This window comes from Acipenser ruthenus, chromosome 57, assembly GCF_902713425.1.
Source record: "Acipenser ruthenus chromosome 57, fAciRut3.2 maternal haplotype, whole genome shotgun sequence".
Classification (NCBI taxonomy): domain Eukaryota; kingdom Metazoa; phylum Chordata; class Actinopteri; order Acipenseriformes; family Acipenseridae; genus Acipenser; species Acipenser ruthenus.
The window spans coordinates 2934120-3005254 of NC_081245.1; the positions used below are offsets into that span (position 1 = coordinate 2934120).

The following is a 71135-nucleotide window of genomic DNA, read 5'->3' on the forward strand; positions in this document are numbered from 1 at the left end:
AACACTGAGTTCAAAATGTAAAGCTGGACAGCGGTGTTGCTGTTTTCTATCAAAGTGGTATTTGTGTTTTAATAATGTCTCAATTCATGTCCTTGTTTGTTTCAGAAGAACAAAGACACACAGAGAAGGTATGTAAGATGTGGCCTGTCTTCCTCTCTTGTATTGTATTGAATGCAAACACAGAGCAGCACTAACTCCTGAATATGATTGCAGAGCCGAGTGCACACTGCAGGATCCACAGTGTGTTTCAGGAGCGCTGATAGATGTAGCCGAGCACCTGGGCTCTCTGAAGTACAAAGTGTTGGAGAAGATGCTGGGGATTGTTCAATACAGTGAGTCCTGTGGGGAGCATCACAAAGGAGGGGTGGGTTGTGCATATAACCACAATCCACAATGTGTGTAAGCAGCAAGATACAGCTCTCTACAATCAATAATAATACACAATGAAATGTACACACCTGTTGCAAATACACTTGTATCCATCAGAGAGATCATCTCTCAGTTCAATATTAAACACTGTGAGCTACTCATTGTATTGAGGTGAGCTGGAAGAGCATTCCAAGAGAGCAAAAGGCTTTCTGATCTCATGTTGGTCTGCATTGAAACTCCTTGTAAAGAAACCACTGCAGTAGAACACAGACTTCACTGAGTTCAGCCCATTGTCTTGGAATGCTCCCAGAGCTCTAAGAATGTTAGTGCTGAGCAGTGTCACAGTGTTCTGTTCTAGAGCTCTGTGATTTAGATTTAAATGGATCTGATTTAACACTAGAACCGCCAGCAGTAGTCATTTTGACGGGTACATTTTAAACAGCTGCTTTTAAAAGTTATGTTTGATATTGAATAATAATTTTTGGGTTGGTGTATTATAAAGAAAAATATACAATTCTTAGCATGTGATTTATTAAAATGCTTGCAGGTAGATGTTCTCATTTCTAACCCTGTCTCTCATTTCCTCTCTCAGCTCCGTTGACTCTGGATCCCAACACAGCACACCCTGAACTGATACTGTCTGAGGATCTAACAAGTGTGAGACTCGGCGACGAGTGGCAGCAGCTTCCTGACAACCCGGAGCGGTTTGATAACTATACTGGTGTGCTGGGCTCTGAGGGGTTCACTTCAGGGAAACACTGCTGGGACGTGGAACTGGGGAGTAATACTTACTGGTATCTGGGTGTGACTGAAGAGTCCAGCCAGAGGAAAGGGGAATTCACCTGGAACCCAGAAGCAGGATACTGGATTATATCTCTGGAGGATGGGGATCAGTACTGGGCATTGACCTCACCACTGACACGACTCACTGTGGAGAAGAAACCCCAGAAGATCAGAGTTCAGCTGGACTGTGACAAGGGGGAGCTGGCATTCTTTGACTCCAGTGATATGAGAAAACCTCTCTACACTTTTAAACACAGATTTACTGAGAGAATGTTTCCATGGTTCTGGACTGGCTGTTCTGCTCCTCTCAGAGTGTGCCCTGTGAAGACAGTTATAAAAGTGGACTAGCCCAATGTGTTCAGCATAAACAATAGGGATGAATAATAATAATAATAATAATAATAATAATAATAATAATAATAATAATAATAATAATGACTGTCTGTCTATTAATATTGAAAAGGAACTGAAACATTTTAAATAGAAAATGATGATCAATGTGACAAATGTAAGGATGTTTAGAAAACTATTAAATATATTCTAACAGAACATGTTCACCCTCCTCCACCCCTCTCCCTCGTCACGTGACGCCGGTGTTTGATCTTAGCGCCTCGAATCCATGTAGAAATACAATTACAAAAACTAGAACATGAACTGGTTAAAGAACAACACTGAATAAAGAATATGCGTTCTGGAATAATATTCAATTAAACACAATGCTCTATTGATGTATTATACCATCTACAGCTTTGCAAGCTCTGTAAATAATAACTCCCTCAATGCTGAATGAATGAATGAATAATGATTGCTGGGCTGGTCCGCGGCGTTGTTGAATAGATCAGGATATTGTATCATTTAATTGGTAAATGTATCGCTGTAATAACTTGGAAGCTGCACATTGTGATCGTGTGGATGTGTGTCTTTTGTGGTCGCTGTGAAACGGTCCCGCAAATCACTGCTCCCGGATCACAAAGGATCGGTTCACTGCCCTCCCTTTGATTTAATGAATGATTTTTTTTTAAAATAATAAAAAGTATATATTTTAATTTGGACCTCGTGTGGGGTGTCTGTCCATCTCCGTGTGGATCTCGCTCACAGCAGCTGTGTGAAGGAATCCGAAAGCATTCGCATACGAAGTTAAGGGAGTACTGACAGGTCACTGCCACCAGGGGGCGCAGTGCGGTTAGGAAAGTTAGTGAGGCGGCGCTTGGCGGTGACGCGCGTCTCCAGGTGTAGAGAAGCCACTCCGTGGCTCACGGAATAAAGAAAATAAAGAAAAGGAGACTCTCACTCTCTAAACTAGGAGGTCTATCCTTGCCTGTTCTTGAGAAATATTATTTGGCTGCAAGGCTGTCGGTGCAATACTGGATTTAAAAAAATATTAATGCAGAATGTACCCACCACATGAGACCATTTGGGAAAATGAAGACATCTTCACATCTCCTGGTCCCACAAAAAAGTGTTTAAACATTTAAAATAAATTGTATTCTGCAGACACTTAATATCTGGTATAATGTTTGCATTTTTTTTAGGATTAGACAATAATTTAAAACAGGAGAACAAAGATATTTCGTCCACAAAATAGAAAGGATGGCATCAACACACTGCAGGACATCTCCGGATGGCACACAGGTATCCTTTGACACGCCCAGTCAAGCACAATACAAGAGCAAAGGAACTCCGTTCAATACAAGAGCAAAGGAACTCCGTTCAATACAAGAGCAAAGGAACTCCGTTCAATACAAGAGCAAAGGAACTCCGATCAATACAAGAGCAAAGGAACTCCGTTCAACACAAGAGCAAAGGAACTCCGTTCAATACAAGAGCAAAGGAACTCCGTTCAATACAAGAGCAAAGGAACTCCGATCAATACAAGAGCAAAGGAACTCCGTTCAACACAAGAGCAAAGGAACTCCGTTCAATACAAGAGCAAAGGAACTCCGTTCAACACAAGAGCAAAGGAACTCCGATCAATACAAGAGCAAAGGAACTCCGATCAACACAAGAGCAAAGGAACTCCGATCAATACAAGAGCAAAGGAACTCCGTTCAATACAAGAGCAAAGGAACTCCGATCAATACAAGAGCAAAGGAACTCCGATCAATACAAGAGCAAAGGAACTCCGTTCAATACAAGAGCAAAGGAACTCCGTTCAATACAAGAGCAAAGGAACTCCGTTCAATACAAGAGCAAAGGAACTCCGTTCAATACAAGAGCAAAGGAACTCCTATCAATACAAGAGCAAAGGAACTCCGTTCAATACAAGAGCAAAGGAACTCCGTTCAATACAAGAGCAAAGGATCTCCGTTCAATACAAGAGCAAAGGAACTCCGTTCAATACAAGAGCAAAGGATCTCCGATCAATACAAGAGCAAAGGAACTCCGTTCAACACAAGAGCAAAGGAACTCCGTTCAATACAAGAGCAAAGGAACTCCGTTCAATACAAGAGCAAAGGAACTCCGTTCAACACAAGAGCAAAGGAACTCCGTTCAATACAAGAGCAAAGGAACTCCGTTCAACACAAGAGCAAAGGAACTCCGTTCAATACAAGAGCAAAGGAACTCCGTTCAATACAAGAGCAAAGGAACTCCGTTCAACACAAGAGCAAAGGACCTCCGTTCAATACAAGAGCAAAGGAACTCCGATCAATACAAGAGCAAAGGAACTCCCTTCAATACAAGAGCAAAGGAACTCCGTTCAATACAAGAGCAAAGGAACTCCGATCAATACAAGAGCAAAGGAACTCCGATCAACACAAGAGCAAAGGAACTCCGTTCAATACAAGAGCAAAGGAACTCCGTTCAATACAAGAGCAAAGGAACTCCGTTCAATACAAGAGCAAAGGAACTCCGTTCAATACAAGAGCAAAGGAACTCCGTTCAATACAAGAGCAAAGGAACTCCGTTCAATACAAGAGCAAAGGAACTCCGTTCAATACAAGAGCAAAGGAACTCCGTTCAATACAAGAGCAAAGGAACTCCGTTCAATACAAGAGCAAAGGAACTCCGTTCAATACAAGAGCAAAGGAACTCCGTTCAATACAAGAGCAAAGGAACTCCGTTCAATACAAGAGCAAAGGAACTCCGATCAATACAAGAGCAAAGGAACTCCGTTCAATACAAGAGCAAAGGAACTCCGATCAATACAAGAGCAAAGGAACTCCGTTCAATACAAGAGCAAAGGAACTCCGTTCAATACAAGAGCAAAGGAACTCCGTTCAATACAAGAGCAAAGGAACTCCGATCAATACAAGAGCAAAGGAACTCCGATCAATACAAGAGCAAAGGAACTCCGATCAATACAAGAGCAAAGGAACTCCGTTCAATACAAGAGCAAAGGAACTGCGTTCAATACAAGAGCAAAGGAACTCCGATCAATACAAGAGCAAAGGAACTCCGTTCAATACAAGAGCAAAGGAACTGCGTTCAATACAAGAGCAAAGGAACTCCGTTCAATACAAGAGCAAAGGATCTCCGTTCAATACAAGAACAAAGGAACTCCGTTCAATACAAGAGCAAAGGAACTCCTATCAATACAAGAGCAAAGGAACTCCGTTCAATACAAGAGCAAAGGATCTCCGATCAATACAAGAGCAAAGGATCTCCGATCAATACAAGAGCAAAGGAACTCCGTTCAATACAAGAGCAAAGGAACTCCGTTCAATACAAGAGCAAAGGAACTCCGTTCAATACAAGAGCAAAGGAACTCCGTTCAATACAAGAGCAAAGGAACTCCGTTCAATACAAGAGCAAAGGAACTCCGTTCAATACAAGAGCAAAGGAACTCCGTTCAATACAAGAGCAAAGGAACTCCGATCAATACAAGAGCAAAGGAACTCCGTTCAATACAAGAGCAAAGGAACTCCGATCAATACAAGAGCAAAGGAACTCCGTTCAATACAAGAGCAAAGGAACTCCGTTCAATACAAGAGCAAAGGAACTCCGATCAATACAAGAGCAAAGGAACTCCGATCAATACAAGAGCAAAGGAACTCCGTTCAATACAAGAGCAAAGGAACTCCGTTCAATACAAGAGCAAAGGAACTCCGTTCAATACAAGAGCAAAGGAACTCCGTTCAATACAAGAGCAAAGGAACTCCTATCAATACAAGAGCAAAGGAACTCCGTTCAATACAAGAGCAAAGGAACTGCGTTCAATACAAGAGCAAAGGAACTCCGTTCAATACAAGAGCAAAGGATCTCCGTTCAATACAAGAACAAAGGAACTCCGTTCAATACAAGAGCAAAGGAACTCCTATCAATACAAGAGCAAAGGAACTCCGTTCAATACAAGAGCAAAGGATCTCCGATCAATACAAGAGCAAAGGATCTCCGATCAATACAAGAGCAAAGGAACTCCGTTCAATACAAGAGCAAAGGAACTCCGTTCAATACAAGAGCAAAGGAACTCCGTTCAATACAAGAGCAAAGGAACTCCGATCAATACAAGAGCAAAGGAACTCCGTTCAATACAAGAGCAAAGGAACTCCGATCAATACAAGAGCAAGGGAACTCCGTTCAACACAAGAGCAAAGGAACTCCGTTCAATACAAGAGCAAAGGAACTCCATTCAATACAAGAGCAAAGGAACTCCATTCAATACAAGAGCAAAGGAACTCCGATCAATACAAGAGCAAAGGAACTCCGATCAACACAAGAGCAAAGGAACTCCGTTCAATACAAGAGCAAAGGAACTCCGATCAATACAAGAGCAAAGGATCTCTGTTCAATACAAGAGCAAAGGAACTCTGATCAATACAAGAGCAAAGGATCTCCGATCAATACAAGAGCAAAGGAACTGCGTTCATTCAAGTCCTCAGTATCACAATATGGCCTCCACACTAATAGCACACATCCATTTGAAGAAGTGTTATTGCTGCATGCAGAGCCAGATACAATCTTCTCCACATTTTGCAATATTCTAATATCTAAAAACAAAATATTTAAAACTCAAATTAAACCTGATTGACATGTTTAAAGAGGATCTGAGCAGGGCTGCTGGAAACATGTTAACACCGTCAGAGTGTCTTCATGTAAACTACTTGGTTTTTAACTGAAAAAAAAATATCGCGGGGGTTTCTGCCTTGAAATTCGATGTTTTAATCACTCCATTTAAATAACACGGGCTTAAAACGCAAAAACACCAACATGTGTACAAAGGATAAAAACAAACACAATCACATCTGTTGACGGTTTATGCGTTGCTCAAGTGAGACTCGAAATGCTTTTATTTTATAGAAACCCAAAGTTACTGCAGCCTGCAGTAATTTCCAAAAATGAACGCTTTTAGCAAATCATAATAAAAATAAAAAAATATCCTAGAAGTACAAAAAAAATAAAAATCGAAAAATAACTTACTATCAAAACAACAAAACGGCAGCCTACCAGAATATATTGCAGATTCCACCTCTACAACACTCAATAAAGTGCAGAGCCATCGTGTTAAGATGTGTGCATAACATTTAAAAAAAGAGAGAAATTAAAAATCAGACAAAATAGCGAGTCACAAATAAAAAACAACACGGCAATTTGTATGCAATAAAATTAAGAACGGAAGGCTTTATATTATAGCCTATAGTAAAATAGCAAAATGCTGTGTCTTTGTAAACACGGAGATGTTATTAAACACGTTTCGCTTTGTATTCTGCGCTTTCACAGTTATTTTCAGCACATCGAGAGATCTTGCTCGGAACGCAGTGTCTGTTTGGAGCAAATGCTATTTTACATCGAGTCTGTTTGGACCGTGTTTGTGTGTTTCCGTGTTTGTCTGTGTGTGTGTGTGTGTTTGTGTGTGTGCTTGTGTGTGTGTGTGTGTGTGTTTGTGTGTGTGCTTGTGTGTTTGTGTGCTTGTGTGTTTGTTTGTTTGTAAGGGAAAAAACAAGATCGGCTGTTATACTAATTTTCACTCGGTTCATTTTAGAAATGTTGATCTGAATCAACACGTGTTATTATTCTGTGATAACATTTTTTAAAAAAAAATGAAATGAAATCGCCTTCAACCAGTTGTCACGTCAATTTCAGTTCCTGATGACGTTTGTCAATTTCAGTCCAACTCGAGCTGCTGTTTCGCTGGAGTGCGCACATTAAACGATGACGTATCGGGAAGAAAGAAAATAGGCTTCTATTCAAACTCGGCAAATTCACATGATAGCGCCCCACGTGGAAACGACTGGTGTGGCAGCTGGGAGGTTCATAATGTACCTGTACTGCATTTCCATTTTTCCCCCAAGTGATTTCTTAGAAAACGAAACTCCTAATTTCCTGTAGCCTGAGCAGATTTCCACGCCCACATTTCAGGGTCTTGTTCCTCTGCCGCCCCCTCGCTTGTGTACCAGTGTAAAGCTGACAGTTTCGTTTCACATTTTTCTCGGCTCTGCACACCCGGACTGCACGGACATCCTCCGAGTTCCAGACCCTGCTTTCAAAGTACAAGTTAGAAATCTGTTGGGTTTAACCGACCTTCACTTTGTCATGTTAATTTAAAACTCTATAATAATGAATTATAACGTGTAAAGCAATACGGACGGGCTATTCCTTTTAATGTGGAGAGCTGATAATTAGTATAGAGTAAAGTGGAGTTAGTTTATTTGTTAAACACACACAAATGGAATGCATAACAAGTTTCAGTGAATAGAAGCTCCAGGTTTGGTTAATAAGCTCAGAACAGACCGCATTGTGTTCAGCTCCATTGTGAGGCTCATGTAATTACAGACTGGTCCTGCTTTATTGTTTACATTGTGTGTTGCCTTTCAAATGGATTTCATATAAATATAAACGCTATTAAAGAGGGCTCTAGAGCAGTTTCATGAACATTAATCTATACCTTATCAGTCTATACCAGATCAGTCTGGTATAGGCTTGATAAGTAAAATTTATGTTTTTCGAGGAGTTTTTACTTTCATTATAAACTACAGCTCTTGTGTGGAGGTGTTCCATACATGACTGCTGCATTTCACCACATTGTATTAGACATGTTAATGCAAAGAGTGCAGACTTACCAATTCTACAAAATAAACTTCTCTGCAGGTTAAAGTCAGTGGTAAGGTAGTGCTGCTAATGGAGCCTCATGACTGCTGACTCGTGATTCTAATCTGCAGGGACAAGGTTCGAGGTTGTTGACTGAAGGGAGTCCTTACAGAGAGCAAGACAGGAGCAGCTTAGTGCAGAAATGGCAGCAAACACTTCTGATCTGGAGGCAGATCTTTCCTGTGCTGTGTGCCGTGAGATTTTCAAGAATCCAGTAACTCTTCATTGTAACCACAGCTTTTGTAAAGCATGTCTGGATCAGTGCTGGAAAGAGAAGAGAGTTCGGGAATGTCCCGTGTGCAGGAGGAGGGCTTCAATGGAGGAGCTTCCTGTGGATTTCAAGCTCAGGAATATTGTGGAGTCCTTCTTAAAGGAACGCAGTCAGAATCCTCCAGCACCTACTGGAATATGCAGTCTGCATGATGAAAAACTGAAGCTGTTCTGTGTGGATGATAAAGAGGCTGTCTGTCTTGTGTGTCAAACTTCAGAGAAACATGAGAAGCACAAGTTCCGTCCTGTTCAGGAGGCTGCACGGGATTATAAGGTATTGAAACAATATTCATGTGAAAATGTAAACACAGTATTCTCTTTTCACAGCATATTATACAGAGTTATTATAATGAGGCAGTTTAAACAACAAGATCCAACAAGTCTGAGCGAAAAACAAATCCTATTACAATATCATAGAGAGAGAGAGAGAGAGAGAGAGAGAGAGAGAGAGAGAGAGAGAGAGAGAGAGAGAGAGAGAGAGAGAGATCCTGTGTGCAGAGTGGGGGTGGTGCTGTACAGGAATGGGGAGGGGAGCGTGTCTGTGTGCAATAATGAATACACACCTGAAAACCCTTACAAACCCTCACACAGCCCCTATCAGAATCTCCAGAGCGGGGGGTTTATTGCTATGAGAGCCCCCAGTGGCAACCCCAGTGCTGAGGGGATTTCTCACACACTGCATTCATATTGCTACTAGCCAGGCATGTGGTAACAGTGATGTGCAAGCTCTGGGTTTCATTGCATTTCAGGGAGAACTCAAGACTGCGCTGAAGCCCTTGCAGGACAAGCTGGGATCCTTTAATAAAGTTAAAAACGAATGTGATGAAACAGCAAAGCACATCAAGGTAAGAGAACTAGATTAGTGATTGAAACAATACACAACATACATTTTCACTGGACACCCTAACTAACTCTAAAGTGATCCTTTTCTTGTATAGAAACAAGCCCAGCAAACAGAGAGGCAGATAAAGGAGGAGTTTGAGAAACTTCACCAGTTTCTACGAGATGAAGAAAAGGCCAGGATAGCTGCACTGAGGAGGGAAGAGGAACAAAAGGGAAGAATCATGAAAGAGAAGATTGAAAAACTTACAAGAGAAATCTCATCCCTTTCAGACACAATCAGAGTGATAGAAGAGGAGATGAAAGCTGAAGACATCATCTTCCTGCAGGTAGTGATTGTTTAACTGTGTGTGACATGTTCTTATTGTGAATGCACACTCACTACTACACTATGAATGGGACTTTACAAGCATTTATGTTAGTACACATTTGAACAGTGCTGTTGTTTTCTATCAAAGTGGTATTTGTGTTTTAATAATGTCTCAATTCATGTCCTTGTTTGTTTCAGAAGTACAAAGACACACAGAGAAGGTATGTAAGATGTGGCCTGTCTTCCTCTCTTGTATTGTATTGAATGCAAACACAGAGCAGCACTAACTCCTGAATATGATTGCAGAGCCGAGTGCACACTGCAGGATCCACAGTGTGTTTCAGGAGCGCTGATAGATGTAGCCGAGCACCTGGGCTCTCTGAAGTACAAAGTGTGGGAGAAGATGCTGGGGATTGTTCAATACAGTGAGTCCTGTGGGGAGCATCACAAAGGAGAGAGGGGGGTGCATATAACCACAATCCACAATGTGTGTAAGCAGCAAGATACAGCTCTCTACAATCAATAATAATACACAATGAAATGTACACACCTGTAGCAAATACAGTTGTATCCATCAGAGAGATCATCTCTCAGTTCAATATTAAACACTGTGAGCTGCTCATAGTATTGAGGTGAGCTGGAAGAGCATTCCAAGAGAGCAAAAGGCTTTCTGATCCCATGCTGGTCTGCATTGAAACTCCTTGTAAAGAAACCACTGCAGTAGAACACAGACTTCTCTGAGTTCAGCCCATTGTCTTGGAATGCTCCCAGAGCTCTAAGAATGTTTAGTGCTGAGCAGTGTCACAGTGTTCTATTCTAGAGCTCTGTAATAGAACTCTGTGAGCAGCTAAATTTCTCACTGACCAGAGTTCCGGAGCCAGAGTTCTATTCAAAACATCCAGCCAGGCATCAGTTCAGCATTTTTATACTGTACACCCTCTCAGCCAATCAGGGCTGGGTTTACACACGCTGTGACTGGATCTGATTTAAACAGGTTCAGACGCTGTTCCTTTGATAATTTTAAGGGGTTTTCTGTTTTTGAAAGTTACGTTTGATATTGAATAATAATATTTGAGATGGTGTATTATGAAGAAATATACAATTCTTAAGATGTGATTTATTAAAATGCTTGCAGGTAGATGTTCTCATTTCTAAACCTGTCTTTCATTTCCTTTCAGCTCCAGTGAGTCTGGATCCCAACACAGCACACCCTGCTCTGATACTGTCTGAGGATCTAACAAGTGTGAGTCTCAACAAGGAGAGACAGCAGATTTCTCACAACCTAGAGCGGTTTGATCACTCTGCTTGTGTGCTGGGCTCTCAGGGATTCACTTCAGGGAGACACTGCTGGGACGTGGAACTGGGGAGCAATAGTTATTGGTTTCTGGGTGTGACTAAAGAGTCCAGCCAGAGGAAAGGGAAATTCACTCTGAGCCCAGGAACAGGATACTGGGTTATAGCCCTGTTGGATGGGGATCAGTACTGGGCAGGGACCTCACCACAGACACGACTCACTGTGGAGAAGAAACCCCAGAAGATCAGAGTTCAGCTGGACTGTGACGGGGGGGAGGTGGCATTCTTTGACTCCAGTGATATGAGAAAACCTCTCTACACTTTTAAACACAGATTTACTGAGAGAATGTTTCCATATTTCTCTCTTGGCTCTTCTGCCCCCTTCAGAGTGTGCCCTGTGAAGACAGTTATAAAAGTGGACTAGCCCAATTTGTGACCCTCATTTAGCATTTGCCTTTTTGAGCCTTTCTACACATGTGCAAAACTTAGACCTTCAAGGCAAGGCTCTCTGTGGAGATTCATTTAAAACTACAGGACGCCAATTGTATTTTTATTTTTTTTTAGAAAACTGCAAACAGTAATTTTAGTTTAAATGTGTTGTCATCTTAATTATCGAAGTGTATTGCACAGTATTTCTTTGTTTAAAAAGGTGACATTGTAATGTATATTCATGTTTATTTTTTATGATAAATACATTTTAATTTCAGGAGTTTTCTCGCTGTATTTTATTTTATTTTAATATAAATATTTTAAAAACATTTTGTTGGTATATTTCTTGTCTATGCATAAACGCTGAGACTGTGTTTCTGTATTTTTTGATAGACAAATGAAGTAATAAATATTGATTATCGAGTGAACCTGTATCGGGACTGACATCTACATTTACATCCAGTTGTCCTGAATTACTTTGTTGCTGTGTCGCGCCGGTGCTCAGTGCTGTTATCAGCAGAAGCGAAGGGGCTTTCAGCAGGAGTATAAGGGTGCGTGGTGAGGAGGGCGGGGGGTGTGGTGAGGGGGTTGGGGGAGGGCAGGGGGCGTGGTGAGTGGGAGAGGGGTCAGGGGGCGTGATGAGTGGGGGGCAGGTCGAAGGGGCTTTCAGCAGGAGTATAGGGGTGCGTGGTGAGGGGTCACAAATGGAGATTAGATAAAGGGGCATTCAGAACAGAAAATAGGAGGCACTTTTTTACACAGAGAATTGTGAGGGTCTGGAACCAACTCCCCAGTAATGTTGTTGAAGCTGACACCCTGGGATCCTTCAAGAAGCTGCTTGATGTGATTCTGGGATCAATAAGCTACTAACAACCAAACGAGCAAGGTGAGCTGAATGGGGCCTCCTCTCGTTTGTAATCTTTCTTATGTTCTTATGATTACACCTTACTGAATATGACTAGAGACGATACTCCATGAATGATGTATATATTTAAACTAATTATTATTATAATTATTATTATTATTTAAAGCAGAAAAAAGCAACAACAATAGGCAGACTGACGTGTCTTTATGGAGCGTATAGGATCATACATCATGCTTGAGCTATAATTATACTTTAACGGCTGTGTATCAAATAATTTATAACACAATTTTAAAAAAGCACAGAGAGGTCTGGTAAAGCATAGGGAAGCATTGTAAAGCACAGAGAGGTCTGGTAAAGCATAGGGAAGCATTGTAAAGCACAGAGAGGTCTGGTAAAGCATAGAGAAGCATTGTAAAGCACAGAGAGGTCTGGTAAAGCATAGGGAAGCATTGTAAAGCACAGAGAGGAGTGGTAAAGCATAGGGCAGCATTGTAAAGCACAGAGAGGTCTGGTAAAGCACAGGGAAGCATTGTAAAGCACAGAGAGGTGTGGTAAAGCATAGGGAAGCATTGTAAAGCATAGAGAGATGTGGTAAAGCATAGGGAAGCATTGTAAAGCACAGAGAGGTCTGGTAAAGCATAGGGAAGCATTGTAAAGCACAGAGAGGTCAGGTAAAGCATAGGGAATGCATTGTAAAGCACAGAGAGGTCTGGTAATGCACAGGGAAGCATTGTAAAGCACAGAGAGGTGTGGTAAAGCACAGGGAAGCATTGTAAAGCACAGAGAGGTGTCTGTGATCTGGGAGCAGGAGTCTGTCTGTTTTCACTTGTTCCTCCCCTGGTTCCTTCTTTCTTCATCCTTTCTTTCACACAGTTAGATACAAGCTGCTCTTTATCTGAAGACACAATTCGGTCTGGATCTTCACACTGGCTTGGTTTCTCATCCACATTTCAAAACAATGATCAAAGTGGCTTCTCTCCCATTGGCTGCCTGTCTCCTCGTGACCTTTCACCCTGCGGTTGTGACCTTACCATACAGCCAACTACAGGCAGGCAACCTCACAGACACGCCCACCGGCTTGTATCCTGCGCCTTCATTGGTCGATACCACAAGCCCCACCCCCCCAGGACTGGATTCCGTCAAGATCCTGACCTCAGGCCCCACCCATCTACTTCCTGTGAGTCTGACAGACACAGGAAGTGAGGTAGAAGAATATAAAACAGAGAACACTGAAATGAAAGAACAGGAGAAATCTGAAGGCAAGTTAACCTTATAAAAAAAATTAAACAGGGTGAACAAACTCACAGTGTAATAAAGCATAAAGCATGGCAAAGCATAGGGAAGCATTGTAAAGCACAGAGAGGTCTGGTAAAGCATAGGGAAGCATTGTAAAGCACAGAGAGGTCTGGTAAAGCATAGGGAAGCATTGTAAAGCACAGAGAGGTCTGGTAAAGCATAGGGAAGCATTGTAAAGCACAAAGAGGTCTGGTAAAGCATAGGGAAGCATTGTAAAGCACAAAGAGGTCTGGTAAAGCATAGGGAAGCATTTTAAAGCACAGAGTACTCTGGTAAAGCATAGGAAAGCATTGTAAAGCACAGAGAGGTCTGGTAAAGCATAGGGAAGCATTGTAAAGCACAGAGAGGTCTGGTAAAGCATAGGGAAGCATTGTAAAGCACAGAGAGGTCAGGTAAAGCATAGGGAAGCATTGTAAAGCACAGAGAGGTGTGGTAACGCATATTAAAGACAGGGTAAACTAACCCTTATAAAGGGTCTCATAGTAAAGCACAGCACAGTGCAGTGTGGTAATTGGTCTCTTGTCTCTCCTGGATCAGACGGGAGTCTTCGCTCTTCCAATGGGAGTCCAGTGCTGGTGTTCCTAGCAGCGGCAGTGGGAATTGGGACTGTACTGGGAATCATCTACTGTGTTTACAGCAGGGTTACTGGGAGAGACCCATACTCACACCGCCAACTCAGTGAAGGGACAGGTGAGACACACACACACACTAACCTGCCCTCTCTCCTCTCCATCCTCTAACCCTAACCCATACTCACACCGCCAACTCACTGAAGAGACAGGTGAGACACACACACACTAACCTGCCCTCTCTCCTCTCCACTCTAGAGACAGGTGACACACCTACGCACACACACACATATACACACACAAACATTAACCTGCCCTCTCTCCTCCCCTCTCTCTATCTTCAGACTCCTCCCTCTACTTCTCTGGCAGTCGGTTGGTTTTGACGCCTCTCCATCAGTACTATGGCTCCTCCTCCCAGCCCTCCACAATTCCAGTACTTGAATCCGAGCCCCCAGTGCTCCCAGTCTCCGCACAGAGACTCAGGGCATCCACAGACCAGATAGAGATCATCTCCGCTTCGGATCTGCAGCGGAACTTCATCTAAAAACAAACCTTTCGACTGGAAATGGATCAGAATACCTGAGAGATACAGAAACATCGAATCCTTTATAAACCTGTCTGTGTGAGACTCTCAGAGATACAGAAACATTGAATCCTTTATAAACCTGTGTGTGTGAGACTCTCAGAGATACAGAAACATCGAATCCTTTATAAACCTGTGTGTGTGAGACTCTCAGAGATAGAGAAACATTGAATCCTTTATAAACCTGTGTGTGTGAGACTCTCAGAGATACAGAAACATCGAATCCTTTATAAACCTGTGTGTGAGACTCTCAGAGATACAGAAACATTGAATCCTTTATAAACCTGTGTGTGCGAGACTCTCAGAGATACAGAAACATTGAATCCTTTATAAACCTGTGTGTGTGAGACTCTCAGAGATACAGAAACATCGAATCCTTTATAAACCTATCTGTGTGAGACTCTCAGAGATACAGAAACATCGAATCCTTTATAAACCTGTGTGTGAGACTCTCAGAGATACAGAAACATTGTATCCTTTATAAACCTGTGTGTGTGAGACTCTCAGAGATACAGAAACATTGAATCCTGTATAAACCTGTCTGTGTGAGACTCTCAGAGATACAGAAACATTGAATCCTTTATAAACCTGTCTGTGTGAGACTCTCAGAGATACAGAAACATCGAATCCTTTATAAACCTGTCTGTCTGTGTGAGACTCTCAGAGATACAGAAACATCGAATCCTTTATAAACCTGTCTGTGTGAGACTCTCAGAGATACAGAAACATCGAATCCTTTATAAACCTGTGTGTGTGAGACTCTCAGAGATACAGAAACATTGAATCCTTTATAAACCTGTCTGTGTGAGACTCTCAGAGATACAGAAACATTGAATCCTTTATAAACCTGTCTGTCTGTGTGAGACTCTCAGAGATACAGAAACATCGAATCCTTTATAAGCCTGTGTGTGTGAGACTCTCAGAGATACAGAAACATCGAATCCTTTATAAACCTGTCTGTCTGTGTGAGACTCTCAGAGATACAGAAACATTGAATCCTTTATAAACCTGTCTGTCTGTGTGAGACTCTCAGAGATACAGAAACATCAAATCCTTTATAAACCTGTCTGTGTGAGACTCTCAGAGATACAGAAACATTGAATCCTTTATAAACCTGTCTGTGTGAGACTCTCAGAGATACAGAAACATCGAATCCTTTATAAACCTGTCTGTCTGTGTGAGACTCTCAGAGATACAGAAACATCGAATCCTTTATAAACCTGTCTGTGTGAGACTCTCAGAGATACAGAAACATCGAATCCTTTATAAACCTGTGTGTGTGAGACTCTCAGAGATACAGAAACATTGAATCCTTTATAAACCTGTCTGTGTGAGACTCTCAGAGATACAGAAACATTGAATCCTTTATAAACCTGTCTGTGTGAGACTCTCAGAGATACAGAAACATCGAATCCTTTATAAACCTGTCTGTCTGTATGAGACTCTCAGAGATACAGAAACATTGAATCCTTTATAAACCTGTCTGTCTGTGTGAGACTCTCAGAGATACAGAAACATCGAATCCTTTATAAGCCTGTGTGTGTGAGACTCTCAGAGATACAGAAACATTGAATCCTTTATAAACCTGTCTGTCTGTGTGAGACTCTCAGAGATACAGAAACATTGAATCCTTTATAAACCTGTCTGTCTGTGTGAGACTCTCAGAGATACAGAAACATCGAATCCTTTATAAGCCTGTGTGTGTGAGACTCTCAGGGATACAGAAACATTGTATCCTTTATAAACCTGTCTGTCTGTGTGAGACTCTCAGAGATACAGAAACATTGAATCCTTTATAAACCTGTGTGTGTGAGACTCTCAGAGATACAGAAACATCAAATCCTTTATAAACCTGTCTGTGTGCGAGACTCTCAGAGATACAGAAACATTGCCATCCTTTATAAACCTGTCTGTCTGTGTGAGACTCTCAGGGATACAGAAACATTGTATCCTTTATAAACCTGTCTGTCTGTGTGAGACTCTCAGAGATACAGAAACATCGAATCCTTTATTAACCTGTCTGTCTGTGTGAGACTCTCAGAGATACAGAAACATCGAATCCTTTATAAACCTGTCTGTGTGAGACTCTCAGAGATACAGAAACATTGAATCCTTTATAAACCTATCTGTGTGAGACTCTCAGAGATACAGAAACATCGAATCCTTTATAAACCTGTCTCTGTGAGACTCTCAGAGATACAGAAACATCGAATCCTTTATAAACCTGTGTGTGTGAGAATCTCAGAGATACAGAAACATTGTACCCTTTATAAACCTGTGTGTGAGACTCTCAGAGATACAGAAACATTGTATCCTTTATAAACCTGTGTGTGTGAGACTCCCAGAGATACAGAAACATTGTATCCTTTATAAACCTGTGTGTGTGAGACTCTCAGAGATACAGAAACATCGAATCCTTTATAAACCTGTGTGTGAGACTCTCAGAGATACAGAAACATCGAATCCTTTATAAACCTGTCTGTCTGTGTGAGACTCTCAGAGATACAGAAACATTGAATCCTTTATAAACCTGTGTGTGTGAGACTCTCAGAGATACAGAAACATCGAATCCTTTATAAGCCTGTGTGTGTGAGACTCTCAGAGATACAGAAACATTGAATCCTTTATAAACTTGTCTGTCTGTGTGAGACTCTCAGAGATACAGAAACATTGAATCCTTTATAAACCTGTCTGTCTGTGTGAGACTCTCAGAGATACAGAAACATCGAATCCTTTATAAGCCTGTGTGTGTGAGACTCTCAGAGATACAGAAACATCGAATCCTTTATAAACCTGTCTGTCTGTGTGAGACTCTCAGAGATACAGAAACATTGAATGCTTTATAAGCCTGTCTGTCTGTGTGAGACTCTCAGAGATACAGAAACATCAAATCCTTTATAAACCTGTCTGTGTGAGACTCTCAGAGATACAGAAACATTGAATCCTTTATAAACCTGTCTGTGTGAGACTCTCAGAGATACAGAAACATCGAATCCTTTATAAACCTGTCTGTCTGTGTGAGACTCTCAGAGATACAGAAACATCGAATCCTTTATAAACCTGTCTGTGTGAGACTCTCAGAGATACAGAAACATCGAATCCTTTATAAACCTGTCTGTGTGAGACTCTCAGAGATACAGAAACATCGAATCCTTTATAAACCTGTGTGTGAGACTCTCAGAGATACAGAAACATTGTATCCTTTATAAACCTGTGTGTGTGAGACTCTCAGAGATACAGAAACATTGAATCCTTTATAAACCTGTCTGTCTGTGTGAGACTCTCAGAGATACAGAAACATCGAATCTTTTATAAGCCTGTGTGTGTGAGACTCTCAGAGATACAGAAACATTGTATCCTTTATAAACCTGTGTGTGTGTGAAACTCTCAGAGATACAGAAACATCGAATCCTTTATAAACCTGTCTGTCTGTGTGAGACTCTCAGAGATACAGAAACATTGTATCCTTTATAAACCTGTGTGTGTGAGACTCTCAGAGATACAGAAACATCGAATCCTTTATAAACCTGTGTGGGAGACTCTCAGAGATACAGAAACATTGTATCCTTTATAAACCTGTGTGTGTGAGAGACTCTCAGAGATACAGAAACATTGAATCCTTTATAAACCTGTCTGTCTGTGTGAGACTCTCAGCGATACAGAAACATTGAATCCTTTATAACCCTGTGTGTGTGAGACTCTCAGAGATACAGAAACATCGAATCCTTTATAAACCTGTCTGTGTGCGACTCTCAGAGATACAGAAACATTGAATCCTTTATAAACCTGTGTGTGCGAGACTCTCAGAGATACTGAAACATTGTATCCTTTATAAACCTGTCTGTCTGTGTGAGACTCTCAGAGATACAGAAACATTGAATCCTTTATAAACCTGTGTGTGAGACTCTCAGAGATACAGAAACATTGTATCCTTTATAAACCTGTGTGTGTGAGACTCTCAGAGATACAGAAACATTGAATCCTTTATAAACCTGTCTGTCTGTGTGAGACTCTCAGAGATACAGAAACATTGAATCCTTTATAAACCTGTGTGCGTGAGACTCTCAGAGATACAGAAACATCGAATCCTTTTTAAACCTGTCTGTGTGAGACTCTCAGAGATACAGAAACATTGAATCCTTTATAAACCTGTGTGTGCGAGACTCTCAGAGATACAGAAACATTGCCATCCTTTATAAACCTGTCTGTCTGTGTGAGACTCTCAGAGATACAGAAACATTGAATCCTTTATAAACCTGTCTGTCTGTGTGAGACTCTCAGAGATACAGAAACATCGAATCCTTTATAAGCCTGTGTGTGTGAGACTCTCAGAGATACAGAAACATTGAATCCTTTATAAACCTGTCTGTCTGTGTGAGACTCTCAGAGATACAGAAACATTGAATCCTTTATAAACCTGTCTGTCTGTGTGAGACTCTCAGAGATACAGAAACATCGAATCCTTTATAAGCCTGTGTGTGTGAGACTCTCAGAGATACAGAAACATTGAATCCTTTATAAACCTGTCTGTCTGTGTGAGACTCTCAGAGATACAGAAACATCGAATCCTTTATAAGCCTGTGTGTGTGAGACTCTCAGAGATACAGAAACATTGAATCCTTTATAAACCTGTCTGTCTGTGTGAGACTCTCAGAGATACAGTGTCACAAAGACGGCCGGAGTGGGTGGCGTCAGACCAGAAACAGGAACACAAACGACAGAGAGATGGGGTTTTGGTAAAGCTGAGCGCGTGATTGCGCTCAGCATTTAATAAACAGAAAATAAAAGGTTTGAACACAATAAAAACATGGGACACGGCACTCGAGCCAAAACAAAAAGACAAACAAAACGTACTACACTTAAACAGACAGACGAACAAACACGGTGAGTGAAAACACTTCTAATTTACGTTCTTACTTTGTTTTATTTTCTCCTTCTCTCTCTCCCGTTCTCCACTCACCGAACACCAACCACGAGTGACTAAACGTGCATCTATTTATACTGTTTGTGCTGGGATTCAATTACTAATTAATTATTCACTTGAATCCCAGCACGTGAATTCATTACGTGAAACCCCGTGTTCACATATTATATTTTAAATGCACGTGCGTGATGTGCAATCCCGTGCCTAAATACAAATATACACTTTTTAAATACACGTGAAACACAGACCCGTTTATATCCCGTGTACCAATGACTATACACCAACATTAACACACGCACGCAACATACAAATGCACACAGGGACGGGGCACATTGCCACATATACCCCCCCTTGTGCGCAGCACACATGGCCTCAACGGCCACCTCCCCCCTTAAAAATCCAGCAGTCCAGGACAAAGTCTCGGGCTGGGAAGGGAGGCTTCAGTGGGCCCTTGGCTGGCAATGCTGTCAGCACCCCTGCCGGTAGTGGCACGGCTGACAGCCTGCTGGTCCATGCTTGCAGCGAACTTGCTGCAGGGGATGCTGGTCTCCTGACCTCACCCCCTTCCTTCGTAGCCGGTAGCTCCCCTTGGTGGGGCTCCGACCACAGTACTGCCGGCAGCGAAGAAGCTGCAGTGGGAGCAGGTCTCCAGACCTCCTCCCCCTTCTTTGTGGCCGACAGCTCCCCTTTCTGGGGCTCCGGCCACCGTACTCCCCATGGTGGAAGTACGGGAAGCAGAGACAGCTCCTGCTGTTCTGCTTCTGGCGGTGGTGGAGGCAGAGGCAGCTCCTGCTCCTCTGCTCCTGGAAGTGGCAGAGGCAGCTCCTGCTCCTCTGCTCCTTCCGGTGGTGGTGGCAGAGGCAAAGGCAGCTCCTGCTCCTCTGCTCCTTGCGGTGGTGGTGGTGGAGGCAGAGGCAGCTCCTGCTCCTCTGCTCCTTGCGGTGGTGGTGGCGGAGGCAGAGGCAGCTCCTGCTCCTCTGCTCCTGGAGGTGGTGGAGGCAGAGGCAGCTCCAGCTCCTCTGCTCCTGGCGGCGGTGGAGGCAGAGGCAGCTCCAGCTCCTCTGCTCCTGGAGGTGGTGGAGGCAGAGGCAGCTCCAGCTCCTCTGCTCCTGGCGGTGGTGGAGGCAGAGGCAGCTCCAGCTCCTCTGCTCCTGGTGGAGGTGGAACCAGCAGGTATTCACCCTCTGCTGGTGGAGGTGGGAGGGGCAAGCAGTCCTCCCACTGCGGTGGAGGTGGAACCAGCAGGCATTCACCCTCTGCTGGCAGCTTGGGTCCTAGGGCTGTGGAAGTCCCGACTTCCCTCTCTTCGGGCTGTGGACGCACCGACTCCTCCCTTTTGGGCTGTGGACACCCCGACTCCTCCCTGTTGGGCTGTGGACGCACCGACTCCTCCCTGTTGGGCTGTGGACGCACCGACTCCTCCCTGTTGGGCTGTGGACGTTCGGGCTCCTCCCACTCAGGCGTAGGACGTTCGGGCTCCTCCCACTCAGGCATAGGACGTTCGGGCTCCTCCCACTCAGGCGTAGGACGTTCGGGCTCCTCCCACTCAGGCGTAGGACGTTCGGGCTCCTCCCACTCAGGCGTAGGACGTTCGGGCTCCTCCCGCTTGGGCTGTGGACGCTCAGGCTCCTCCCGCTTGGGCTGTGGAGGCAAAACCAGCAGGCATTCTTCCTCTGCTGGTGGAGACGGGGACAGCAGGCATTCTTCCTCTGCTGGTGGGACTGCTACCTGGGCTGCTGTTCCACTTATAATTGCCTCCAGGTAGCTGAGGACCAAACCCACACCTTCCTCCCAGGTGCTTACGGTCTGTTCCCTTGCATAAGCCTCCCATCGTTCCCTATCCATAAACTGCAGGAACCGGACGACTACTGGTATAGACTGGGCCTCCAGCCCAGCATTTTCCAGCATCCAGTCCCGCACTTTGATGGCGTCTTCTGCCATTTTTTTTTTTTTTAAATCCAAACTGCGGTTCCTGCTCTGGCCTGAGTCCTGGAGGCGCTGTCGATCCCACGCAGGACACGATGTGTCACAAAGACGGCCGGAGTGGGTGGCGTCAGACCAGAAACAGGAACACAAACGACAGAGAGATGGGGTTTTGGTAAAGCTGAGCGCGTGATTGCGCTCAGCATTTAATAAACAGAAAATAAAAGGTTTGAACACAATAAAAACACGGGACACGGCACTCGAGCCAAAACAAAAAGACAAACAAAACGTACTACACTTAAACAGACAGACGAACAAACACGGTGAGTGAAAACACTTCTAATTTACGTTCTTACTTTGTTTTATTTTCTCCTTCTCTCTCTCCCGTTCTCCACTCACCGAACACCAACCACGAGTGACTAAACGTGCATCTATTTATACTGTTTGTGCTGGGATTCAATTACTAATTAATTATTCACTTGAATCCCAGCACGTGAATTCATTACGTGAAACCCCGTGTTCACATATTATATTTTAAATGCACGTGCGTGATGTGCAATCCCGTGCCTAAATACAAATATACACTTTTTAAATACACGTGAAACACAGACCCGTTTATATCCCGTGTACCAATGACTATACACCAACATTAACACACGCACGCAACATACAAATGCACACAGGGACGGGGCACATTGCCACATACAGAAACATTGAATCCTTTATAAACCTGTCTGTCTGTGTGAGACTCTCAGAGATACAGAAACATCGAATCCTTTATAAGCCTGTGTGTGTGAGACTCTCAGAGATACAGAAACATCGAATCCTTTATAAGCCTGTGTGTGTGAGACTCTCAGAGATACAGAAACATCGAATCCTTTATAAACCTGTCTGTCTGTGTGAGACTCTCAGAGATACAGAAACATTGAATCCTTTATAAACCTGTCTGTCTGTGTGAGACTCTCAGAGATACAGAAACATCAAATCCTTTATAAACCTGTCTGTGTGAGACTCTCAGAGATACAGAAACATTGAATCCTTTATAAACCTGTCTGTGTGAGACTCTCAGAGATACAGAAACATCGAATCCTTTATAAACCTGTCTGTCTGTGTGAGACTCTCAGAGATACAGAAACATCGAATCCTTTATAAACCTGTCTGTGTGAGACTCTCAGAGATACAGAAACATCGAATCCTTTATAAACCTGTGTGTGTGAGACTCTCAGAGATACAGAAACATTGAATCCTTTATAAACCTGTCTGTGTGAGACTCTCAGAGATACAGAAACATTGAATCCTTTATAAACCTGTCTGTCTGTGTGAGACTCTCAGAGATACAGAAACATCGAATCCTTTATAAGCCTGTGTGTGTGAGACTCTCAGAGATACAGAAACATCGAATCCTTTATAAACCTGTCTGTCTGTGTGAGACTCTCAGAGATACAGAAACATTGAATCCTTTATAAACCTGTCTGTCTGTGTGAGACTCTCAGAGATACAGAAACATCAAATCCTTTATAAACCTGTCTGTGTGAGACTCTCAGAGATACAGAAACATTGAATCCTTTATAAACCTGTCTGTGTGAGACTCTCAGAGATACAGAAACATCGAATCCTTTATAAACCTGTCTGTCTGAGACTCTCAGAGATACAGAAACATCGAATCCTTTATAAACCTGTCTGTCTGTGTGAGACTCTCAGAGATACAGAAACATCGAATCCTTTATAAACCTGTCTGTGTGAGACTCTCAGAGATACAGAAACATCGAATCCTTTATAAACCTGTGTGTGTGAGACTCTCAGAGATACAGAAACATTGCTATCCTTTATAAACCTGTCTGTGTGAGACTGTAAGAACAGGAGATGCATTATTGTGTATGAATGTTTAAATGCCGTGTGTGTAAATCTTACATAGTGGAATCAATAAAGGGACGATGTTAAATTCTGAATTGCTGTTTGGACATGAACCATTATAATCTCTATGAATCACAAACTCACAGCACATAGTTTCTGACTCGGACTAAGAACAGCCTTTTATGTGTTTTTTTTTTATTAGGAGCAAGAATAATAAAAGACAATTCAATGAATTAAAAACAAACAGAAAATGATAAGCCCCTTTATCGCACCTCCAAGACAGCTCGGAAACTGGGGATGCACGAAAAAATACTGCAAGAGATTTTAGATATCATCTTCCTAACTGAAACGAATGTAATAATGGGGTTCTGTGAGCCCTTCGGTGCGATTTACCGTTTTCAGAGTTTGGGTGCTTCTTGTGTTTTCATGCAGCTGCCCGCCTTGACGGAATCAATTCATTTCTCCAATACTGAGAGGAATCATTTATTATCAATCTCTCTCGTATTCTGATTCCGCGTCTGGTCCACAGATGAGAATGCCGTGCTCTGGATATCTAGAGCAGACCGTTCTTCTAGATAAATCAGCCGGTCTCGTTGTGAAGGTGTCGTCAGTGAACCTGAATCGCACGCCCCGGGAGTGAATCGCAAGGGAGGATGTCCTGAATCCCGTCGCAGTGACCCGTGAAGCGCCGCTGCGTCACTTCAGAACGGGCTGCTGCCACGTCATTTCTGACATCCAAAATCTCTCCTGATATTTAAATGTTCTCTTTCACTACATCGTCATGGTTACTTCCTCTCATTCTGTTAAGATATTGTACATTTCATACAGGGTATCAGTTCTCTCCTGTGTGAACTCTCTGGTGTCTTTTAAGATACTGTAACTGCCTGAAGCTCCTCCCACAGTCAGCGCAGACATACGGTTTCTCTCCTGTGTGAATTCTCTGGTGTCTTTTAAGATACTGTAACTGACTGAAGCTCCTCCCACACTCAGTGCAGTGGTACGGTTTCTCTCCTGTGTGAATTTGTTGGTGCGTTTGAAGATTTTGTAAGTGATGGAAGCTCTTCCCGCATTGATCACAGCGGTGCGGTTTGTCGCCCGTGTGAATTCGACCGTGTCTTTTAAAATTTCCTACATCGGCGAAGCTCTTCCCGCATTGATCACAGCGGTGCGGTTTGTCGCCCGTGTGAATTCGACCGTGTCTTTTAAAATTTCCTACATCGGCGAAGCTCTTCCCGCATTGATCACAGCGGTGCGGTTTCTCACCCGTGTGAATTTGCTGGTGTCTTTTAAGATGTTCTGACTGAGTGAAGTTGCTCCCACAGTCAGCGCAGCGATACGGTTTCTCTCCTGTGTGAACTAGACCGTGTCTTTTAAGAACTCCAGATTGAGTGAAGCTCTTCCCGCACTCAGCACAGCGATGTGGTTTCTCTGCTTTGTGAATTCGCTGGTGTAATTTAACACTTTGTAATTGAGTGAAACTCTTCCCACAGTCAGCACAGCGATACGGTTTCTCTCCCGTGTGAATCTGCTGGTGTCTTTTAAGAACTCTAAATTGAGTGAAACTCTTCCCACAGTCAGCACAGCGATACGGTTTCTCTCCCGTGTGAATTCGCTTGTGTCTTTTCCCTAATGCTGCTTCATATAATAAAGCCTCATTCTCAGATACTGCTGGTTTAACAGGTAGCAGTTCAGGGGCCTCCCCTTTAATTGGGACAGGCTCCAGTTCAGGGGCCTCCCCTTTAATGCAGACAGGTTGTAGTTCAGGGGCCTGCCCTTTAATGGACACAGGTTCTAGTTCAGGGGCCTCCCCTTTAATGGACACAGGTTCTAGTTCAGGGACCTCCCCTTTAATGCAGACAGGTTCTAGTTCAAGGGCCTCCCCTTTAATGGACACAGGTTCTAGTTCAGAGGCCTCCCCTTTAATGGACACAGGTTCTAGTTCAGGGGCCTCCCCTTTAATGGACACAGGTTCCAGTTCAGTCGCCTCCCCTTTAATGTGAGAAGATGCCATTTCTGAGACTTGCCTTCTGTCCCGATATTCCAGTTTCGGATCAATGCCTGGAAAACCGAAAGTAAGTTTTTATCATTTAACACATGAAATGAAAAAACATCCCATAATAAACATTTATTATAACCCTTTAGTGACCATGATGGTGTAAAAACAGTCACACTGCAGAGTCACTGTGGACCGGGATGCTGTAAACACAGTCACACTGCAGAGTCACTGTGGACCGGGATGCTGTAAACACAGTCACACTGCAGAGTCACTGTGGACTGTGATGGTGTAAACACAGTCACACTGCAGAGTCACTGTGGACCGGGATGCTGTAAACACAGTCACACTGCAGAGTCACTGTGGACCGGGATGCTGTAAACAGTCACACTGCAGAGTCACTGTGGACCGTGATGCTGTAAACACAGTCACACTGCAGAGTCACTGTGGACCGGGATGCTGTAAACACAGTCACGCTGCAGAGTCACTGTGGACCGGGATGCTGTAAACACAGTCACGCTGCAGAGTCACTGTGGACCGTGATGGTGTAAACACAGTCACGCTGCAGAGTCACTGTGGACCGTGATGGTGTAAACACAGTCACGCTGCAGAGTCACTGTGGACCGTGATGGTGTAAACACAGTCACGCTGCAGAGTCACTGTGGACCGTGATGGTGTAAACACAGTCACGCTGCAGAGTCACTGTGGACCGTGATGGTGTAAACACAGTCACGCTGCAGAGTCACTGTGGACCGGGATGCTGTAAACACAGTCACACTGCAGAGTCACTGTGGACCGGGATGCTGTAAACAGTCACACTGCAGAGTCACTGTGGACCGTGATGCTGTAAACACAGTCACACTGCAGAGTCACTGTGGACCGGGATGCTGTAAACACAGTCACGCTGCAGAGTCACTGTGGACCGTGATGGTGTAAACACAGTCACGCTGCAGAGTCACTGTGGACCGTGATGGTGTAAACACAGTCACGCTGCAGAGTCACTGTGGACCGTGATGGTGTAAACACAGTCACGCTGCAGAGTCACTGTGGACCGTGATGGTGTAAACACAGTCACGCTGCAGAGTCACTGTGGACCGTGATGGTGTAAACACAGTCACGCTGCAGAGTCACTGTGGACCGTGATGGTGTAAACACAGTCACGCTGCAGAGTCACTGTGGACCGTGATGGTGTAAACACAGTCACGCTGCAGAGTCACTGTGGACCGTGATGGTGTAAACACAGTCACGCTGCAGAGTCACTGTGGACCGTGATGGTGTAAACACAGTCACGCTGCAGAGTCACTGTGGACCGTGATGGTGTAAACACAGTCACGCTGCAGAGTCACTGTGGACCGTGATGGTGTAAACACAGTCACGCTGCAGAGTCACTGTGGACCGTGATGGTGTAAACACAGTCACGCTGCAGAGTCACTGTGGACCGTGATGGTGTAAACACAGTCACGCTGCAGAGTCACTGTGGACCGTGATGGTGTAAACACAGTCACGCTGCAGAGTCACTGTGGACCGTGATGGTGTAAACACAGTCACGCTGCAGAGTCACTGTGGACCGTGATGGTGTAAACACAGTCACGCTGCAGAGTCACTGTGGACCGTGATGGTGTGAACACAGTCACGCTGCAGAGTCACTGTGGACCGTGATGGTGTAAACACAGTCACGCTGCAGAGTCACTGTGGACCGTGATGGTGTAAACACAGTCACGCTGCAGAGTCACTGTGGACCGTGATGGTGTAAACACAGTCACGCTGCAGAGTCACTGTGGACCGTGATGGTGTAAACACAGTCACGCTGCAGAGTCACTGTGGACCGTGATGGTGTAAACACAGTCACGCTGCAGAGTCACTGTGGACCGTGATGGTGTAAACACAGTCACGCTGCAGAGTCACTGTGGACCGTGATGGTGTAAACACAGTCACGCTGCAGAGTCACTGTGGACCGTGATGGTGTAAACACAGTCACGCTGCAGAGTCACTGTGGACCGTGATGCTGTAAACACAGTCACGCTGCAGAGTCACTGTGGACCGTGATGGTGTAAACACAGTCACGCTGCAGAGTCACTGTGGACCGTGATGCTGTAAACACAGACACGCTGCAGAGTCACTGTGGACCGTGATGGTGTAAACACAGTCACACTGCAGAGTCACTGTGGACCGTGATGCTGCAAACACAGTCACACTGCAGAGTCACTGTGGACCGGGATGGTGTAAACACAGACACACTGCAGAGTCACTGTGGACCGTGATGGTGCAAACACAGTCACACTGCAGAGTCACTGTGGACCGTGATGGTGTAAACACAGTCACACTGCAGAGTCACTGTGGACCGTGATGGTGTAAACACAGACACACTGCAGAGTCACTGTGGACCGTGATGGTGTAAACACAGTCACACTGCAGAGTCACTGTGGACCGTGATGGTGTAAACACAGTCACACTGCAGAGTCACTGTGGACCGTGATGGTGTAAACACAGTCACGCTGCAGAGTCACTGTGGACCGTGATGGTGTAAACACAGTCACGCTGCAGAGTCACTGTGGACCGTGATGGTGTAAACACAGTCACGCTGCAGAGTCACTGTGGACCGTGATGGTGTAAACACAGTCACGCTGCAGAGTCACTGTGGACCGTGATGGTGTAAACACAGTCACGCTGCAGAGTCACTGTGGACCGTGATGGTGTAAACACAGTCACGCTGCAGAGTCACTGTGGACCGTGATGGTGTAAACACAGTCACGCTGCAGAGTCACTGTGGACCGTGATGGTGTAAACACAGTCACGCTGCAGAGTCACTGTGGACCGTGATGGTGTAAACACAGTCACGCTGCAGAGTCACTGTGGACCGTGATGGTGTAAACACAGTCACGCTGCAGAGTCACTGTGGACAGTGATGGTGTAAACACAGTCACGCTGCAGAGTCACTGTGGACCGTGATGGTGTAAACACAGTCACGCTGCAGAGTCACTGTGGAACGTGATGGTGTAAACACAGTCACGCTGCAGAGTCACTGTGGACCGTGATGGTGTAAACACAGTCACGCTGCAGAGTCACTGTGGACCGGGATGGTGTAAACACAGTCACGCTGCAGAGTCACTGTGGACCGTGATGGTGTAAACACAGTCACGCTGCAGAGTCACTGTGGACCGTGATGGTGTAAACACAGTCACGCTGCAGAGTCACTGTGGACCGTGATGGTGTAAACACAGTCACGCTGCAGAGTCACTGTGGACCGTGATGCTGTAAACACAGACACACTGCAGAGTCACTGTGGACAGTGATGGTGTAAACACAGTCACACTGCAGAGTCACTGTGGACTGTGATGGTGTAAACACAGTCACACTGCAGAGTCACTGTGGACCGGGATGGTGTAAACACAGACACACTGCAGAGTCACTGTGGACCGGGATGGTGTAAACACAGACACACTGCAGAGTCACTGTGGACAGTGATGGTGTAAACACTGTCACACTGCAGAGTCACTGTTGACCGTGATGGTGTAAACACAGTCACACTGCAGAGTCACTGTGGACCGGGATGGTGTAAACACAGTCACACTGCAGAGTCACTGTGGACAGTGATGGTGTAAACACAGTCACACTGCAGAGTCACTGTGGACCGTGATGCTGTAAACACAGACACACTGCAGAGTCACTGTGGACAGTGATGGTGTAAACACAGTCACACTGCAGTCACTGTGGACCGTGATGGTGTAAACACAGACACACTGCAGAGTCACTGTGGACAGTGATGGTGTAAACACAGTCACACTGCAGAGTCACTGTGGACCGTGATGGTGTAAACACAGTCACACTGCAGAGTCACTGTGGACTGTGATGGTGTAAACACAGTCACACTGCAGAGTCACTGTGGACTGTGATGGTGTAAACACAGTCACACTGCAGAGTCACTGTGGACTGTGATGGTGTAAACACAGTCACACTGCAGAGTCACTGTGGACTGTGATGCTGTAAACACAGTCACACTGCAGAGTCACTGTGGACCGTGATGGTGTAAACACAGTCACACTGCAGAGTCACTGTGGACCGTGATGGTGTAAACACAGTCACACTGCAGAGTCACTGTGGACCGTGATGCTGTAAACACAGTCACACTGCAGAGTCACTGTGGACCGTGATGGTGTAAACACAGTCACACTGCAGAGTCACTGTGGACAGTGATGGTGTAAACACAGTCACACTGCAGAGTCACTGTGGACCGTGATGGTGTAAACACAGTCACACTGCAGAGTCACTGTGGACCGTGATGGTGTAAACACAGTCACACTGCAGAGTCACTGTGGACCGGGATGGTGTAAACACAGTCACACTGCAGAGTCACTGTGGACTGTGATGGTGTAAACAGTCACACTGCAGAGTCACTGTGGACTGTGATGGTGTAAACACAGTCACACTGCAGAGTCACTGTGGACTGTGATGGTGTAAACACAGTCACACTGCAGAGTCACTGTGGACAGTGATGGTGTAAACACAGTCACACTGCAGAGTCACTGTGGACTGTGATGCTGTAAACACAGTCACACTGCAGAGTCACTGTGGACAGTGATGGTGTAAACACAGTCACACTGCAGAGTCACTGTGGACTGTGATGGTGTAAACACAGTCACACTGCAGAGTCACTGTGGACTGTGATGGTGTAAACACAGACACACTGCAGAGTCACTGTGGACAGTGATGGTGTAAACACAGTCACACTGCAGAGTCACTGTGGACTGTGATGGTGTAAACACAGTCACACTGCAGAGTCACTGTGGACTGTGATGCTGTAAACACAGACACACTGCAGAGTCACTGTGGACAGTGATGGTGTAAACACAGTCACACTGCAGAGTCACTGTGGACTGTGATGGTGTAAACACAGTCACACTGCAGAGTCACTGTGGACTGTGATGGTGTAAACACAGACACACTGCAGAGTCACTGTGGACAGTGATGGTGTAAACACAGTCACACTGCAGAGTCACTGTGGACCGTGATGCTGTAAACACAGACACACTGCAGAGTCACTGTGGACCGTGATGGTGTAAACACAGTCACACTGCAGAGTCACTGTGGACCGTGATGGTGTAAACACAGACACACTGCAGAGTCACTGTGGACAGTGATGGTGTAAACACAGTCACACTGCAGAGTCACTGTGGACTGTGATGGTGTAAACACAGACACACTGCAGAATCACTGTGGACAGTGATGGTGTAAACACAGTCACACTGCAGAGTCACTGTGGACCGTGATGCTGTAAACACAGACACACTGCAGAGTCACTGTGGACCGTGATGGTGTAAACACAGTCACACTGCAGAGTCACTGTGGACCGTGATGGTGTAAACACAGACACACTGCAGAGTCACTGTGGACAGTGATGGTGTAAACACAGACACACTGCAGAGTCACTGTGGACAGTGATGGTGTAAACACAGACACACTGCAGAGTCACTGTGGACCGTGATGGTGTAAACACAGTCACGCTGCAGAGTCACTGTGGACCGGGATGCTGTAAACACAGTCACGCTGCAGAGTCACTGTGGACCGTGATGGTGTAAACACAGACACACTGCAGAGTCACTGTGGACCGTGATGGTGTAAACACAGTCACACTGCAGAGTCACTGTGGACCGTGATGGTGTAAACACAGTCACACTGCAGAGTCACTGTGGACCGGGATGCTGTAAACACAGTCACGCTGCAGAGTCACTGTGGACCGTGATGGTGTAAACACAGACACACTGCAGAGTCACTGTGGACCGGGATGGTGTAAACACAGTCACACTGCAGAGTCACTGTGGACAGTGATGGTGTAAACAGTCAAATTGCAGAGTCACTGTGGACAGTGATGGTGTAAACACAGACACACTGCAGAGTCATTCGAATCGGACGACCCAGCAAATCGGAAGCTGTGGGCTGCATGGAGCTCCGTCCATCTCAGGGACTTCCTGTGAGTGATGCTGATCCCTTCTGAAAGAGGGATGGGAATCAGACTCCTATTCCGCAGCAGTGTCACCCAGTCCAGGTTTTACTAGCAGCTTGATCAGCCCCCAGTGTGTCTAGCTAACAAGCTCAGGTGTGTCTGATTATTAAACTCCCAGTGAAACCAGGACTGGATCACACTGCTGTGCAGCGGGAGTCTGATTCCCATCCCTGTAGGTAGATTTGTCATTTCAGACTGCATGCAAAGCGCTTTCATTTGAATTTCTGCAGAAGTCACACACTTAGAGAACGGTATGAATCCAATGTTATTTAAATGTGCATGTCAAGGCTTATCTGCTGTAATATGAACTCCCCTGCAGGTTCATTCAACAGACTGACGCCACTCCCACAATGCCTGCACGTGGGGCTCTTCCACCCCTAAAACCCGCAGCTTCCTCTATTAGGAAACGCTTTATAACAGCAGCGCGACCTCAGTGGAAAGCAGCGCGCTCCTCACGTGAGCGTCGCGCTTCATACAAACGCTCTTCAATGGAAGCAAGTTACGTCACATGAAGCAGGCAGCGCCGCGTTCCGCCGCTCGAAGGTTTCCGGGAATTCCAAGGCAGTTTAACCCTTTGAAGGCTCGTCGCGCTCATTCACGCACTGTACGTTTTGCTTTCTCCGTTAACAGAACCCCGTTTGACTGCGTGAATACCATCAATCACACACTCGGTGTCGTTCGCATGCAAAACTGCATCTTTTGATTTGTATAATGCATGTTACGTAAACACACAAGTTCTATTAAAATCCAACCAAATCGTTCAAAAAAAAATAATCTATCAGCTAGTCCCATTTCAACACGCGAGATACCGGCTTGCAGAATCTGAATTATTAACCACGTCATACAAACGGTGTATTTGATTTGTGAATGGGGCGAGCACAGCTTAATCATTCGTGACCCTGCGGTTACTTGCTGAGCTCGCCGATAGATGCAGTTTCAATGCTTCCTTACCCCCGTCTCTCGCTCTCCTCCCGCCGTATCTCCCCTCAATCGGCGTGAACTGTGCGCTTATTTATTTCTTCAAACCGCTTCTTCAACTAAAATAACTGAATTTAAAACTAAAACAAAGCCAAGAGGAGGAGCCAAGATGGCAGACTATAGTCCCCAGTTTCACAACCTGGTCCCTCCTCCTCCTCCTCCTCCTCTCGTCGCGATCCCGCCCTCGCTTCGACAGAGGGAGACAAGCCAGCCAATCAATCTCGCAAGCTGGGTTTCGGAGCGTTTCTGTAGCCAATAAACGCCGGCCTGTTCTTTTAACCCCCACCCCCTCGGTGACGCCACGGCTCGGCCCCGCCCCTGGGTGCTTTCTCAACGCGCCGGTAGTTTGTCCGCCGTGGCTTGCTGTAGTTCTGCGGTCGCTGACCCGCGTTTCGTTCGCAGAAGTCGCCGCTTTGTTTACTCTTATAGCGGTCTGTTATGTTTTCATATATTAAACCCGCCCGCCTGCGGATTGTAAAGTAAAGGAGAGTTCAACACCGCGCTGTCCTCCACGGTCAGTGCTGAAACGCGGTTCAAAGGGGGGGGGGGGGGGGGGTGTTTGAGCGCCTTCTTTATCTGGGCGTTTTGTATCGGTTTTTATTTAAGTATCGCTTTGATTTATGCGGCAGACGCCGGCTTTATAAAATGCGACTCGCACCGGCGCTACAGGGCAGTCCAGGGTTACTGTGCAAGATTCATATTGAAATAGAGTTACAGTCCGGGCACTAATAATAATAATAATAATAATAATAATAATAATAATAGAATACAACATGAACTGGGAGGCAACAAGCTAGGATCACAACAAGTACAAGTTCTATCAAATACAATGTCTGTATTGTAAATACTGTCGTATGTTAAAGGACACATCTCTCTCTCTCTCTCTCTCTCTCTCTCACCCCTGGTATGTTCTCTGCTTTCCCCTCTCTCTCTCTCTCTCTCTCTCTCTCTCTCTCACCCCTGGTATGTTCTCTGCTTTCCCCTCTCTCTCTCTCTCTCTCTCTCTCTCACCCCTGGTATGATCTCTGCTTTCCCCTCCTCTCTCCACTCCTCTCTCTCTCCTCTCTGTCTCTCCTCCCTCTCTCTATAAAACACAATGCAGTAAACCTGTTGTAATTCAAATCAATTGATCAGTGAGTGTTGTGGAACAGATGTTGCTCGGAAACTTCGGAACCTCTGGGAATGAACGTTCTATTCTCATAATCATGACGTCATCCTCAGAAATGTTGTATAATTACAATTCTTTTTGAACAGCTGAAGAAGGGCTTTTGCCCGAAACGTCCTGAAAATAAAGTCCAATCCCGGATCCTAAATTATTTTTGTAATCTTTATAAATGTGTATTGTTATTATTATTATTATTATTATTATTATTATTATTATTATTATTATTATTATTATTATTATTATTATTATCATGAAGTCCTTCAGTGTTGCTGACTCTCGTCCTCTCTCCTGATAGAGATGTCCGCTGTTGTGGGAGAGAGGGGCCGCACTCCAATCAAAGAGGAGCCGCTGGAGCCTCAACTGGGACACGTGGAGGGGGAGCCCCAAATCAAACAGGACCTCATCGCGCGGGACAGGACTGAACTGGGCTGGATTCACATCAAAGAGGAGGATGTGAAGAGAGAGGGAGGAGAGGAGGGAGGAGAGGGAGAGAGAGAGGGAGGAGAGGAGGCTGTGTTTGAACACGCAGACCACAGGACTGAACTGAGCTGGACTCACATCAAAGAGGAGGATGTGAAGAGAGAGGGAGGAGAGGGAGAGGGAGATGAGGAGGGAGGAGAGGGAGAGGAGGATGTAGAGGGACAGGGACCGGGAGAGGAGGATGTAGAGGGAGGAGAGGAGGGAGGAGAGGGAGAGGAGGATGTAGAGGGAGGAGAGGACGGAGGAGAGGGAGAGGAGGATGTAGTGGGACTGGGACCGGGAGAGGAAGATGTAGAGGGACAGGGACCGGGAGAGCAGGTCACCGCAGTCCCCCCCAGGCCCCTCCACCGCTGCCCGGACTGTGGCAAGTCGTTCAGCCGGCGGTACACGGTGACGGTGCACCGGCGCAGCCACAGCGGGGAGCGCCCGTACCAGTGCAGCGACTGCGGGAAGAGCTTCACCCAGCGGCGCATCCTGAACACACACCGGCTCACCCACACCGGAGACAAGCCCTACCCCTGCCCCCAGTGCGGCAAGCGCTTCCGCGGCTCGGGGGGCCCTGCGCTACCACCGGCATGCCCACGCCCGGGAGCCGCACCACTGCGGGCCCTGCGGGCCACCTTCTACCAGCTGGGGCAGCTGCGGGAGCACGAGGGGGCGAGCCACGCCGGCCAGCAGAGCTGCTACCTGTGCAGCGAGTGCGGAGACAGCTTCTACAGGCTGGGGCACCTGAGCCAGCACCAGAGAATCCACAGTGCTGAGAGAGTGCCGGTGGGGGCGGGGCGGGGGGCGGGGCTCAAGCCCTATCGCTGTGCAGACTGTGGGAAGGGCTTCAAGCTGCAGGATGATCTGCGGATGCACAGGCAGATCCATGAGTCTCGGGCGTAGCCTTCCGTCACGCAGAACAGAGACCGGGGCTGGGGGGGAGCGGAGGGGGGGGGGGGGCAGCACATGTGACACCCAGGCAAACAGGGCAGATTCTTTTCCCCCCTTAAAAATCCAGCAGTCCAGGACAAAGTCTCGGGCTGGGAAGGGAGGCTTCAGTGGGCTCCTGGCTGGCCATGCTGTCAGCACCCCTGCCGGTAGTGGCACGGCTGACAGCCTGCTAGTCCCCGCTTGCAGCGAACTTGCTGCGGGGGATGCTGGTCTCCTGACCTCTCCCCCTTCCTTCGTAGCCGGTAGCTCCCCTTGGTGGGGCTCCGACCACAGTACTGCCGGCAGCGAAGAAGCTGCAGTGGGAGCAGGTCTCCGGACCTCCCCCACGATCTCCGGCAGCGAAACTGCTGCAGTGGGAGCAGGTCTCCGGACCTCCCCCACGATCTCCGGCAGCAAAACTGCTGCAGTGGGAGCCGGTCTCCGGACCTCCCCCACGATCTCCGGCAGCGAAACTGCTGCAGTGGGAGCAGGTCTCCTGACCTCCCCCACCTTCTTCGTGGCCGGCAGCTCCCCTTGGTGGGGTTCCGGCCACAGTACTTCCTGCTGCGATGCGGAGCAACTGGCAGCCCCAGGCGATGCGGCGCGGCAGGCAACCCCAGGCGATGCCAGACAGGCATCCTTGGGTGAAGCGTGGCAGGGAGTCAGGACCAGCCGGGGTGCGGGTGTTGGCCCTCTTCTCGGCCTCTGCGGCCAGGTGGTTCTTCCCCATGCTTCCCTCAGCAGCCTATGCAAGGGCTGCTGAGGGCCGCCAGCTTCACGTCCTGGTCTTTCTGGTGAAGGGAGAGGCAGCTCCTGCTTCTCTCCCCCTGATGGTGATGGAGGCAGAGGCAGCTCCCGCTCCTCTCCTCGGGATGGTGGGGAAAGTGATACCAGCAGGCATTTATCCTCTGCTGGTGGGGGAAGTGATACCAGCAGGTATTCATCCTCTGCTGGTGGGGGAAGTGATACCAGCAGGCATTCACCCTCTGCTGGTGGACAGGGACCCAGCAGGCATTCACCCTCTGCTGGTGGACATGGCGGAGACAGAGGCAGCTCCTGCTGCTCTGCTCCTGCCGGTGGAGGTGGCGGAGGCAGAGGCAGCTCCTGCTCCTCTGCTCCTGGCGGTGGTGGAGGCAGAGGCAGCTCCTGCTGCTCTGCTCCTAATGGAGGAAGTGGTGGAGGTGGCGGAGGCAGAGGCAGCTCCTGCTGCTCTGCTCCTGCCGGTGAAGGTGGCAGAGACAGAGACAGCTCCGGCTGCTCTGCTCCTGCCGGTGAAGGTGGGAGCAGCGTGTAGTCTCCTGACGACGGAGGTGGGAGCAGCGTGTAGTCTCCCCCTTTTTCAGGGGACTGGTGCTGCTCTGCCTCTCTTGCAGGGGACTGGTGCGGCTCTGCCTCGGAAGGGGAAACCAGCAGGCATTTTCCCTCTGCTGGTGGAGGTGGGACCAGCAGGCATTCTCCCACTGCTGGCAGCTTGGTTCCTAGGGTTATGGAAGCCCCGACTTTCCTCTCTTTGGGCTGTGGACGCACCGACTCCTCCCTTTTGGGCTGTGGACGCACCGACTCCCCCCTCTTGGGCTGTGGACGTTCGGGCTCCCCCCACTCAGGCGTAGGACGTTCGGGCTCCCCCCACTCAGGCGTAGGACGTTCGGACTCCCCCCACTCAGGCGTAGGACGTTCGGGCTCCTCCCACTCAGGCGTAGGACGTTCGGGCTCCTCCCACTCAGGCGTAGGACGTTCGGGCTCCTCCCACTCAGGCGTAGGACGTTCGGGCTCCTCCCACTCAGGCGTAGGACGTTCGGGCTCCTCCCGCTCAGGCGTAGGACGTTCGGGCTCCTCCCGCTCAGGCGTAGGACGCTCAGGCTCCTCCCGCTTGGGCTGTGGATGCTCAGGCTCCTCCCACTTGGGCTGTGGACGCTCAGGCTCCTCCCGCTCAGGTACTGGAGAGGGCAGCGACTGCTCCTCTCCCTCTTGCTCACTGGAAGGCATCCCTCCCATGTCTGCAGCTAGGTAACCCAGCACCACCATGGTGAGGTCACGAACGGATGCCGGGTTGTGCTGTTGCTCCCAGTCCTCCCATCGTTTCCCATCTCGCATCTGCAGTGCGTGAATAACCCAGGGGAGGTCACTGGCGAAGTTCCCCTCGGGGTGCACCAGCCAGTCCCATATTTCCCGGGACGGTGGGGAACCCGGTGGCAGTGGGGGTAGAGGGGTGGCTACTGCCCCGTTGTGGCTGTCCTCCTCCCAGCCCGGCATGCAGGATGAGGGCTGCAGCTGTTGTTGCTGCTGCTGCTTCTGCTGCTTCCTGCAGCTCTTTCTTCCCATCCTCGCTTTACTATTTTTTTTTTTTTTTTTTTTCACAAAACCCCCTCTCCTGGTCTGACGCTTGGAGGCGCTATTACCCCACGATGACACCACGTGTCACAAAGACGGCCAGAGTGGGTTGCGTCAGACCAGAAAGGAATTCAAACACAGACAGAGACGGTGGTGATGATGAGCTGAGTGCAATGGCTCCACTCAGCGTTTATTAACAAATAAAAGGTTTGAAAACAGCACAAAAACAGGACACGGCACTTCACGCCAAAATAAATAGACAAACAAAACGGACTACACAGACAAACGGTGCACGGAGACAAACAAACACGGTGAGTACAAACACTTATATTTACGATCTTATTTTACGTTTCTCCTTCTCTCTCTCACCCGTTCTCCACTCTCGAACACCCAACCCCGACTGCAAGAAATGTGCGTCTATATATACTATTGTGCTGGGATTCAATTACTAATTATTCACTTGAATCCCAGCACGTGAATTAATTCTGTGCAACCCCGTGCTCACATATTACATTTAACCAGCACGTGAAGTGATTTGTGCTCTCCTCGTGCCTAAATACAAATCTACACTTTTTAAATACACGTGAAACACAGACCCGTTTATATCCCGTGTACCAATCTATACACCAACATTTACACATGCACGCAACATACAACATATAACACATAACACACAAATGCACACAGGGGCGGGGCGCATTGCCACACAGGGTCATAGGTTTAAATCCGGCTAGGGGTCTGTGTGGAGTTTACATGTTCTCCCCAATGTGTTCGCATTGTGGGTTTTCTCTGGGTACTCCGGTTTCCTCCCACACTTCAAAGACTGGTTGATTGCTCACTCTAAATTGCCCTCTGTGTGAGTGTGTGGTTCCCTGCGATGTACAGGCGTCCTGTCCAGGGTGTAATCCTGCCTTACGCACAGTGTCTGCCGGGTTTAGCTCCGGCTCACCGCGACCCTGTAAAAGAATAAAGTGGTTACAAAAATGTTCAATGAAATAAATATTAATATTGTGTTCAAAAACAAAATATTGTTGTGTTATTGTTTGTTAAAAAGGCAATAGATATAATTGTGACAAACAACCCCATATCATGTAACAACCAACCCTGTGACGGGGCTGGATGTCACAAGTGCACACTGTCTGTTAATCCATTTATAAATTCATATTGAAGTGAGAAGTGAAGATCTAAACCATTTCCATTTGTACATGAGATATTATTCTTTCATGTGGAATTGAAAACAGCGGCATGTGATGTGTGGGGCCAGAGAAATATAAGAATGAGTAAAAAGTGTGACAACCAGCCCCGGTCTCCCCTGTTATTAACACGTGTTCACTTAAGATTGTACGTAAAACAAAGGAAGCAGACTAACTTTAAATGTGCTACATTATAAAAAGTCTACATAATTAGCATACAATTTAGTTACAGCTGCAAATATTTCTGTACAGTATTTTGGACACAGTGCTTTCTAAAAAGTAAAGGCTCTAGCTAGAACCTTTTGAGGGTTCGTGGCTTTGCCACTGTGGAGAAACCTTTTTAGGTGATTCTAAGAACTTTTTTTACAGGGGTTCTATATTTCTTATTGCACTTCCTTTTTTTGTCATGATGTTGGCTAAACGTGTATTGAAAATTGGAGTTTTTAAAACGATATTATAAACCGCAATTTACAAACTGACGATGTTGAAGTTTTCTAAAATGAGCCCCTTTGCAATATTTTAGTAGAGCGATGAACAAGAGGATCCCAAAATAATCTTTACTGAGGAAAATAAAAACCAGTAGAGAACCTTAAGATTTCTTGAGGAACCCTCAAAGAACCTTTTCTTTTTACAGTGTACCGTAGTACTTAATTGAACTGCTTGTTTGTTTAATTTGACTTTAAAAAAAGTGTATTTTATAAAAAGTTGGAACATTTATAACAGGTTCCTTTTGTTCAATTTTTAACTCAATCTCCAAATGTTTAAACTAATTAAAAAGCTCTGTCTGAAGGTTTAAGATGGATAGTTGCTTTTAAATGGATGTTTTTCTTTTCACTATCTGTACCCCCCACTGTGACGGCTTATCAAGCTCTATCTTATGTAATAGGTGAAATGATCTGTTAAAGTAAATAACAACATATTTCATTTCAACATTTACCACAACTTCTGCTGTTTTTCAACATTTACCACAACTGCTTTTTTTCAACATTTGCCACAACTTCTGGAATGCACATGTGCAAGATCACAGCTACCCTCGATATGAAAGTTGTTCAACGAAGCAGGCGGAATATTGGCGGAAGCTGAACATTTTAAGGGCGGCACGGTGGCGTGGTGGTTAGCACTGCTGCCTCACAGCTCCAGGGTCCTGGGTTCAATTCCAGCCTCGGGTCTGTCTGTGTGGAGTTTGCATGTTCTCCCCAATGTGTTCGCATTGTGGGTTTTCTCAGGGTACTCCAGTTTCCTCCCACAGTCCAAAGACATGCTGTTCAGGTTGATTGGTCACTCTAAATTGTCCTGTGTGTGTGTGGGTGTGGGTGTTGGTGTATGTGTTGATCTGGGTATGGGTGTGTGTGTGTGTGTCTGGAGGGGTCTGGGTGTGTGTCTGGAGGGGTGTGTGTCTGGGGGGGTCTGGGTGTGTGTCTGAAGGGGTCTAGGTGTGTGTCTGGCGGGGTCTGGGTGTGTGTGTCTGTGCTGGGGGGGGGTCTGGGTGTGTGTCTGGAGGGGTGTGTGTGTCTGTGCTGGGGGGGTCTGGGTGTGTGTCTGGGTGTGTGTTTGGGGGGGTCTGGGAGTGTGTCTGGAGGGGTCTGGGTGTGTGTTTGGGGTGGTCTGTGTGTGTGGGTCTGTGTGTGTGAGGTCTGTGTGTGTGTCTGGAGGGGTCTGAGTGTGCGTGTGGAGGGATCTGTGTGTGTGGGGGGGGCGTCTGGGAGTGTGTGTGTGTCTGGGGGGTCTGGGTGTGTTTGGGGGGGGTCTGTGTGTGGGAGTGTGTGTGTGTGTCTGGAGGGGTCTGAGTGTGTGTCTGGAGGGGTCTGGGTGTGTGTTTGGGGGGGTCTGGGTGTGTGTCTGGGGGGGTCTGGGTGTGTGTTTGGGGGGGGTGTCTGGGGGGGTCTGGGTGTGTTTGGGGGGGGTCTGGGGGTGTGTGTGTGGGGGTCTGGGGGTGTGTCTGGTGGGGTCTGGGTGTGTGTCTGGGTGTGTTTGGGGGGGGTCTGTGTGTGTGGGGGGGTCTGGGTGTGTTTGGGGGGGTCTGTGTATGGGTGTGGGGGTCTGGGTGTGTGTCTGGGTGTGTTTGGGGGGGGGTCTGTGTGTGTGGGGGGGTCTGGGTGTGTTTGGGGGGGTCTGTGTGTGGGTGTGGGGGTCTGGGTGTGTGTCTGGGGGGGTCTGGGTGTGTGTCTGGGATTGTCTGGGTGTGTGTCTGGGTGTGTTTGGGGGGGGTCTGTGTGTGTGGGGGGGTCTGTGTGTGGGTGTGTGTGGGGGGGTCTGGATGTGTGTCTGGATGGGGGATGTCTGTGTGTGTGGGGGGATGTCTGTGTGTGTGGGGGGATGGTCTGGGAGTGTGTTTGGGGGGGATCTGGGTGTGGGTGTGGGGGTCTGGGAGTGTGTTTGGGTCTGTTTGTGTGTTTGTGTGGGTGTGGTGCCCTGCAATGGACTGGCGTCCCGTCTAGGCTGTAGTCCCGTCATGCATTGCCCTGTTTCTTCCCGGTTAGGCTCCGGTTTACTGCAAACTAATAAAAGGATTAACTGGTTATGATAATGGGTGGATGGATTATTTAAAAACTATACAGAACTATACACATACACACACATACACATATACATATACAAACACATACACACATGCACAAATTAATCACAGATACACACACACATACACACACACACATACAGACACACAGACAGACACAGACAGACACAGACACAGATACACACACACAGACACACACACATACAGACACACATACACAGACACAGAGAGAGTGAGTCACATCAAATGTTGCTTGCAGCAGTAAAAGCTTTTATTGTTTTTATTGTTTTACAGTTTTTTTACAAAGGAGGACACGGACAACATGTCCCAAATGTCGACCTGTTCCTATCCAGTTTTAAATAACATTAGCATAACAGAGGCAGAAGTGTTAAAGGAACTCTTAAAATAAACAAATCCCCTGGGCTGGATGAGATCCTCCCAATAGTACTCAAAGAAATGAAAGAAGTTATTTACAAACCGCTGACCAAGATCATGCAACAGTCTCTTGACACAGGGGTTGTACCGACAGACTGGAGAATAGCAAACGTAATACCGATCCACAAAAAGGGAAACAAAACCGAACCAGGTAACTACAGACCAATAAGCCTGACTTCTATTATATGTAAACTTATGGAAACTATAATAAGATCCAAAATGGAAAATTACCTATATGGTAACAATATCCTGGGAGACAGTCGGCATGGTTTTAGGAAAGGGAGATCATGTCTAACTAACCTGCTTGATTTTTTGAGGATGCAACATCGACAATGGATAATTGCAAAGCATACGACATGGTTTATTTAGATTTCCAGAAAGCGTTTGACAAAGTCCCGCATAAAAGATTAATTCTCAAACTGAATGCAGTAGGGATTCAAGGAAATGCATGCACATGGATTAGGGAGTGGTTAACATGTAGAAAACAGAAAGTACTGATTAGAGGAGAAACCTCAAAATGGAGCGAGGTAACCAGTGGTGTACCACAGGGATCAGTATTAGGTCCTCTGCTATTCCTAATCTACATTAATGATTTAGATTCGGGTATAGTAAGCAAACTTGTTAAATTTGCAGATGACACAAAAATAGGAGGAGTGGCAAACACTGTTGCAGCAGTGAAGGTCATTCAAAATGATATGGACAGCATTCAGAACTGGGCAGACACATGGCAAATGACATTTAACAGAGAAAAGTGTAAAGTATTGCACGCAGGCAATAAAAAAGTGCATTATAAATATCATATGGGAGATACTGAAATTGAAGAAGGAATCTATGAAAAAGACCTAGTTCATGTTGACTCAGAAATGTCTTCATCTAGACAATGTGGGGAAGCTATAAAAAAGGCCAACAAGATGCTCGGATATATTGTGAGAAGTGTTGAATTTAAATCAAGGGAAGTAATGTTAAAACTTTAGAATGCATTAGTAAGAACTCACCTCGAATATTGTGTTCAGTTCAGGTCACCTTGTTACAAAAAGGATATTGCTGCTCTAGAAAGCGTGCAAAGAAGAGCAACCAGAATTATCCCGGGTTTAAAAGGCATGTCGTATGCAGACAGGCTAAAATAATTGAATCTATTCAGTCTTGAACAAAGAACACTACGCGGTGATCTGATTCAAGCATTCAAAATCCTAAAAGGTACAGACAATGTCGACCCAGGAATCTTTTTTGACCTGAAAAAAGAAACAAGGACCAGGGGTCACAAATGGAGATTAGATAAAGGGGCATTCAGAACAGAAAATAGGAGGCACTTTTTTACACAGAGAATTGTGAGGGTCTGGAACCAACTCCCCAGTAATGTTGTTGAAGCTGACACCCTGGGATCCTTCAAGAAGCTGCTTGATGAGATTCTGGGATCAATACGCTACTAACAACCAAATGAGCAAGATGGGCTGAATGGCCTCGTCTCGTTTGTAAACCTTCTTATGTTCTTATACACACACACACACACACACACACAGACGGACACACACAGATGGACACCCACAGACAGACACACAGATACACACAAACACAGGCAGACACACAGACAGATACACACAGACACACACAGAGACACAGCCACACACACAGACACACACACATACAAAAACATACACACACATATATACACACACATATACAATACACAGTGACACAGACAGACACACACACACAGAGATAGACAGACACACAGACACACACATACACACACACATATACACACATACATAATACACACACATACACACACAGACAGACACACACAGACACATACAGACACACACACACACACACACACACAGAGTCACATCAAATGTTGCTTTCAGCAGTAAAAGCTTTTATTGCATTAAAATAGAAACGGGTTACAGTGGAAAGGAATGTGTTCTTATTGCATTTCCATTCACAACAACAGGAAAGGAATTACCAAAGATAATCAATTACCACAAATTCATACAAATATCACTATTCCTGTACAAGATGATGATACAACTATTTCTAATCTAGGAGGAACAGCTCCTTATGAGGGAAGAGGGTGCTGTTGAAGCGTATATCGCAGCATTTTGCTGAGTAGAGTTTAAACTCTCTCTGTGAGCCTGAAGGCTGGAGGTCAGCATTCAGTACCATTATAATGCACAGGCTTCTTATCCTTACACACTAAACAGATATGAACTTGGTACTTATTATTTGCTCTATAAGAACATTTTAATTTATTTTGGATGCATTTCGAAATATTGAATAATTTTTTGCTCCTATGCAGTTTATTGGGCGCATTGACACCTTCATGGTCACACACATGTTTCACATCTTTCGCTTTAGCAAATATGAAAGTGTTTTTATCTTTGCATTTTCCATTTTCATATATATGTCTACTTCTTATTTCCTTTGTGCAAAATTTATCACTACCCTTTTCATTTTCACCTGCAATGTGCCTGTTTTTAAAATCTTCGTAATTGGCTGTGACTTGGTTTTTCTCCTGGTCGCAGGTGCACTGGTAGCTGGTCAGGGAGACCCCAGCACCAGGCAACTGGTTGAGGTAAGCCCCACTCGGGAAGGAGCGAGACTCCAGGCCCCATTCTTGGGAACCTGCAACCCACAGAGTGAGCAGACACCCATCCATCACAGTGAAGGAGCTCAAGCTGAAGGCTCCTTCACTCCCAGCAGCAGCTCCCCTCAGCAGCTTCTTCTTCTTCTGTGGGAGGGATGGCAGCTCCAGCTGCTCCCCAGTCTCCGGGTGGAAGAGGCGGGCACAGGGCTTCTGGACACCAGCATCAGAACCACCCGAAGAGGAACTCTTTACAGACTGGATGTGGGAAGCAGCCAGCAGCGCCAAGGACACCAAGAAAAGGATCTTCAACATCTTTGACTGGAGCTGGTAAATATATGAAATAGAGGAGACCCATATCAGAATAGACTGTAATTCACATGACAACCATAGAGCATTGATAGCAAAACGGTCCCGCCTCCATACAGCAAGCCCATCTGGACAAAACTGGTAAGGGCTTGTCTATGTAACACAGCTATTGTAATTCAGCAGCACCACTTTAAATTTAACACTTAAAGCATGAAATTTGCCACGACTCCAACTTGCATGTAAACCCTGCCAGTGAGTGGGTTTGAAATTTTACAGGAGGTCTTGATGCCCTGTAAAGAAAGCGGACGACTGCTGGAAAAAAAAAAAAACTATCTGGGGTAAAACGAAATGGATGATTCGCCCAGGACTAGGTTTCTGTAAAAATATTCCAGAGCCAACTGAAAATCTAGCGATTTTTAGGTCCATGCTAAATGTAATTTATTTGTATTTTTGTAGGTAAATCAATTGAGACACTAACGTTATATCACAAACTTAAATACATTTAATACTAGAGTAAACTTCCCTTTAAAAGTAGGCGCGCTTTAATCAATTCATTCACCAGTCTTTATTAAAACTACATTGTAAAGCCACAGAACGTGTGACACGTTTTATATGTAAATGGCGTGATGTGTGTCTAGTAAAATAGAAGTGCTCTATTCCCAAACAGTGTTTATACGTCATTAGGTAAGTCTGGTGTTTAGTCATTTGGAACTGTAAATAATTGTTAAACGTTATGTGTTTAAGCTGTGCCATTTTTGCTTTAGTTTATACTGTATATGTTAAACATCAGCCCTATTATAAATGCGTATGTTTAACCATAAACCACAACTCAAGGTGTTCAATTCCTAAACACATTTAAAATCATAAACGCAGTGACTTTTTTTTTTTTTTTTAAAGTATGACAAGTGTTTTAAATTAAACACTCAGTCTCAGTGTACAGTACTTACTCAGTGCAGAGGCGTCTTGTTCAACACGGGTTCAAGTGGAGGTTCACTTCAGTCACACTTCAGGTAGAGAAAGTAGTTCTTGCTCTCAATGAAGTTTGTGATACAAGACAAGCTGTACAGATAATATATACTGACACTGTGTGTGTGTGTGGGAGGGGGATCACGTGGTTTTTATTCATTAGAGTTGAGTGGGAGGAGAGTTGCAAAAGAGGCTTCTTGTTGTGGTTTTCTTATTCTTCTTATACTTATAAATAATATATTAATCTATATACTGTGCACTTCTTATACTTGTATAATATATTAATCTATATACTGTACACTTCTTATACTTGTATAATATATTAATCTATATACTGTACACTTCTTATACTTGTATAATATATTAATCTATATACTGTACACTTCTTATACTTGTATAATATATTAATCTATATACTGTACACTTCTTCTTTAATATAGTTCCAATCTATATCATTTATTAAATACTTTTTTCTCCAAATGTGAAAAAAAAACTTCACCTAAAACATTTTTTTAGACTATATGTGTGCCAAAATACAGTTGATATTATTTATTTCTTTACCTTTGTTTTCTGTTGGCCAGACGTTCTGTTTCATGTGGTTAGCTCAATAGTTTTGAACATGCTGTGAGAATGAAGGCAATAGACTCACATTCTGGTTTTGTGGTTTAGAACCTGTTCATTTTGCACTTAACTAGTCAAGAGGAAGGTGGTCTCTTGTTAAGTTGAGCACACAGCCATGCGTCAATGAAGCTAGCTGAAAAAACTTTCTTGTGGTTTCAAATGTTCTTTTTGATGAAGACTTCACATTATATTTTACAACACATTATATTATTATTATTATTTTTTAGCAGATATCTGTGATAGAAATACACTTTCTTGTGGTTTGTGGTTTCAAATTTTCTTTTTATTTAGTTGATTTTTTTCCTTGAAGGTGAGTTTTGTTTTTATTATTTCTTCTTAGGGGCGGCTCAGCTCCAGGGTCCTGGGTTCGATTCCGGCCTCAGGGGTCTGTCTGTGTGGAGTTTGCATGTTCTCCCCAATGTGTTCACATTGTGGGTTTTCTCCGGGTACTCCAGTTTCCTCCCACAGCCCCACACTAAAGGAATAAGTGGTTATGATAATGGACGGATGGATGGATAATGTTGTAAGACAACTGTAATTCACACTGGTAAAGATATCTACTAATAATTATAATAATGTGTTGTAAAATATAATGTGATGTCTTCATCAAACAGAACATTTCAAACCACGAGAAAGTTTCCATGTAGTCAGTTTTGCAGCCTGCTAGCTCCATGTATGCATGGCTGTGTGCACAACTTAACAATAGACCACCTTCCTCTTGACTAGCTTCCTGCAAGATGAACAGACTCCAAACCACAAAACCCAAATGTGAGTCTATCTCCTTCATTCTCACAGCATGTTCAAAACTAATTAGCTAACCACATGAAACAGGACGCCTGGCCATCTAAAAATGAGGGGGATGGGGGGATGGTGGGAGGGGGTCATAGATTTGCAGTTCAAAGTGATATTATTATTTATTTCTTAGCAGAAATCCAATTTCTCAAGAATCACATTACAATGTAAGATCAAGATATAAAATACAATGACTTCAGTCCTAATAAGAGCAGATACAAAACACAGCCCACATGATTCAGTATCAGGGCAGTTCATTAGAGCAGATAACAGTGTCAATGATAGCTACATCAGGATAATATACAAGTGCACTGGAATAAAGCAGGGGAAGTATAAAATACTACAAATTATAAAGTTGTATTGATATAAATTATATGGTAGAGATGGGTTTATAGGTATTTCTAAATCACTAACTGCTAAGTAGCTGGAAGAAATGGTAACTTTGGACATGAATCCCTGAGGCTCTCCAGGACCAGGGTTGGCCACCCCTGCATTAGGGTATGGAAAGGCAGGAATTTGTAGTATTGCATTATTAAGCATTTAACAATATTAATCCTTTTATATTTTTGTAATATGTACTTTATTTATTTAGCGACTGCAAATCCAAAGTTCAAAGTTATGAATCCACCTCTTAGTTTGTAAAGGGGGCACTCCTCGATGATGTGCAACATCGTTTGTGTCTCTCCACAAGTGCACAAGGGGTTTGCACTGAGGCCTCAGTGCTGCTGGTTGGCTGCACAGGGGTCTTGGCCTGTCTTGAGCTTGTTTAGCAGGGACCGCTCTCGCCGTGGCAGTTCAAAGCTGGCAGGTCGACTAGTGGGGTTTGTCACAAGGAACTTGTTTGTGACAGCTTGTGATTTCCATTCCATGGTCCAAGTGATGTCTGCACATATATATGTACTAACAATATATTTTATACAGTTTTATAAAAATGAATTAGACATACAGTAGTGACATTAACAAACCGATAATGATTAGAAGGATATAGCAACCTTTTTACACCAAGAGGTTTGAGTAAAGAAATGGATCTCTACAGAAGCATCATAGTGCCAATGAGAGGAAAAAAGATCTCTGGGCCTTGCATCCCCTAAGCGGGGGCATTGCCTCTCCCCTAAGCAGGGCCTTTATAAAATGTCCCACAAGGAGTTTTTTTATTTAATAACTGACAGATAGTAGGATGCTTCTGTAGATGCCCAAAGCAAACAAGAAAGAGCAAACTGATAAGAGGAGACACAGAGCAGTACAATTCCTGTAAACTAGTGTCACCTGTGTGACTTTTAAACTATTTAATAAGAATGCAATTATATTTCAGGGCTTCCTGTTTTATTGATGTGCCCGTGGGAGAGAGACGCGCTCTGATTAGTTCAGTTAAGGCACGCTTGGCTACTGTGCCCAAGTGAGTCATTACGAGCTAAGCAGTGGTTGCGTGTTGTCTGTCATCTTTCTATGGTCCCTGTTAAGAGTCTTTTAGAGTCTTTTTAGAACTCCCTGTAATCTGAATAGGTGTATTGCTGTGATCTGAGAGATTCATTTGAGATTAAAAGGACAGGTAAAAGCAAACGAGAGAGTGATGGTGTTTATTTGTATTGTTTTTTTTTGGAGTTTGTGTGTGTGTCTGTGTGTCAGGGAGTGTGTGTGTGTGTCAGGGAGTGTGTGTGTATGTGTGTTTCAGGATGTGTGGTAGCGTGTGTGTGTCAGGGTGTGTGTGTGTCAGGGTGTGTGTGAGTGTGTGTCAGGCTCTGTGTGTGTCTGTCAGGGTGTGTGTGTCAGGGTGTGTGTGTGTCAGGGTGTGTGTCAGGCTCTGTGTGTGTCTGTCAGGGTGTGTGTGTCAAGGTGTGTGTGGGTGTGTGTGTATGTGTGTGTCAGTGTGTGTGTGTCAGGGTGTGTCTATGTGTGTGTCAGAGTGTGCGTGCTTGTGTGTGTGTGTGTGTGTGTGTGGCTAGAGAAATCAGTGGGACTAAGGGAAACGTGAGTTTTGGTGAACTTCATTCCAAAATGCTCTATATCCATTTTCACTGTTTTTGGTCAATTGATGTTTTTATTTTATATACTATTAATACCTATGTTAGTAGGAAAAATAAAACAACAATACAAGTTTTTTACACTACATGATAAGGCTACCCTCCAGGAGTAAATCTACAGCAATATCTGGAAATGTGTGGAATTGGCAACTCGTTTTCATATTTAATTCTTCATATATATACATATAGGGAAACAAGCTGGGTGTTAAAAGATTAACAGTAGCCTATATAAGTAAGTTCTGGGGATGTAAATGCTGTACAGCCTTTGTTTAGCTGCAAACTGGGGCAGTGAGGCAGGGGCGCTGCTTTGGCTGCAGCTGGCTGGTTTCCTTATTATTGGAACTGGCATTTTTCTATTAATCTTTATTATTTTTTGTTCTGTGCGTGTTTTTGTTTGGATTGAGACTTTTTGGTTTGTTTAATTTACTGAGACACATTACAATCAGGGAAGCACTGCAGAGTCTGTTTAGTTTTTCTTTGTTTGTGGCGCCCTCTGGTGGTCTCTAAGCCTCAGTGACATTTCACTGATATGTTTTTTGAGGATTTTTCTTGCACAGTGGGACACTTGGACTGTTTTTTAAAGTTTTTTTCTTTGGATTACCTGCCTGACTGCCTGCTGCTTCGTGGTGATTTCCTGTAACTGCAAGCGGATTGCACCCCATAGGAAACAGAGTGAACAAGGTTACTGGAGACAGAGGCTCTGATTCCATGTTGTGACGTGACTTGGGTGTGCTAATACTCCAGTAGTAAGAGAAGTGCATCCCTGTACTGAGACAGCTAGACACAGATAGTGGTGTATGATGGGTCCCTGCTCACAGAGTTGGTGATTTATCTATACTGCTCCTTACCCATTTTCCTATATTATTTTCTCCTTTGTTTCCACTGCAGGGATTTTTGCAGATGGATTTTATATATATTTTTCTAGGATACTGTTTTATATGCTTACCCTTTTCTACTGCAATTAAGAATCAAATGAATAAAAGTTATGTTTTTGTATTACTTTCCTGTAGTGTGTGCGTGCGTGTGTGTGCGTGCGTGTGTCAGGGTGTGTCTGTGTGCGTGCGTGCGTGCGTGTGTGTGTGTGGACCCCCGGATTAAAGAACTTCTAGCATACTGTCTGTTTTCACGCACCACCGTTTTGTGAGAATTTGATAACTGTGACGCTACAGTCAGAATATACTTCCTTCGACTGTTTGAACACATGCCTCCTTTCAGAACACTGTCTGTGGTGCAGGATTACGAATGTTTCTGAAGCTTTTTCTTTAGATTTTTCTAGTCCTTCACTCCATTTTCAGTGGAAAAGTGTCTGCAAGGAAAGCAGAAAACCGCATCTGCCTGCTTAATATACTCTAAATATGAAAACGTATTTTAATATTCTGATGAAAATGAATGGTCTTGCTTACCAAAGACAGTTTTCGGATACACAGGCAAACAAGGCTGTGACGGTCCTGTTGCATTATCACCAAGGTCCAAAATACAGGATTTAGTTGCATTTCAATGTCATTCGAAGAGACAATGCTTGGCTGGTTTAACGTCCATTCTTCCCGCCAATCTGAGCCCCATATAGATATTCGAAAGTTTACAGTAAGAGTGCAGTTTTTTTTTTTTTTTTGCAAATATACCTTATGAAATACGTTGAATGCCCCTTGATTATAAGTACGATAGTAAGTGCGTGTTTAGAAGCTTAATAAGTCAGTATTAATAATTGATTTAAATTGGTGTGAAGTGATGGAAATGGTGTTTGAAATTAGTGTAGGTACTGCAGGACTGCAGAACAGGTTAACGGATTTAAAGGTTTTAAAAAACAGTGCAGCTTGTTATCCTTACTGTTTTTCTAATTTGCTTAAATAGGCATAACATGTTTTAAAGTACAAGCTAGTGCTATATTAAACTTCATTTATTTGGCAGATTATGTTGGAAAAAAAAACAATGTCAAATGTATATGTAGCATCCCTGAGTGGTTTTGAGGTCTGTTTTGTGCTATAAATTATTATACAGTACAAGTTCTCAAAAAGACACAGGAGAATGAATCAGGTTTACAACTTTTATTTGTGTCCGATCAGAGCAGCAGTGAAAATGTGATTGGAGATGTATTTTCACTGCTCCCATTATCATTGTTTAGTGGAACTTTTCCTTGTTAAGATGTTGTTGCTGAGGTTTAAAATGAATGTTCTTACCACTGCCATTTTCACTGCTCCCCTTATTATTAAATGTTACCCTGCCCATCACATCTCGGTATCTATGATAAAAGCCTAACCAGGATGCATCTGAGTTATGGGTGGTATGGCATTTCATTACTTTTATTACATGTTAATTTAATTGTCTTTTTTATTGTAATTAAAAAGCTTTTGTAATGAATCAATATATATATTTTTTAAAGCCTATTCTTAATGTTAGTTCATTTAATGCCTTTTCGTTAACTTTAACACAGTGCGCTCAATAAATAAATAAATTGCCAGAAGGTTTCATCTAGAGGAAATGCCAGAACATAGTAAACACAAGCACAGCAGCACCAAATGCAAAGTCTTTAACCAATCTTCTGTAGCACACATGTAGCTGTGGCAGCTTTCAGGGCCCCCTTTAATACACTAGTGTAAGGATGGAACTGTGACCATGAACTGTAATACTGATTGAAATATGCAAGACACGAACATCAAAGAGAGGGCCGCAAGCATCTGGTTAACTTGGATTGTGATCTCCATAACCCACCTGCCCATTGTTGTAGCTCATGCAATTTGAGTCACTGTATCATGTCCGTTGCCTAGCACTATGATTTGGCAAGCCAAATTATCATTAAGAGATGTCTCTAAATCATCTGAGTTATCTTCAAATTACTTTATTTTCAAATATCTCTACATGATTTAAAGACATCTCTATATGAACAGGATGTTATTTACAGATATCTCTAAATGAACAGGAAGGGTTTATTTAGTTATCTGTAAATACTCTATCCTGATTGGTTAAAACAGGTCGAATGGGGGTGTTGATATTACAGCCTATCACCACGGGTCGACACTTCTTTTCAAAAAAGGGGCAAATCACTGGTAGATATCCATATGCCACTAGAAGTTTGGAGAAAAAAAAAAAAAAAAGACAGACATATTGCAATTTATCTGACAAAATGTATGTAAACTCAGCTTTTTATAAAGATTTGTGTTGCTCTTAATTTGGGGGTTAAATGGATGTTTTGTTGCTGTTGCCCCCTTTCTGTCCGTTCTTCTCATCTGGACGTTTTTCCTTTTTTTTATTTAGTTAACCCATTCCATAAGAGTAACAGGCACTTCAGGATGTGTGATATATTCTAATACCACCATGGCCAGGCGGTTGAACCCGGGGCGTGGTGATATTTGAGTATATCACACACCTTGTCGTGCTTTATTGCTTACATATCTCATTCATTTACAGATATCTGCAAATGATTTACAGATATCTCTAAATATTTCAAGCTGTCGTAAAATGCAATTTGAGATTTCGCTAAATGATAATTTGGCTGGCCATAAATGTATGGCACACATCTGTATGCTGCAGGTATAGCATCCTGCTGATGGCTTTCTGCAAATACCAGGAACTCCCAGGACTGTCCTGATAGGCACGTCCTAACGGACTAAATCTCTGTGAACTCGAAGGTGTCTCTTTAGTTTATTTGACTCTACAAATCTCTTCCCACAGTCAGTACACTCAAAAGGTTTCTCTCCTGTGTGGATTCTGTGGTGTATTCTAAGGTTGTCTCTCCGACTGAAACCCTTTCCACATACAGGACATTCATAAGGTTTCTCTCCAGTGTGAATTCGCTGGTGTTCTTTTAATTTTACTGAATCTCTGAATCTCTTCCCGCAATCAGTACAGTGAAACGGTTTCTCTCCCGTGTGAATTAGCTGGTGTGATTGAAGGCCAAATTTATGATTAAAACTCTTCCCACACTCAGTACACAGATAGGGTTTCTCTCCTGTGTGAATACGCTGATGAGTTGTAAGTCCACCTACCCATCTGAAGCTTTTTCCACACTCAGTACAGTGATGGGGTTTCTGTTCTTTGTGAATCTGTTGGTGTGCTTTCAGGTTTCCCAGGTCACTGAAATTGGTGCCACATTCAGTACAGTGATACAAGATCTGCTCTGAAGGAATCTGCTGGGGAGTTTGTCTGGGAATGAAGTTGCCCTGGGTTGCAGAATTATTAACAACCTCGGGATGTGGAGTCACTATATAACCCAGAGTAAGTGGTCTGCTATCTTGTACAGAAAGATTTTGAACTGAGGACGTTCTCAGTTTCTTCACATATTCATCTTGCGGTGAAGACTCTCTGTGTTTCTTATGCTGCATTTTGCCATCAGAAGGGGGTGCTGGAGTGAAGTTGTGTCTTCCTCTATCTACTTTAGAAGCGGAGGAAAGAGAAACAAAGGTTACTGCACAGCATGAAATCCCATTCACATTCTTCCAAGGCTTCACCTCACAACCATCACTGTTAACAATTAGAACATTAAAAGACAAGTCTGTCAGAGTACAAACATACAGATTAGAGCTACTCAAGAATTTTAAACAATCATGTTGATTATCACATGTTATATGTGCTGTACAATCAATATTCTAATTAGAATTATTACCACTATATAGTAATGCAAGTTTATGTAACGCAGGCAGACAAATTATGGTAACTGTGAATAATCATGAAGTTTCAATCCTTCACTAAACATGCAATTGAATTCACACAAGTGAATTTCTGACATTCTACTCACATTGTGCCGCTTGTGCATGACATTTTATTCCTTCCTCCTTTCCATCTTCAGGGGTGTGATATTCCCCCTGAACGGACCCCAGCACAGTGCCCTCTTCTCTAACAGTAGAACAAGTGTCTTGATTGTGTTTCATGCAGATCAATTCAGGAGGACAGTCATCACAATGGCTAGATCCCAGTTTAACTATATTCTCCTCCAGCATATTGACAGGTTGCAGTTCAGGGGCCTCCTCTTTAATGTGAACAAGTTCAAATTCAGGGGCCTCCTCTTTAATGTGGACAGACTCAAGTCTTGGGGCTTCTTTACCTTCCAAAGACGTCTGCTCTGTATCCTGCATTAAACTTGCACACTGTTCATGACCAAAGATCCCCTCTTGTGTGTAAACAGCGTCTAGCCCCTCATCTGCTTCAGTGAAAGTCTGCCTCTCTGTATTATCTGTGGAAACAAAATGTTACAAGCTTTAAACTCTCACCACACAGATACATACAGGAGTGTAATTCTTGGCAGTTTATACTTTTATGAAATAATACATCATGGATATTCATCTCAGAGAGATCTATTCAGTTTCAAGCTTGTCCTAATCGTTACCAAGATATTGCAGATCATAATTTGGCCTGCGAGTTGAAAATGTGGGTGTGTTAGGGCGGTAGCCCTTCCAGTGTAAATAGATGTAAGTTTGGAAGGGGAGGGGTTAAATCTATCCCTGACAACAATCATAAGAACATAAGAAGGTTTACAAACGAGAGGCAACCATTCGGCCCATCTTGCTCATTTGGTTGTTAGTAGCTTATTGGATTCAATTCTTTTAGCCTGTCTGCATACGACATGCCTTTTAAACACGGGATAATTCTGGTCGCTATTCTTTGCACTGTTTCTAGAGCAGCAATATCCTTTTTGTAACGAGGTGACCAGAACTGAACACAATATTCTAGATGAGGTCTTACTAATGCAATTTAAAGTTTTAACATGACTTCCCTTGATTTAAATTCAACACTTTTCACAATATATCCATGCATCTTGTTGGCCTTTTTTATAGCTTCCCCACATTGTCTAGATGAAGACATTTCTGAGTCAACATAAACTCCTAGGTCTTTTTCATAGATTCCTTCTTCAATTTCAGTATCTCCCATATGATATTTAGAATGCACATTTTTATTGCCTGCGTGCAATACCTTACACTTTTCTTTATTAAACGTCGTTTGCCATGTGTCTGCCCAGTTCTGAATGCTGTCTAGATCATTTTGAATGACCTTTGCTGCTGCAACAGTGTTTGCCACTCCTCCTATTTTTGTGTCATCTGCAAATTTAACAAGTTTGCTTACTATACCAGAATCTAAATCATTAATGTTGATTAGGAATAGCAGAGGACCTAATACTGATCCCTGTGGTACACCACTGGTTACCTCGCTCCATTTTGAGGTTTCTCCTCTAATCAGTACTTTCTGTTTTCTCTAATCCATGTGCATGCATTTCCTTGAATCCCTACTGCATTCAGTTTGAGAATTAATCTTTTATGCAGGACTTTGCTTTCTGGAAATCTAAATAAACCATGTTGTATGCTTTGCAATTATCCATTGTCGATGTTGCATCCTCAAAAAAATCAAGCAGGTTAGTTAGACACGATCTCCCTTTCCTAAAACCTTGCTGACTGTCTCCCAGGATACTGTTAACATAGAGGTAATTTTCCATTTTGGATCTTATTACAGTTTCCATATATTTACATATAATAGTAGTCAGGCTTATTGGTCTGTAGTTACCTGGTTCGGTTTTGTCTCCCTTTTAGTGGATCGGTATTACATTTGCAAATTTCCAGTCTATCGGTACAACCCCTGTGTCAAGAGACTGTTGCATGATCTTGGTTAGCGGTTTGTAAATAATTCCTTGAGGAAAACCTGCCTCAGTCTGCAAAAGACCCAAGACTGGGACGGAGATTCACCTTTCAGCAGGACAATGACACCAAGCACACAGCCAAAGTGACACAGGAGTGGCTTAAAAACAAGAGAGTGAATGTCCTAGAGTGGCTCAGTCAAAGCCCGGACTTGAATCCAATTGAGAATCCGTGGCAAGACTTGAAGATTGCTGTCCACCAACGATCCCAATCCAACTTGACAGAGCTTGAGCAATTTTGCCAAGAAGAATGGGTGAATATTACCCCAAAAGACTCACAGCTGTAATTACTGCCAAAGGTGGTTCTACCAAGTATTGACACAGGGGGGGTGAATACTTATCTAACAAAGACATTTCAGTTTTTTATTTTTCATTAACTGTTGTTTCACTATAAAAAATTCTCTTGCCTCTTCAAAGTGTTGAGTAGGTTGTTTAAATTTTAAATGCATCAAGATTTCAGGTTTTAACACAACAAACTGTGAAAACGTCCAAGGGTGGTGAATACTTACTATAGGCACTGTACTTATAAACGGTCAGCGATGTTAAACACAATTTTGGAGTAACTATCAGCTTGTACAGCGGGTATGCATGTTGTGGTAAGTAAATCAATTTATTTGTATTATTAGTAGTATTATTATTATGATTATGATGATGTTTTAGGCAGGGATTTCCGCACTGTGTGTTTCACAGATAGTGAAGGTTAGGTGGTACAGTATTAACAAGATGCAATGCGTGATGCTGCAGCTGTCGCTGAATAAAAAAAGACATTTTTCATACTCGTGTCTAGTTTACATAGATTACATTTCAAAGTACTGTAATCTGTTTGTAATAAATATTTTAGTAACACCCCTGTAGTATGTTAATCTTGCTATAGGCTTGTGCGAATGTGTTTTGTTTTTTCTACAGCTCACATTAAATTGTTGTGCACAAGCTTTTACTTAACTGCAACGATATTAAAATAATCATGTCATGGGGGGAGGAATGCAGCGAAAATGTATGTGGAAGACAATCATCCATATTTACTCGAACGATTATATTTTGTTTGCCAATTAATCGATTGCTATTTTGAGGCTTAACTGTCTGTTTGTGGCAGTTTATGTGTGACATGCTATACAAATGTATTGTGGTTTGTTCTTTTTTTCTGCTATGTACTGTACAGTACTTTGCGATACTTTTATATAAAATGCGCTATATAAATGCAATACATAAATAAATAAAAATTAAAAACGATGTAGAAAACCGAACACAGCATAACACACTAGATTTGAATGGGTGTTTCCCTGCTTTCTTAGCAGATGTTTAGGCAATAGCAGTGTGGTGCGTACCACTTTTAACACGTACCTGAAAATAACATTACACAGGTCAAACTGTGCGCTTACCACAGAAATCTGCGTAGTGCTAGGGGCAATGGGAGCTTAACACATGCAACTAATAATGTGAATTTAATTGCATTTTTAATAAATGACTGAAAGGTATATACGAATTGTAACATTATTAAACCTTACCTTTAACTCTGATGAATAACCCCTGGTTCTCGTTCCTCTGAAAGTCTTGCTCATTGCAGTCGGGGTTCATGTTTCTGAGAGGTTGTTTAATGTCCGCATCTGCAGCGTTCATGCATTCCCGCACTGCTTTCAACTCGCTCTCTGATATTTCCAATCTCAGCTTCAGACTTTCATTCTCTTTCTCCTTTCCAGCCATTTCCATTCGGAATTCAGTGAATTTGCCGCCGACAACTTTTGTGATTTCGCACAAGACGGTGTCTACAGCCGCTTTCACTGCGTGCTCGATGGTAGAGGCGAGCTCGTATTGAAAGAATGAAACGTACATACTGAAGTCCATCATCTCTGACTTTAGTTTGAGACTTATATCCTCTCCTTATTCCGGCTTTTGTTATTAATAATATTTGGAGACTCGCTTTCTATTCAATCAGCACTTGACTAAGGTAGCAAGTAGATACTAGGTACGAACACAGCGAGTTACTGTAACAATACAATCAGTACACAGCCTTCTGGCGCCATGAACAAATAAACTCCAAAACTGTCCTTTCAGAAACCTACAGTTCAGACCTGTGACACTGTATCTGATTTACTTGCTCGGTAAACAAATCATACACACAAATGCAGCTTCTCTGGTGTTGCAACTGAACAGTCCCAGACACACTTCCGCTTCTGCTTCCTGCTCCCATGGAGACGAGCGCGTCGTCACCTCGCGCTACAGATTGGCGCCGCCTACTGAAAGCCTCCGGATTAAAGCTACTGGTAATGCGTCCTTGACCAGCAGCCATAGAATCGGGTACGGTACACTTAACAAACACACTCAAAAACACAGAATTCTACCACATTTATTGAATATATTGCAGTGATCTCTGCGCTTCACACAAAATAGGAGGCACTTTTTTACACAGAGAATTGTGAGGGTCTGGAACCAACTCCCCACTAATGGTGTTGAAGCTGACACCCTGGGATCCTTCAAGAAGCTGCTTGATGAGATTCTGGGATCAATAAGCTACTAACAACAAACAAGCAAGATGGGCTGAATGGCCTCCTCTCGTTTGTAAACTTTCTTATGTTCTTATCCATACACAGGCGGAGGGCGGGCGCAAAGCCGGGTCCTCTCGCACTAAAGCATAGCGCCGATACCGCTGTAGAAAGGAGCCGGCTCCTTTGCAAGGAGTGTATATCGGGCTTATGTCTTCGTGTGTGATTACGTCACCTACCAGCCCTGCTGCTGCCTACCCCCGTGCACGCTACAATATAAATATATTCATCTTGCATTGTAACCCTGTACTGCATTGTAAAACCTGAAATTGAAGAAGGAATCTATGAAAAAGACCTAGGCGTTTCTGTTGACTCGGAAATGTCTTCATCGAGACAATGTGGGGAAGCTATAAAAAGGCCAACAAGATGCTTGGATATATTGTGAGAAGTGTTGAATTTAAATCAAGGGAAGTAATGTTAAAACTTTACAATGCATTAGTAAGACCTCACCTAGAATATTGTGTTCAGTTCTGGTCACCTTGTTATAAAAATGATATTGCTGCTCTAGAAAGAGTGCAAAGAAGAGCGACCAGAATTATCCCTGGTTTAAAAGGCATGTCGTATGCAGACAGGCTAAAAGAATTGAATCTGTTCAGTCTTAAGAACATAAGAACATAAGAAAGTTTACAAACAAGAGGAGGCCATTCAGCCCATCTTGCTCGTTTGCTTGTTAGTAGCTTATTGATCCCAGAATCTCTTCAACAGCTTCTTGAAGGATCCCAGGGTGTCAGCTTCAACAACATTACCGGGGAGTTGGTTCCAAACACTCACAATTCTCTGTGTAAAAAAGTGCCTCCTATTTTCTGTTCTGAATGCCCCTTTATCTAATCTCCATTTGTGACCCCTGGTCCTTGTTTCTTTTAGGTCAAAAAAGTCCCCTGGGTCGACATTGTCTATACCTTTTAGGATTTTGAATGCTTGAATCAGATCACCGCGTAGTCCTCTTTGTTCAAGACAGAATAGATTAAATTCTTTTAGTCTGTCTGCATACGACATGCCTTTTAAACCCGGGATAATTCTGGTTGCTCTTCTTTGCACTCTTTCTAGAGCAGCAATATCCTTTTTGTAACGAGGTGACCAGAACTGACACAATATTCTAGGTGAGGTCTTACTAATGCATTGTAAAGTTTTAACATTACTTCCCTTGATTTAAATTCAACACTTCTCACAATATATCCGAGCATCTTGTTGGCCTTTTTTTACAGCTTCCCCACATTGTCTAGATCAGTGGTTCTCAACCTGGAGTACGCGAGCATCTCCTATAGAGCTTAATTTCTCAGTACAACCATACATAGGCAATCATGACCAGTAGTCTTGTGCAAAATTATACAATGGAGCAAAAACTTTATTTCATAGTGTATAAAAGATATTATTGAAATTATTGTAGAGGATGGCCAAAAGGATTCCACAGCAATTCTGCATCACACAATGGCATAGAATACACTTGTAAGCAGATTTGATGCTGCCATCCCTGTGGAAGATGCTGAAAGTAAAGACACTGGAAAGTCATACTGGAATTATTATTATTTTGATATATATATATATATATATATATATATATATATATATATATATATATATATACAATAGGCCTACATTAAGCTGAATAAGTTAAATAAAGGTTTGTGATTATTAACAGTTCAGTTTCATATAAGCTGTCAATACATTTTGAGATTTTACATACAGTGCCTTGCGAAAGTATTCGGCCCCCTTGAACTTTGCGACCTTTTGCCACATTTCAGGCTTCAAACATAAAGATATGAAACTGTAATTTTTTGTGAAGAATCAACAAGAAGTGGGACACAATCATGAAGTGGAACGAAATTTATTGGATATTTCAAACTTTTTTAACAAATAAAAAACTGAAAAATTGGGTGTGCAAAATTATTCAGCCCCCTTAAGTTAATACTTTGTAGCGCCACCTTTTGCTGCGATTACAGCTGTAAGTCGCTTGGGGTATGTCTCTATCAGTTTTGCACATCGAGAGACTGAAATTTTTGCCCATTCCTCCTTGCAAAACAGCTCGAGCTCAGTGAGGTTGGATGGAGAGCATTTGTGAACAGCAGTTTTCAGTTCTTTCCACAGATTCTCGATTGGATTCAGGTCTGGACTTTGACTTGGCCATTCTAACACCTGGATATGTTTATTTGTGAACCATTCCATTGTAGATTTTGCTTTATGTTTTGGATCATTGTCTTGTTGGAAGACAAATCTCCGTCCCAGTCTCAGGTCTTTTGCAGACTCCATCAGGTTTTCTTCCAGAATGGTCCTGTATTTGGCTCCATCCATCTTCCCATCAATTTTAACCATCTTCCCTGTCCCTGCTGAAGAAAAGCAGGCCCAAACCATGATGCTGCCACCACCATGTTTGACAGTGGGGATGGTGTGTTCAGGGTGATGAGCTGTGTTGCTTTTATGCCAAACATAACGTTTTGCATTGTTGCCAAAAAGTTCGATTTTGGTTTCATCTGACCAGAGCACCTTCTTCCACATGTTTGGTGTGTCTCCCAGGTGGCTTGTGGCAAACTGTAAACAACACTTTTTATGGATATCTTTAAGAAATGGCTTTCTTCTTGCCACTCTTCCATAAAGGCCAGATTTGTGCAGTATACGACTGATTGTTGTCCTATGGACAGAGTCTCCCACCTCAGCTGTAGATCTCTGCAGTTCATCCAGAGTGATCATGGGCCTCTTGGCTGCATCTCTGATCAGTCTTCTCCTTGTATGAGCTGAAAGTTTAGAGGGACGGCCAGGTCTTGGTAGATTTGCAGTGGTCTGATACTCCTTCCATTTCAATATTATCGCTTGCACAGTGCTCCTTGGGATGTTTAAAGCTTGGGAAATCTTTTTGTATCCAAATCCGGCTTTAAACTTCTCCACAACAGTATCTTGGACCTGCCTGGTGTGTTCCTTGTTCTTCATGATGCTCTCTGCGCTTTAAACAGACCTCTGAGACTATCACAGTGCAGGTGCATTTATACGGAGACTTGATTACACACAGGTGGATTCTATTTATCATCATTAGTCATTTAGGTCAACATTGGATCATTCAGAGATCCTCACTGAACTTCTGGAGAGAGTTTGCTGCACTGAAAGTAAAGGGGCTGAATAATTTTGCACGCCCAGTTTTTCAGTTTTTTATTTGTTAAAAAAGTTTGAAATATCCAATAAATTTCGTTCCACGTCATGATTGTGTCCCACTTGTTGTTGATTCTTCACAAAAAAATTACAGTTTCATATCTTTATGTTTGAAGCCTGAAATGTGGCAAAAGGTCGCAAAGTTCAAGGGGGCCGAATACTTTCGCAAGGCACTGTATTTGTTCCAGTTTGTACAATAGAAGCCTTTCGTCTACAGAAATTGCTAGAGTACTTAGTATTGTGTTTTAGTATCCTCTAGAGGGCAACAGCAGTTACTGTGGGTTTGTTGCAATTGAGACACATTAGAAAATGCAGCTGGGGACTATCTTGAGCTGCTTGGTTCGTTGCAATTGGCATTAACTTGCGTACTGGTTTAGTACCGTCCTCCGTACTAACCACGGGATCATCCCCAGTCAGGACGCTCCTTTCCGGTCATTGCCCCATCGGGAGCAGTGTAAATGTATTTTAAAACATATTAACAATGTTCAACAGCAGATGATCAGGGGAGCAGTGAAAATGTGATTGAACATGGATTTCACTGATCCAGTTATCATTGTTTAGTGGAACTTTTCCTTATTAAAAGGTGTTTTTGCTAAAGTACTACAATGTATTTTCTACCACTGCCATTTTCACTGCTCCCCTTATCATGGAATGTTATCCTGCCCATCACATCCCAGTATCTATGCTAAAGGCCTAACCTGGATACAGCTGAGTTATGGGTGGTATGGCATTTCATGAATTTTGTGGCTTCAAGCTGCACAACTGAAGTAATTTGTTTTGTAAGGAATGTCCTGACTTTTGAGGCTTCAAGATTAAACCATAACTGTTTTTAAAAAGGTTTTTGTAATGAATACATCTATTCGTTTTTGTAGGTCTTAATTTTAGTTCATTTATTGTCTGTTCTTGAATATAGTGTATTCAAGAAATAAATTACTGGAAGGTTTCATCTGGAGGAAATGCCTCGTGTAACAAATGCTACTGTTTGCTGGATTCCAAACTGGTGGTATAAAATATGACAGACAAGCTTAATTTTGGCTTAGCCAGTAGACGGTGTATTTATTTATTCCCCAACAAAAGACTTAAACAAGGAGCACTGACTCACGTTTCCAGTCTCTGACTGAACCATTGTGTTTGGCTGATCCAAACACAAATTCTAAAGATAGTGTCCGCATATTCACAACTATTGACAGTCCAGGTGTTCTTCACTGGCTGAGTAAAACCAGCACTTGAGATTCTTCACACTGAAAACAACAGAGGTCAGTTAGATGTTCTGCCCCCCCATGGAGTGTTTAGACCTCTTTTTGTTATTTCAGTCCGTGCTCTACTTTATTTCCCTTCGTCCACAGGAACACGTTGGAGAGCACACCGGTAAGTATCACTTCTCTATCCACAGAAAAGTTGAGCTATATCTGCAGGTGAGGTTCCTTTGTTGGTTCTGGAGACACATCCTGGCGGATCTTGGTATCGCATTATCCAGAACAATGAAACTTCTCCTGCTGGTTAAGCAACAAAGTACTGACAAATTGTATCTCCAACACACAGCTCTCCTGCCTTGTAGAAATAACTGTAATTGCAGTTGAGACCATTTTTTTTAGTATGCATCTGGGGACTATCTTGAGCTGCTTAGTTCGTTGCAATTGGTATTAACTTACGTACTGTTTAGTACTGTCCTCTGTACTAACCACGGGATCATCCCCAGTTAGTACGCTCCTTTCAGTTCATTGCAGTTGACCCACAGTTACTTTCCTTGTTGGTGATGTTCCGTTTGTAATACAGTTAAGACTTGTTATCATAAGCACTAGCTTCATGATTTGCACAGTAAATTCGATACTAACAATCCACGCAGACTTATCCCTAAAACTGTTGTGACATCACAGTTTAAAAATTGCTGTGGACAAAATATTAGAACCTCCCACTGTTTCTTAAACCATGACCATGCGAAACCTGCCTATCTGTCACTCTTGACTTGCCAAAAACACGCACAGCAGCGCCAAACGCAATTTGACTTTTACAAATCTTCTGTAGCACACATGTTGCTGTGGCAGTAATTCAGGGCTCCCTTTAATTCAATAATATAAGGATATAACTGTGACCATAAACTGTAATATTGATTGAAATATGTTATCAGTATAAAACAAGGAAAGTGTAGCAATTGGTTAACTTGCATTGTGATGTTATTATGATCTCAATAACTGTCCATTGTTGCAGCTCATGAAATTCGAATCACTGTATCACCTCTCTTGCTTATCACAATGCATGACACACATTTGTATGCTGCAGTTATAGATTCCCGCTGATGGCTTTCTGCAAATATGTCACCATTCCATGAACTCCCAGCACTGTGCTGATAGGCACGTCGGCCAATGCAGTTGCTGCACTGAGGAATAAGCCGGTTACACCTGCTCCTTGAGTAATCACCAACATCCTTCTGCTTTCCATGTGTTGCAGTATATTAACACCCAAATCACATTATATAGGTGTTGTAGATCACAGGGCTAAAATAATTTGCATACATTGCAGGCTATGAATTGTTCTTCATTTTAATTACATTTTATTATAATTATATTTTAACAGTTACCTGCGATTCAAATTGAGAGAGGGAAACGTGTGTCTGTTTTGGTACTCTGGTGTGATTGAGGTGCTTTCATTCTGTAAACTATTTTTTTTCCTAACTAACTAAATCTCTGTGAACTCGACGGTGTCTCTTTAGTTTATTTGACTCTATAAATCTCTTCCCACACTCAGTGCACTCAAAGGGTTTCTCTCCTGTGTGGATTCTGTGGTGTATTCTAAGGTGGTCTCTCCGACTGAAACCCTTTCCACATACAGGACATTCATAAGGTTTCTCTCCAGTGTGAATTCGCTGGTGTACTTTTAAGTTCACTGACCCTCTGAATCTCTTCCCGCAAACAGTGCAGTGAAACAGTTTCTCTCCCGCGTGAATTAGCTGGTGTGACTGAAGGCCGAATTTGTGTTTAAAACTCTTCCCACACTCAGTACAGAGGTAGGGTTTCTCTCCTGTGTGAATACGCTGGTGTATTTTAAGTCCACCTACCCATCTGAAGCTTTTTCCACATTCAGTACAGTGATGGGGTTTCTCTTCTTTGTGAATCTGTCGGTGTGCTGTCATGTTTTCCAGGTCACTGAAATTGGTGCCACATTCAGTACAGTGATACAAGATCTGCTCTGAAGGAATCTGCTGGGGAGTTTGTAGGGGAATGAAGTTGCCCTGGGTTGCAGAACTGTAAACACCCTCAGGATGTGGAGTCACTATGTAACCCAGAGTAAGTGATCTGCTATCTTGTACAGAAAGATTTTGAACTGAGGGCGTTCTCAGTTTCTTCACATATTCATCTGGGGGTGACGACTCTCTGTGTTTCTTGTACTGCATTTTTCCCTGGGGTTCAGGAGTGGAGTTGTGTCTTCCTATATCTGCTTTAGAAGCGGAGGAAAGAGAAACAAAGGTTACTGCACAGCATTAAATCACATTCACTTTCTTGCACAGCTTCACCTCACAACCATCACTGATAATGAGAACATTAAAAGACAAGTTTGTCAGAGTACAAACATACAGGATTAAGTCTACTCAACAACTTTAAACAATCTTGTTGGATGTAGTGTCAATAATTTATTAGAATTATTACCACTTTACAGCAATGCAAGTTTATGTAACCCAGGCAGCCAAATTATGGTAATTTTGAATAATGATACATTTTTAATCCTTCACAAAACAATTGCAATTCTTATATAACTGCATTTTTGACATTCTGCTTACATGTTGTGCTGCTAGTGCATGGCATTGCTCCTTCCTCCTTTCCATCTTCTGGGGTGTGATGTTTCCTCTGAATGGACCCCAGCACAGTGCCCTCTTCTCCAACACTAGACTGATTGTGTTTCATGTGGACCATTTCAGGAGGCCAATCCTCACAATGGCTAGATCCCAGCTTAACTATATTCTCCTCTAGCATATTGACTTTAGTTTCTTTAGAAACTTCCCCTGTAATGTGGACGGGCTCCAGTTCAGTTGCCTCCTCTTTAATGTGGACAGACTCAGGTCTTGGGGCTTCTTTACCTTGCAAGGACGTCTGCTCTATTAGCTGCATTAAACTTGCGCACTGTTCATGGTCAAAGAGTTCCTGTCGTGCATAAACAGCTTCTACCTTTGGCTCCTCATCTTCTTCAGTGAAACCCTGCCTCTCTTTATTATCTGTAGGAAACAAAATGATACACACTTTTAACTCTCACTACACAGATACATACAATCATGTAATTCTAAGAGGGACACATTTTGTGGAGTTTAGAATTTTATGAAATCATACATCATGTATCTTCATCCCATAGACAGACTTAATCAGTTCCAGATGCAAGTGTGTCCTAACAGTTACCAAGATAATGCAGATCAGAATTTGGCCTGTGAGTAATAATAATAATAAGCATGCTACCTTGAGGTTACTTAAAGAAAACGCTACACTTCAATGTAAACAAAATTGCATTGTGCATATAGGTGCATTTTTTCTTTTGCTTTATTTTAAAAAAATCCCTCTGTGGTATACTTTACCATTCGTTAACAACAGCTGTCTGTATTTAATGTAAAACTAATTAGTTACATATTTTGTAAACTTATATTTTACTCCACACCTACTTTCATATACAAAGACTTGGGTTTGGGTTTTTGATGAGCGTCCTTGGTCTGCAAGGCAAAAATAATCTGTGCATGGGGAAAATAGTCTGGGCATGGGCAGTATGTAAAACAGGAACATTAAACAGGTAGCATTAATTGACGTGATACCAGTGTGGTGTTACCCGGGCATGCACAAATGATTTTAGCTCAGAAAACAAGGAAATGCCCATTTGAAAGGAAACAACGTACTAAGTTTGGCCCTAAAGTTCTTTCTAATATCATTTTTTCACAATTGAGCAAATGTATGTTTTTTTAACTGATGAGCAACAGATTGGGTTATCTAAAATTGTAAACATATACAAGTTTGTGGGCGAGGTACAGTTTGTCTTGTTCATAGTGATTTGAGCAGTAGTCAATCACAGCACGTCCGAATCAATGTGCCCTCAATTAGAGCCTGTATGCCTGGAGATCTAATTTAAAAAGGTGTCAATATAACTTTAAATCATAATCATCATAAGAGATGTGTATTTTAATTGCAATAGAACAACTTGATGAAAATATTATTTTTGTATTCATTTTTAATTTTAAATAATGGTAATTACCTTTTATCTATTCTTGGCATTATGTTTTTATTCTGATGAGGAGGCTCCCTAGTCCCCTGGAATTGGAGTGGGGTCCACATGGTGTTTTTGTTTGTTTGATTTGATCATAGGGATGCAGTACAGTGTACTGTACAAACATTTTAATATTCTGTTACACATTTCATGCATCAATATTGGCACTATACTCTTAAACAATTACAATAATTCTCACAACTAACACTGTCTTTGGCTTTATGGTGTATATTATGAATGTGTGTAATGGAATATTGTAGAGGTGTTTTCGTGGTGTTTTAGTATTTTTGACTGCAGTGAAGTTCAACGGCTGGTCAACATGTTGATTAGGCTTCATAAAGGATCCTGTAAAGGTCAACTAGGAGGGTCATTTGTTTTGGTGTAAAATTTCATTTGCGTTTAAATCTCATGTGACGGGTCAGGAAGTATACCCACCAGACTTCCCTGATGAAAAACAAACGTCAAACTAAATGACACTCTTAAACCATTAGAGCCAGGATCAACGGTACATATTAACATTGCTGACATTTACATGGGAACATTCCTATATGGAATGAACAGGTATATTACAAACGCTATTTTATCTCCAAACTTTATTATTTAGCTATAGCCAAGATAGTATATCCAATGTTAAGAACATAAAAAAGTTTACAAACAAGAGGAGGCCATTCAGCCCATCTTGCTTGTTTGGTTGTTAGTAGCTTATTGATCCCAGAATCTCATCAAGCAGCTTCTTGAAGGATCCCAGGGTGTCAGCTTCAACAACATTACTGGGGAGCTGGTTCCAGACGCCCACGATTCTCTGTGTAAAAAAGTGCCTCCTATTTTCTGTTCTCAATGCCCCTTTATCTAATCTCCATTTGTGACCCCTGGTCTTTGTTTCTTTTTTTCAGGTTGAAAAAGTCCCCTGGGTCAACATTGTCAATACCTTTTAGAATTTTGAATGCTTGAATCAGATCGCCGCGTAGTCTTCTTTGTTCAAGACTGAATAGATTCAATTCTTTTAGCCTGTCTGCATACGACATGCCTTTTAAACCCGGGATAATTCTGGTCACTCTTTCTACAGCAGCAATATCCTTTTTGTAGTGAGGTGACCAGAACGGAACACAATATTCTAGATGAGGTCTTACTAATGCATTGTAAAGTTTTAACTGTAAACATTGTTTTACTTTCCTTGATTTAAATTCAACACTTTTCAATATCTATCCAAGCATTTTGTTGGCCTTTTTTACAGCTTCCCCACATTTTCTAGATCAGGGGTGGAGAACCCATGTTCCTGGAGGGCCGGTGTCCCGCCTGGTTATTGTTTATTTAGTTTATTTAGTTTATTTAGACCAATAATTGGTAATAATTGGTCCAATTAAATAATTTAGGGCACAGCTGGAACAAAAGCCAGGGGTGACACTGGCCCGCCAGGAACATGGGTTCCCCACCCCTGATCTGGATGAAGACATTTCTGAGTCAACATAAACTCCTAGATCTTTTTCATAGATTCCTTCTTCAATTTCAGTATTTCCCATATGATATTTACAATGCACATCTTTATATTCTGCGTGCAGTACCTAACACTTTTCTCTATTAAATGTAATTTGCCACATGTTTGCCAAGTTCTGAATACTGTCTAGATCATTTTGAATGACCTTTGCTGCTGCAACAGTGTTTGCCGCTCCTCCTATTTTTGTGTCGTCTGCAAATTTAACAAGTTGCTTACTATACCGGAATCCAAGTCATTATCTTAGGACGAGCAGAGGCACTAATATTAATCCTTGTTGAGTCCTTGGTACACAGTATACACAGGCACCATGCATACACACCTAATGTAATAAAATTAATACCTATATATTCTAATCATCTGTTTAAATGAGGGAACACCATCACAATTAAACATTTGAAAATGAAGTAGATTCAACAAGCTTAAATCTGCATATTGTTTTAATGCAATTTTAAGGTCTGTAGTAACCTATGAACATAACTAATGGCTCTGAAGTGTATATATTTAAAGCAAGTATACATCAGTAGCCTATTCAACACTTTCTTGCTGAACATTTTACTGCAGGCTATACCGCTTTCATTGTTTATATTGAAAAATGAAAAACTGGTACATAAAATGGAACATGCATTAAAAGACTTGAAATACAAATATACCACCTTTTGACAGCATTATAAACAACCATAATAAACTGGTACATGCAAGTACTTGAAATACAAATGTACCACTTTTTGACAGCGTACCATTTTCTGACCTTACATGGGTCAGGTTTTGGTATGCATATTACATCCTGACGATGTACCAATTTCTGACCCTACACCATACGTCATAAATGTGAGCTCACCACAATAAATCTGCCTAGTGCTATTAAATTGTTGGGACATGGGAGTTTAACAAAATCCCGATTCCCATGCAAGTAACAACGTGTATTTACTGTAACTGAAAGGTATGCAAGAACCGTAACGTTATTCAAACTTACCTTTAACTCTGATGAATAATCCCTGGTTCACATTACGAAAGTATTGTTCATGACAGTCGGGGTTCATGTTTCTGAGAGGTTGTTTAATGTCTGCATCTGCAGCGTTCATGCATTCCCGCACTGCTTTCAACTCGCTCTCTGATATCTCCAATCTCAGCTTCAGATTTTCCAATCTCAGTTTCAGACTTTCATTCTCTTTCTCTTTTCCAGCCATTTCCATTCGGAATTCAGTGAATTTGCCGCCGACAACTTTTGCAATTTCACACAAGACTGTGTCCACAGTCCCTTTCACCGCGTGCTCGATGGTAGAGCCGAGCTCGCCTTGAAAAAATGAAACGTACATATTTAAATCCATCTTCTCTGACTTTAGTTGCAGGCTTATATCTTCTCCTTATTGCGGCTTTTATTATTAATGATACATGGAGACTCGATTTTTATTCAATCAACACTCGACTCCAAAACCCGCAGACTCGACCTTTCAGAACCTACAGTACAGCAGAGCTGTGATATCTGATTTACTTGCTAAATAAACAAATCATACGGAGAAATGTCACTTCTCTGTTGCTGCATCTGAACAGCCCCACACACAGACGATAACAAACCAGAACAGAGTTCCTCTTCCTGCTCCACGGAGACGAGCGCGTCGTGACGTCTCGTTAGCAGACTGGCGGACTCCGGGTGTAAAACTCAGCACTAACGTTTATTCATATATCATTTGCTTGTGCTGGTTAGTCCTACAAAATAAATGTTAGTGCTGTTTTTCTTCAATATTTATGACGATTTATGACGAGTGCTGCTTCCTTCAATATTTATTGACACTTTGATAATATGTCACTTGGTAAGCGACGCTGCTTACACAATCAACACAAACAAAATGCATATTTTTTATTTACTCTGTATAGTACAATATGATGATGCTTTGTTAAGCTTGTGAAAAGCTTGAAATGTTAGCTACGATTAGCCGTTCGGTGTGCATTCTGGGAGTTGTAGTGCAAACTGGAGCGCGTACCTAAGTGATTGAATTGTTACAGGTCCAGTCAGAACTACACAAACATGGTTACCAAATCGTACAACTGCGCACGCGTAGCATTCGTTTTTAAAATTCCTTTTATATTAAAATACACATTTTTAAACCCCCCCACCCACAAAATGCACTAAAGACTACTTAGATGCAGTATCTTGCAAAATGGGAGTAGTAACTGGTCAGTAGTTTTTTACTTACAGGTGAATAATAAAAATAAAAACAGCTCTCCTGGCACCAAACTTACATGAAAAAACACTCATTTTTAAAAGTGATGTAGCTCAAAAACTACTGGACAGAATAAAATTCTGCCTACCAATCAGACCTGAAATCCAAAACGGCAGGCAGATTGATTGAACTTAACCCCATTTTTGGAGCTGCACAAAATAGGGGCTTATAAAGAACATTGCAACCATAACTATGGCAGGACTGTGTGTGTGTGTGTGTGTGTGGCGAGGTGAGGTGAGGGAATGTAGAGGATAAAATGTGTGTGTGTACTGGTGTGAGTTTTTGGTTGGCTTAACAAGTCCTTGCCTGGAATGTGGCTGAGGCATAATTGGGTAAATTGTTGATCAATTAAGCCTCAGCCACATGGCATAAAATGGATGATTCTGTGTGGAGAAAATTCAAGCTGTAAGTTTATCAACTGTCTTGTAAATGGGGAAGTTAGTACTACAATGGAAGCGCTAAACCTGCAAACCAGCCTTAGCAGGGGCGCTTCATTACAATATATTCATAGCTTAATCACACCTTAATTAGATACATTGATTTTATTTTTTTAGATTGGGAGAAGCCAATCTAAAGGCTAAATCAGTGTTGAAATAATCCACCTTAAAATAAAAACAGTAATTTTATCAAGCATGCAAGGACAAAATCTGACTGTACCATTCCCAGGGATGGAAATAAGACTCCCGGTGCATAGCAGTCTTCAGTCTTCATCTTGGGGCGTTGGCGCTCTGTGGGAGCACAGCCAAGTGGCCAAGATGGAAAAGTGGTGTAACCTGCACAGTGTAGTGAAAACATGTTCTGGTCTCGGGTCAGCTGGCCCACAGAATCCAAAGGAGTTTCTTGTTCTAAGTAGCCAGTAACCTTTTAACTGTTTAAACTGTTATGATTGCATTTTTAGCAGTTTGCAGTTCTACATAACAAATATACATTGGATTGTGAAACCTACAGAAACACACAATAATGCAGAGAAAACATTTTATTATATGACATCTGCAATAGAAGCATTTAAACAGATATCAGAATATTCATGTTCCAGAAATGTCAAGATCTTTTTAAACACACCCCTCACAAAATAAACTCAAGAAACAAAACAGTACCTCTTGCACAACACCTTTACCAAAGCTATTTGTGGCTTTTGTTGCTGACATTTCTGCTATTCAAACTGCTATCATTACATTTTAGTTGTTGGCATTTCTACATTACAAATACAAAACAAATACAAGGGTCACTAGAAAAGTTATCTACCCGAG

The 71135-nt window shown here is 43.4% G+C and overlaps 6 protein-coding genes across 9 annotated transcripts in view; 3 read left to right on the forward strand and 3 right to left on the reverse strand.

Moving 5' to 3' along the window:
• The window catches only part of LOC131724800 (zinc-binding protein A33-like), a 4501-nt gene extending 2096 nt beyond the window's left edge, over positions 1–2405 (forward strand). Inside the window, exons 4-6 of the mRNA XM_059017576.1 lie at positions 106–128; positions 214–332; positions 962–2405. Coding sequence (XP_058873559.1) covers positions 106–128; positions 214–332; positions 962–1500 — 681 coding nt within the window. The 3' untranslated portion in view covers positions 1501–2405. The remainder of the gene's footprint in view (positions 1–105; positions 129–213; positions 333–961) is intronic.
• Positions 2406–7375: 4970 nt separating this feature from the next.
• LOC117962829 (E3 ubiquitin-protein ligase TRIM35-like) lies at positions 7376–11748 on the forward strand. Of its 3 annotated transcripts, none has more exons than XM_059017572.1 (7): positions 7376–7584; positions 8179–8722; positions 9198–9293; positions 9387–9617; positions 9797–9819; positions 9905–10023; positions 10777–11748. In XM_059017572.1, the coding sequence occupies exons 2-7, from the start codon at positions 8321–8323 to the stop codon at positions 11313–11315; spliced, it is 1410 nt and encodes a 469-aa protein (XP_058873555.1). In that variant the 5' UTR covers positions 7376–7584; positions 8179–8320; the 3' UTR covers positions 11316–11748. The 3 variants fall into 3 exon arrangements, with proteins under 3 accessions (XP_058873555.1, XP_058873556.1, XP_058873557.1); XM_059017573.1 differs by having other exon boundaries at positions 8250–8722; XM_059017574.1 differs by having other exon boundaries at positions 7378–7584; positions 8416–8722.
• Positions 11749–23259: 11511 nt separating this feature from the next.
• On the reverse strand, positions 23260–32444 carry LOC117407718 (zinc finger protein 239-like). Its single transcript, XM_059017820.1, has 2 exons — positions 32280–32444; positions 23260–25392 (listed from the first exon to the last, which is right to left on the reverse strand). The coding sequence occupies exon 2, from the start codon at positions 25343–25345 to the stop codon at positions 24167–24169; it is 1179 nt and encodes a 392-aa protein (XP_058873803.1). The 5' UTR covers positions 25346–25392; positions 32280–32444; the 3' UTR covers positions 23260–24166.
• Positions 32445–32652: 208 nt separating this feature from the next.
• Positions 32653–34839, forward strand: LOC117407638 (zinc finger and SCAN domain-containing protein 2-like). The gene is made up of 2 exons (XM_059017532.1): positions 32653–32820; positions 33767–34839. Exon 2 carries the CDS (start codon positions 33769–33771, stop codon positions 34837–34839), a length of 1071 nt encoding a protein of 356 aa, XP_058873515.1. The 5' UTR covers positions 32653–32820; positions 33767–33768.
• Positions 34840–50666: 15827 nt separating this feature from the next.
• On the reverse strand, positions 50667–57556 carry LOC117962812 (zinc finger protein 420-like). The gene is made up of 3 exons (XM_034918969.2): positions 56761–57556; positions 53369–53803; positions 50667–53005 (listed from the first exon to the last, which is right to left on the reverse strand). The coding sequence occupies exons 1-3, from the start codon at positions 57098–57100 to the stop codon at positions 52233–52235; spliced, it is 1548 nt and encodes a 515-aa protein (XP_034774860.2). The 5' UTR covers positions 57101–57556; the 3' UTR covers positions 50667–52232.
• Positions 57557–61888: 4332 nt separating this feature from the next.
• On the reverse strand, positions 61889–69527 carry LOC131724836 (zinc finger protein 180-like). 2 transcript variants are annotated; one of them, XM_059017746.1, is made up of 3 exons: positions 68637–69527; positions 64709–65140; positions 61889–64365 (listed from the first exon to the last, which is right to left on the reverse strand). In XM_059017746.1, exons 1-3 carry the CDS (start codon positions 68989–68991, stop codon positions 63602–63604), a joined length of 1551 nt encoding a protein of 516 aa, XP_058873729.1. In that variant the 5' UTR covers positions 68992–69527; the 3' UTR covers positions 61889–63601. The 2 variants fall into 2 exon arrangements, with proteins under 2 accessions (XP_058873729.1, XP_058873727.1); XM_059017744.1 differs by having other exon boundaries at positions 61889–64368.
• Between the last annotated feature and the right edge of the window lie 1608 nt (positions 69528–71135).

Bases quoted from the DNA above. Each gene is read 5' to 3' on its own strand.
- LOC117407638 (XM_059017532.1), top strand. From the start codon at position 33,769: ATGTCCGCTGTTGTGGGAGAGAGGGGCCGCACTCCAATCAAAGAGGAG.
- LOC117407718 (XM_059017820.1), bottom strand. From the start codon at position 25,345: ATGGCATCTTCTCACATTAAAGGGGAGGCGACTGAACTGGAACCTGTG.
- LOC117962829 (XM_059017572.1), top strand. From the start codon at position 8,321: ATGGCAGCAAACACTTCTGATCTGGAGGCAGATCTTTCCTGTGCTGTG. The intron at 8,723-9,197 runs GTATTGAAACAA...ATTGCATTTCAG, and splicing joins AGGCTGCACGGGATTATAAG to GGAGAACTCAAGACTGCGCT. The intron at 9,820-9,904 runs GTATGTAAGATG...ATATGATTGCAG, and splicing joins TACAAAGACACACAGAGAAG to AGCCGAGTGCACACTGCAGG.
- LOC131724836 (XM_059017744.1), bottom strand. From the start codon at position 68,991: ATGGATTTAAATATGTACGTTTCATTTTTTCAAGGCGAGCTCGGCTCT. The intron at 65,141-68,636 runs GTAAGTTTGAAT...TGTTTCCTACAG, and splicing joins ATTATTCATCAGAGTTAAAG to ATAATAAAGAGAGGCAGGGT. The intron at 64,369-64,708 runs GTAAGCAGAATG...CCGCTTCTAAAG, and splicing joins ATGCACTAGCAGCACAACAT to CAGATATAGGAAGACACAAC.
- LOC117962812 (XM_034918969.2), bottom strand. From the start codon at position 57,100: ATGATGGACTTCAGTATGTACGTTTCATTCTTTCAATACGAGCTCGCC. The intron at 53,804-56,760 runs GTAAGGTTTAAT...TTGTTTCCACAG, and splicing joins GTTATTCATCAGAGTTAAAG to ATAATACAGAGAGGCAGACT. The intron at 53,006-53,368 runs GTGAGTAGAATG...CCGCTTCTAAAG, and splicing joins TCATGCACAAGCGGCACAAT to TAGATAGAGGAAGACACAAC.